The sequence below is a fragment of the Meleagris gallopavo genome, chromosome 11 (genome assembly GCF_905368555.1).
Source record: "Meleagris gallopavo chromosome 11, MGAL_WU_HG_1.1, whole genome shotgun sequence".
In the NCBI taxonomy this organism is placed as follows: domain Eukaryota; kingdom Metazoa; phylum Chordata; class Aves; order Galliformes; family Phasianidae; genus Meleagris; species Meleagris gallopavo.
The window spans coordinates 16797083-16866661 of record NC_139414.1 but is presented as its reverse complement, the minus strand read 5'-3'; the positions used below and the strand labels follow the sequence as shown (position 1 = coordinate 16866661).

General features: G+C 40.3%; 4 protein-coding genes and 1 long non-coding RNA gene across 9 annotated transcripts; 3 read left to right on the top strand and 2 right to left on the bottom strand.

The window, feature by feature from the left end:
- Positions 1-2335: 2335 nt before the first annotated feature.
- LOC104912690 (uncharacterized) lies at positions 2336-4319 on the bottom strand. Its single transcript, XR_004160978.2, has 3 exons — positions 4267-4319; positions 3454-3644; positions 2336-2567 (listed from the first exon to the last, which is right to left on the bottom strand). It is a non-coding gene; the product is annotated as an uncharacterized LOC104912690 (long non-coding RNA).
- A 139-nt stretch (positions 4320-4458) lies between these two features.
- Positions 4459-13405, top strand: ACTL6A (actin like 6A). The gene is made up of 14 exons (XM_085233405.1): positions 4459-4638; positions 6076-6152; positions 6343-6517; positions 7129-7229; positions 8385-8482; positions 9199-9293; positions 9509-9615; positions 9700-9789; positions 9966-10027; positions 10323-10437; positions 10803-10883; positions 11914-12009; positions 12306-12392; positions 12896-13405. Exons 1-14 carry the CDS (start codon positions 4614-4616, stop codon positions 12974-12976), a joined length of 1290 nt encoding a protein of 429 aa, XP_085089531.1. The 5' UTR covers positions 4459-4613; the 3' UTR covers positions 12977-13405.
- A 2053-nt stretch (positions 13406-15458) lies between these two features.
- On the bottom strand, positions 15459-18599 carry MRPL47 (mitochondrial ribosomal protein L47). Its single transcript, XM_085233406.1, has 7 exons — positions 18484-18599; positions 18191-18336; positions 17800-17860; positions 17399-17495; positions 16559-16689; positions 16148-16243; positions 15459-15766 (listed from the first exon to the last, which is right to left on the bottom strand). Exons 1-7 carry the CDS (start codon positions 18582-18584, stop codon positions 15649-15651), a joined length of 750 nt encoding a protein of 249 aa, XP_085089532.1. The 5' UTR covers positions 18585-18599; the 3' UTR covers positions 15459-15648.
- A 69-nt stretch (positions 18600-18668) lies between these two features.
- NDUFB5 (NADH:ubiquinone oxidoreductase subunit B5) lies at positions 18669-21884 on the top strand. The gene is made up of 6 exons (XM_010716903.3): positions 18669-18830; positions 19091-19179; positions 20063-20129; positions 20439-20500; positions 21132-21238; positions 21647-21884. Exons 1-6 carry the CDS (start codon positions 18716-18718, stop codon positions 21765-21767), a joined length of 561 nt encoding a protein of 186 aa, XP_010715205.3. The 5' UTR covers positions 18669-18715; the 3' UTR covers positions 21768-21884.
- A 1444-nt stretch (positions 21885-23328) lies between these two features.
- USP13 (ubiquitin specific peptidase 13) lies at positions 23329-69138 on the top strand. 5 transcript variants are annotated; one of them, XM_085233401.1, is made up of 21 exons: positions 23329-23484; positions 30823-30948; positions 35660-35720; positions 44327-44448; positions 44845-44987; positions 45211-45395; positions 49612-49706; positions 50597-50784; positions 51500-51571; positions 51848-51941; positions 55735-55860; positions 56208-56361; positions 56551-56725; positions 58896-58984; positions 59273-59395; positions 59942-59968; positions 61005-61148; positions 62086-62252; positions 62627-62792; positions 64358-64442; positions 65144-69138. In XM_085233401.1, exons 1-21 carry the CDS (start codon positions 23329-23331, stop codon positions 65235-65237), a joined length of 2592 nt encoding a protein of 863 aa, XP_085089527.1. In that variant the 3' UTR covers positions 65238-69138. The 5 variants fall into 5 exon arrangements, with proteins under 5 accessions (XP_085089527.1, XP_085089530.1, XP_085089528.1 ...); XM_085233404.1 differs by having other exon boundaries at positions 58896-59026; XM_085233403.1 differs by lacking the exon at positions 23329-23484 and adding an exon at positions 23611-24183 and having other exon boundaries at positions 58896-59026.
- Positions 69139-69579: the final 441 nt, after the last annotated feature.

The following is a 69579-nucleotide window of genomic DNA, read 5'->3' as shown; positions in this document are numbered from 1 at the left end:
ATTCTGGCACAAGACAGGGAAAAGTCATACAGGTCACCAACCATGGCTGCATTTGCATTCCATAGCTTCCTTCCATAGCTGGTAGTTCAGACAAACCATCAGCTACCAAGTCAATCCAGCCACGCTTGGGATACATGATGCAACCTCAGGACTTGAACTGCTACATGTATCTTCAGCACCTAGGATTGCACATCCACTAGTGAGTGTGAAAGCACTAGTACACACTTGGGGGCATATTTAAGGTATATGTAAAAATGCAATTGAAAATAGTCTCCAAGCAATACAGTTTAAAAAGCCTCACTTGCTCTGGCTGTATGTTTTTTTTTTTGTTTTTTTTGTGTTTTTTTTTTTTTTTAATTCTCTGCATCTTGAAAAGCAAAATCTGATCAGATATCTAACTAGGATAGAGATAGTCATGCAGTTTGTTCTAAGTGGGTTAGATTTTCTCAAATACCATAAGACAACTTATGCTACAACCTTATCACCTGTAGAAGCAGTCAAATGGCAGCACAAATCCAGTTCTTTAAATGCACTAACTTAAAAACATCTGAGGCTTGCCCACACTAGTTCTATTCAACATTCCATAACGCTAGGTAGTTCTCTTTCTCTTGCATTCTTGATTGTTAAAAAAAAAAAAACAAGTTTTTACTTCTGGATTCCTTACTTCTGGCTGCACAAAACCATTATTCTAAGTTGCATGGTATCGTAGTTCAAAACTAATACTGAGACAACACAGCACCCTCCTCCGACTCTGGGAACAGTAATTTGAGCCTTCTGAGGCTAAAGACAGATTACCTGCCCAAGAAATGGGAGATGTGCTCCTTGCTACACGCTCTATTGCGGCCAAGCCTTCATTCCGGCAGTGAGAAGCATAAGGAATCAAAATGCTCCTGCACAATGGTAAGGTTCAGCTGATACAAAGATCTTCTGTTTACCAGACTAAGTTGGCTACCCAATTGAAAGTAGATTTGTTTGTGCAGATGAGATGTACTAAGCCAGCTCAGGTTTGGTCCTGCTGCCAAGCTAATAAACCCTGCAAGAATCCAAAGTGACTACAGACCAAGTTCTAAGCATGAAAAAGTGCTGCCAGACCTGAGCCAGATGAGATATCAGTACACAAGGGACTCATTTGAGAAAAGCCATACAGACTCATTTAGGTTGGTTCTGGCCAGATCTGGCTTAGCCCAGCAAACTTATCTCAGTTCCAGTTCCAGACAAACACCGCTTCATGCCTAAGCTGGCTCTGCAAATAAATACTACACTGAGAACAAGTGGTCTAAAGTCTTCTAGTTTGGTTTCACAGAAACCACTTAAGGTTCAGAAAAATAAAGTAGCACTAACATTATGGTGGTTGTTTTACTTTGCCTCCCCCTTCCCCCCTCCCATTCTCCAGTGTATCGTAGTTCCTACTATTCCTGTCAGACTCAGTTGGAATCTGAGCATTCCTTCTCATGTTTTCCCTCTTCCTCCACTCCAAGAATAAGTCAAGCCATCTCTTGGTGATGCAAAGTTGACTACATACTAACAGCAACACCATCACCTTTTCCTTCAATCATGTTCTAAAATCAGAGTGAGTCATGAATCCTTTTACAAAAGGACAAGTTAGACACGCCAACTCCAAAAGAGGATTCTGTGACTCTCTGGCTGAAGACGCAGACAGATTTCAGACATCTCTTCTTGTTATTTTTGACCATTAAACCCAAAGACCCTGTAAAGTGGCATAGCAATTGGACAGATCAATATAAGGGGAAAAGCATTACAACAGAGATGTGATTACAGAAAGACAAGCACAATAGAAAGGTGCTATGAAGGAAAGGAAGAAGATTGCTCACCTGTATGAGAAGATTCTAGATTCACAGGGGAAAGCTTCACCAAGGAGCAATCTCCAGAAACAGATCCTTCCTCAGTGACAGTTAGACCTTAAATGAGGTCTAAGAGAGGTGCAGACAGGCACCACCCCTCCTAGTCACACAGATGAATTGCCTTCACCTGTACTCCCAGGGCTGATGGGGTCCTTTCCCCAGGTGCTCAATCAGTGATTCAGGCCATTATTCAGTTCCCATGCAAGTGGCAACGCTGTCACAAATCTAGTTTTTAAGTGTCTGTCTTCAGTACATTTTATACAGAACATAACTCGGCTTAGATTCAAGCTTGAGGTAAGGGCCTAAAGGTAAGGTGTGGCAATGCTGAGATTATGCTAAATGCTCATTGAGTTTTGCATTTAGTTTTTGTTCTAGCTCTTTATTCTCATACTTCTCTTCCTTATAGGGGTCTTAATAAAACAAAGTACCCAAAATCTTTAGCAAGGAAAGCAGAAAGCTGAGAGGTCATACAAAGCTCTTGAGTGAATGAGTATTAATGGTTGTTTTGCATCTACTGATATTTTTCAGTTCACATAAACATCTTAGACCTCTTCTGAAAATAAGAAAATGTTTAATATGCATTTCGCAATCAACAAACGAGGAAGATGACAGACATTATGAGTAAGCTACTGCTACAGCTAGACTTCTGCCACAACCTGGAAACTGGAACTGCAGCCTTGAAGGTTGACTGTCAGTTGCATGGCACTGCATAAACAACAGGTCAACAACAACTCAGTGAGGAAACGCAGCATGTTGAGAAACATAATTCTGTTCAGCTTTGGTTTCACATATACATCACTCTCAGTGTTGCTTTGTTATGTGTAAACACGTGCTAAAAATATTTGCTTGAAACAATTACATCTTAATGAAATCTAAAGGAAAAGCAAGGCAATAATCAGAAAGCTCAACTTTATCCTCATGTCACTGATGAAATTAACTTTTCCTTATTAGCAAGCATGATAATTAGGAGTCTTGATTCATACCTGACTTTTAAAATGATTCTTAATATCTAATTCTAAAGTTACTAAATATAATGGCACATACAGTAAATCAGTATGTGATATTACCATGAAGATATAGTTTGTACTATATCTACCCCTGCAACTCCTACTGAAATACCACAGCCATTTACATCACTGCAGGAACATAGATAAAATACATTCAATGCTTCCATATGCTTTGACTTCATAAGTCTTGTTTCTGAGGAAAGCATGAAAAAAAAAAAAAGAAATAAAACAAAGGTATTCAGTTACATTATGTGCAGTGGTGGCAGAACTCTAGGTAGGATAGCCTGCAAAAATTCAATGAAATAATCTTAGATTTACATCTCTGTAAGCCAAAAAAAAGATCCTGGAGTCTATTTGTCTTTTGCATTGAATTTTGTGAGGCCAGCCACACTGTTGTAAAGTAAATGCAAAGTCACTGCATAATGTTATCTGCACAGTGGTGATGCTGCACTGATGTAAGTGCTGACATAAGTGCAAGGCACAGAAAAAAAAAAGAAAGACTGAGGCAGCTAACAGCTCAAATTTCCCTCCCCAAATCTTCCAGGCTTCTTCGCACAAATTTAACTTATTATTTTTGTGCTCACCAAATCCTGAGGCTTTTAGATATCAGCAAGACTTCCAGCACACGTTGCCTTCCAGTTCTCACTATCAGCACCAAGCAGTTGCTCTGCAGGAAAGATTGGTCACACACAGGAACGCCCTCTCCCCATGCTGCACAGCCACACCTCTGTACTCCAGCACATCTTCTGCTGGCATTGCTAGGGGATCTTCAGTGCTGCAAAGGTTACAGAGAAAATGAAGTAGCAGAGGATTATCTTTGTGTCTGGCACACAAATCCATCAGAAGCTGCTCTTGTGAAGAGCAGGATCTGCCCCTAAGCATCAGTTACCCAGGGATGTGATGAACCATTACAAAAACAAAACCCAAGCACAAGCTGAAGGAAGGTCCCCTGGTGTTCTAATATCCATTTTTCTTAACCACCTTTCCCAACTGCAATTAATTCATCCTCCTCCACCAACTCTGCCTTGGGTATTAGTGCCACATACTGGAAATCACTGTAACACATTACAGGATTTCATAAAATAAAGGACACCAACTTTATGCAGTACAGCTAGGAAAAAAGAAAGATTTACACTTATCTTCCTTATGCAAACATCCTCCATAACTGTAACTTACACCCAACTATCCTGCTGGGCCAACAGACAGGGTCACAGCGAGGTGCCCCAAACAAGAAGAGATACTGTAACGAGGACTACCAGGAGATGCTTCAAATACGTTTGGTTCTTACTAAGAGAGCCCAAAGCCCTAGTAGTAGCACATAGAAAAACACTCCTACCCCGTGCCCAACTAGCTGCCCGCTGACCCCTCAGCATCCCCATAAGTAGCGGCACGCCCACCTCAAGAGCGCTCGGCTCCTCCCGCCCGCCGCTCTCCTCACGCCGCCCCCCCCCCACGCACCGCACCTACACTTGCTTGCTCATCGCTTCACCCGCCTCCTTGTTCGTGCCGTGTGATTGGCTATCTGTAACCGGGCCCCGCCTCCCATCCCTCGCCGATTGGCCGCTGTGCCCGCGCAGCCATTCGGTTGGGTGCCGCGCTGACGAGCGGGCGGGTGGGCGGACGGTAGCGGCGCTGCCATTGGCGGGAAGGCGCGGGCCTGCGAGCTGCGCTGGGCCGGCCGGCGGGGCGAGGGCCCGACTGCTATTGTTGCCGCATCGCTGAGGAGAGCGGCCGGCTCGCAGCCATGAGCGGCGGCGTTTATGGCGGAGGTGAGTCCGGCGCCGCGAGACCGCTGAGCTCGCGCCGTCCCGTGGGGCGCCGCGTGCCCGCCCGTCCCGCCGCTCCCTCAGGGCCCAGCAGCGGCGCGGCCCCAGCCCGACTCCCTGCTGCCGCGGCGCTCCCGGCCCCGCCGCTGCCCCGTGCGTGAGGCAGAGGATGCCGCCGCGGGCCTCGTCCGCGCCTCTACCGGCACCGCTCCGCTGAGAGGTGGCCCCGCACGGCGGCCCCGGGCTGGTGGCGGTGCTGCGGTTCCGGGCGGGAGTCTGAGGGTTTGGATTTCTTTAAGAAGTCGTGGAAGATCGGAGCCCCGGGCAGGAGGGCGGTTCGGAGTGCGGCACCCCAACCTGCGGGGCTGGGGCGGCCGGCTCTGGCTGCCCACGCTCGGGTTCCGGCCGACTCGGGGCGATGCGGGCCTGCCTCGGTTCGTGCGAGTTTTTGACAGCTTGGTGTCGGAGTCGGTGCTCAAATGTCTGTTTCGTGCATCGCAAAACAGTCGCTTTGTTTAAAGCTCACCCTGTGCCACCCTCTGCCCTGTGCCGGCTGCCCCCTCCAGCTCGGGCTGCCCACGGCCCATCCAACCTGGTACACAGCTCTGGGCAGCAGTGCCGGGGCCTCACTGCCCTCTCTGAAAAATTTCCACCTAACATCTGACCTAAATCTCTTCTTTTCCTTTGAAACCATTTCCCCTTGTCCTATCACTATCAAACCATGTACAAAGTCAGTTTCCCTCTGTTTATAAGCTGCCTTTAAGTACTGGAAGGCTACAACAAGATCTCACTGGAACCTTCTCTAAACTAAGCAAAACCAGCTCCCTTTCTCCATAGGAGAGGTGCTTCAGCCCTTTGATTGTCTTCTTGACACTCCTCTGCACCCACTCCAACATCTCTTCATCCTTATGCTGGAGGCCACAGGCGTGGATGTGGTACTCCAAATGGGACTTGGCAAGGGCAGAGCAGAGGACAGTCACCTTCCTCACCCTGCTGGCCACCCCTTTTCTGATGCAGCTCACGTTACTGTTGGCTTTCTGGGCTGCAAGCACACACTACTAGCTCATGTCCAGCTGCTTGAGCCTCAAGTCCTGTGCAACACCTTGTACGTGGCCTTGTTGAATGTCATGAAGTTCATGTGGACTCACTTCTCAAGCTAGTATTTAGATACAACCCTCTTCTGTTAAACTTACCCTTTTACTTATGCCAATGAAAGGTATTTCAATGTCCTAGTTACAGCCTATCTGGAACCTCCTGATGGCTCTCGGCTTGAATTCTGAATAGGGAAGTTTCTGTGTGTCTTGGGAAAGGTGCTTTATCGTGTTGTTTTTTTTTGTTTGCTTGTTCTGGCAAGCAAAGTAGACAGAAGAGAAAGTTCAGGTCAGGGTTGTACTAGAGCACAATAACCATTCACTACCTCTTTGTTAACAATCTTTTCAGATGAAGTTGGAGCTCTTGTTTTTGACATTGGCTCGTATACAGTGAGAGCAGGCTATGCAGGCGAAGATTGTCCAAAGGTAAGAATCTGTATGAACTCGGTGGAATTATAACTGGGGCTTAGAACTTGTTTATTAGTTATAAACTTCTAGAATATACTGTTTATTACTCTTAGTATTTAATGAAAATTCTGAATTTTATTAGCAAAAAAAACCCAAAACACAATGAAAATGAATAATTTTCATCAATATCTTACCTTCTGCTTTACAGGTTGATTTTCCTACAGCTATAGGTGTGGTACTAGAAAGAGACAATGGCAGCACTCTGATGGAGATAGATGGTGACAAAGGCAAACAAGGGGGCCCAACTTACTACATAGACACCAATGCCCTGAGAGTCCCAAGGGAAAATATGGAGGCCATTTCACCTTTAAAAAATGGAATGAGTATGGTGCTCTGTCTTTTTTTACCTATTTTTAAGATACCATTGCTGGGCTGCAAAAAGTCATAGTTTTCATGTAAACAGATGCTATACATGTCAACTGTTTTTTCCCTTAGAGAACAGGCTTATAAAGAAAAGGTTCTGCTTTCACTAATAATACAATATTAATACAATAATGAGCATTTTTAATACAATAATGAACATTTTTATGTCTTAATGGGAGACTTGTAGATTCTTGTTTATTTGATGGCTTTAATTTAGCTATCTCCTTTGATAAAACAATAAAGAAGCAATTTTTGGAAATAGTTCCTAAGATTGTTCCTGTAACGTGTATGGACAGGGGCTATCAGCCATTAGAACGGATACTTGATTAATACAATACATAAAGCATATATACTATATTGGTGGACTTCTATTATAACTTATTTGCTATCATGACGCTTATAAAAAAAGAAAGAGAGAATTTGGCAAAGCAGGAGGGGTATTGGTCTGCTGAGGACAGCTTTTGACTGAAGAGCTCTTTGGAAAAAAAAGCATCAGGAAACCTTTATGTGGATTTATGAAGTGGATCAAAAGTTAGAAGTAACTAATCTGCTTGCTTCAATGTCATTGCAGTTGAAGACTGGGATAGTTTCCAGGCAATTTTGGATCACACTTATAAGATGCATATTAAATCTGAAGCAAGTTTGCATCCTGTCCTTATGTCTGAAGCACCAGTGAGTAAAAGAAGCTTTGCATTTTGAGGAGTCTTAACAGTATCTTCTTGCAGAATCTACAGACATTAGTCTTGGAGAAATCCAACACTGGCTTGTAGGTTACGGCTGTTAAAACTGAAATACCGTCTGGGTTCTGGAAAGTATTCTCAATAAGAAAATTGTCAAAAACCCCAATAATTTGAAAGAATTTTCATAAGTTTTATTAGAAAGTACTTACTATGTGTTACTGTGTTTCATCTATTAAAAAAAAAAAAAGGTATAAATTCAAAAATAATATTCTCACTTCATAGCCTAGAATAAAAGCAAAAAGTTGTCTGCATTCTTCTTATGTTACACTTAACCCATCTTTGCATTCAGCCTGCCATCTAACATGTGACAGAGAGTAACATGTGCAGTGGAGGAGTTTTAATTTCATTTTTGCAAGTGGCCCTGTGATGTAAGTGAAGTGGATGAATGCAGATTTCTGGAGAAAAATGTGAACAAAGTTACTGACATTTAGTAATGGTCAGTGTAGTGGAAATACCAAGTCACAGCCTGAAGCACTGATTGAACACCTGGTGGGAAGGCAGGGCAACCCAGGTGCATACAATGTATCTGAGTGACCAGAAGGGGTGGAGCCAGGATGCACCCTTTCCCAGACCTCATTTAAGGGTTGGCAGTGGAGATGAGGGTATTTTGCTGGGGATTCCTGCCTCCTTGAGGCTTCTAAAGATAGGTAGCTTTTTTTCCTTCATTTCTGTGTCTATGGTTGCTGCATTTGAGTTTATCCTCAATTGCTGCAGCAAAAGGCTTTGCTACTCTGCTATTATTGCTGAATTTTCTATCGTATTAGGATGTTACGCTTGAAGGGCATAAGATCTGAAGGCATTAAAGTAGATCAGTAATCCAAGAATTTTGCCTGCTTTCTGTACATTTGCTTTCTGTATGTCTAAGTTGAAGATACACGTTAATGTTTTGAAACAGTATTGGAGTAATAAAGTTTTTAAGGAAATAGAAATCTGTTTCAGTATAGAATTTTGATTTGATTTGTAATTATGGCTTTAATAATTCCAATTACTACTTCACTTTTGTTTACTTTCTTTTATTATGCTCAAATGATCCTCAAGCTAAGTATAACTTCTTTTTATTTACTTGTTTGTATTTTTTTTCTTTTAGTGGAATACCAGAGCAAAGCGTGAGAAACTGACTGAATTGATGTTTGAACACTACAACATCCCTGCTTTTTTCTTGTGTAAAACTGCTGTTCTAACAGCGTATCCTTTGGAATGTTGTGCTGGGTTTTTAGGTTGTTTTTTTTTTTTAATCTCTGGAAATTACAGTAAACCTATTCCAGGCAACTCCTAGTTTAACACTGTGTCTAATTTTTTTTTTTCTTTGAATTAGTTTTTCCATAAATGTCTAGGGAGGAAGTAAACAACTTCGATTTCTGAGCTTTAAATTCAGTTTTGAAGTTTTCCCAATCTGGCTGTTGTCCTTTGAGGTGATGTCTTTTTTTCTAATTTGCCTTTTTTCTCCCCTCCCTTTTTTTTTTTGTTTGTTTGTTTTCATTTTATACCATGAGTAAGAACATTGCAAGACCAAAATGGTGTTGTCCAAGTTACTGAATACTGTAACTAGACATTGATGTTCCCATAGCCTTAAGGTGAATATTTGTAGCTGTTTTAAAATAATAACATGTTTTCACCTTTAGAATCTAAATAGGTTGGATGTGTACTGAGGTTAGTGATAGAATTGACTTGGGTTTATTGACTTGGATTGTCACCTTTGTGCAAAGCTAAGTGTTCTGTCGATGGGGTTGTGTACTTTGTAGGAAGGTGATGTGCCTGGGAAAACAGCAAACCTGACTGTAGAGTTGGGGAATTAAACACTGGCCTTCCTAATTTAACATTGGTTTTCCTAATTATGCTTAAATTGTATGTTACTTTTTTAAGACGAAAATTACACGATTTTCTTTAATTGTTTTGACTAGTTTTGCTAATGGGAGATCTACAGGTCTCATCTTGGATAGCGGAGCAACACATACCACTGCTATCCCAGTGCACGATGGATATGTACTTCAGCAAGGTAAAGTTTTCTTAGATAATAGCAAGGCAGTATCAAAGTCAAGTTGGCTTGTTTTCTGCTTTTACAGTTTAACTACTGTTTTTAAATGTATCTGTTCCCTTAAATACGAAAAATGAAACACAACCAAACATCCAACTGTGTATCTGATGGGAGAGTTAATTCTGATTTCAGTGCTTTACGAGTTTGATGGATGGGTTGTTGTTTTTATCTTTTAGGTATTGTAAAATCACCACTAGCAGGAGACTTTATCACTATGCAATGCAGAGAACTGTTTCAGGAAATGAATATAGAAATAATTCCTCCATATATGATTGCTTCAAAGGTGGGAGAGTTAATTCATGTAGTGTTTGTTCAGCGGGAAGGAGCTTAAATGGTGAACTGATGGTTGTGTTCCCTGCAACTTCAGGAGGCAGTTCGTGAGGGATCACCAGCAAATTGGAAGAGAAAAGAGAAGTTACCCCAGGTCACTAGGTCTTGGCACAACTACATGTGTAATGTAAGTATGTCACTTCTCCAGCTCAGCCTCCCTGGGCATCCCATAACAAATTCTTGTTTGCAAGTATGTGAGGTTTTCTTCTTCAGGAACTAAAAAATGCCAAAAAACTCAGTTCTGTAAGTTTTATTGAATTATTGACTGACATTCTTGTAACTATATAATTCTTATCTCCTTAGTGTGTCATTCAGGACTTCCAAGCTTCTGTCCTCCAAGTATCAGATTCAACCTATGATGAACAGTATGTCACTCTTTTCCTCCTCGTGAAATTAGTTAACAGTTGTGCTTTTCTGTTTGCTGCTGTTGGCTTGTTTTATTTTATGATGAAACAAAGGTAGATAACATCTATTTATTTAAGTAGAGAAGTAGTATGCATCCAGGTGGTAGCTTATTTAATATTCCATAAGATCATAATATTATTGAAAGCATCATTTATATAAATTACAGTATTCTCATTGGAACTTTGGCTTATAATGCTACTTAGGTAATATTCTGTTTACATTGTACTTTATTGTGTTACTTTCTGAATGCTCTAGGGTAGCTGCACAGATGCCAACAGTTCATTATGAGTTCCCCAATGGCTACAACTGTGACTTTGGTGCTGAGCGTCTAAAAATTCCTGAGGGGTTATTTGACCCTTCTAATGTAAAGGTAAAACAACTATGATATGTAATAATGAGGAGGCTTTAAATTAGTGGCTTTAAATTTATTACATGGCTTCCCTTTGTATGGTGTCCCTAACTTCCTGATTTGTGTGTGTTTATATCATGTGGTTCTCTTATCAGTTCAATTGGTCTGTGTTGACTTGTTAGGGTTGGGATAGTAACAGAAGAAATGTAGTTCAGGAGCAAGATGTGCTGGGTGTTTCTTGGGAAAACAAGAATATTTTTCACATTCCATGAGAATGTTTTGCTCTCTTTAATAAAATAGATTAGTTCAGCTCATTCGGGCTTTTAATGTACTTTGGGTTTTTTTGTTTGAAGTGAAGATGTGTGAATTACTAATTTTAATTTTAGGGTTTATCTGGTAACACGATGTTGGGTGTGAGTCACGTTGTCACGACAAGCGTTGGGATGTGTGATATAGACATCAGGCCGGTAAGTGCTAGACATGTTGTAGTTAAGGCGTAGATTTTACTGATTCTGTTGGTTTTTTTACTCGAATGCGGTTGATACAAGAATATGAATTTCCTAGGATAACGTTAATGCATAATGCTGTAAGTCTTATGTATTTGGGAACATATAGGCTTACCATTTTGTTTTACAAAATGCCTAAGTCAGGATATTAGGCTTAAACTCGTTGTTTCTATCTGTGTAAGTAGCTAATGTCTGTTTCTGACCGACCTTGTACGAGGTACATTGGATTGGCTACAGATTAGGCACTGAATTGGCATTTTCTTTTCTTAACTTTGCATATTTTCTTGCGTCAGCCTGGCAAATGTACTTCTTAAACATAACCAGTTGAGTGGGACTTCTGGGTGCGAGTAAAAGGAAGGGAAGATGTGTAAAAGGAAAACCTTTTGGTTTAAGCATCATTCTCACATTCTCAGAAGTCAATCAACACAACATCAGGTTTGATGTGCAGTGCATGGGGGGTTGATTGAAAAACTTTTCCTCTTAACAAGGGTGTCAGGCTGTGTAAACTAGGGCATGATTTATGTTCAGTGTTAGTGTGCAGCATTAGCAAGATGGAAAACTTGGAGTGCTCTCAGGTTTTTTCCTTTGCTGTTGGAACATCCAGTTGGTAGTCCTTTGTGCCAGGAGTTGGAATCAATGATCTTTATGGGACCTTCCCAACTCCTTTCTGTGATTCAGCTGAAAGGAAACCAATAGCTTGGATAGAGGATGTATGTGTGGCTGTAGGGCTCTGTAACAGAAGAATATATTCTGTGAAGTCATTTAGAATCATTAATCACAGCTCCTATCTTCCTTGTATAGTACATTATTGAGCTCTCATGAGATGTTTTTCACATTATTAACAAACTGTATTGTGAGAGGTAGTATTGTTTATATGAAGTGATGCATAACTGTTATTGATTACATGTATTTGTGTGTCATTCCTTTGTACTCTGAAAGTTGTTTTCAGAATGATTTCAGAACTAATGTAGGTTTCTTATTCTCTTTCTAGGGCCTCTATGGCAGTGTGATTGTAGCGGGAGGAAACACACTAATACAGAGTTTCACAGACAGATTGAACAGAGAGCTGTCTCAGAAAACTCCACCGGTGAGACAATTCTTCAAATTTGTTATTTATCATTTTGCTTTTCTGCTGCATATGCTAATAGTCTCTGCTGGGAGATTAAAAAAAAACAGCATACACTTCTGTTGCAGCATAGCTTTTCTTGGATTCTAAATACAGGGCAGATGAGCTTTGTTGTAAGTTGAATAAGATAGATCTTTTCCATCTGCATGTTAGCACATACACAGTTCTTTGTGTTGTCCTCATGTTACTAAAGGGCGCCAGCCTCCTGCAATTTGTATCTGATGTTTTTCTTTTGTTTTACTTCATTTTCTGCGCAGAGCATGCGTCTGAAATTGATAGCAAACAACACCACAGTGGAGCGGAGGTTCAGCTCATGGATTGGTGGTTCAATTTTGGCTTCTTTGGTTAGTAAACCCATGTTACTACATTATGCAGCAAAAAATTAAGGTCAGATAAGTATGCATTGAAGAGTTCATGCTAATGGAGCAATAATTATCTGATTTTCTTCCGATCAATCTGAATGTAACTTGCCACCTTTTGCAGTATTTAATGGCAGCGTGCAGGCTTGAAATATGGTGTCTAAAAATATTGTGTAGATAGTGCATCATGAAGGTTGCAAATCTGTTTCTTTATCGTGTGCATGAACTTGATTGCCAGGTTACTGAGCATTGGAATGGCTTGTGGGAATTCGTTTAGCAGTATCAGACTGAAATCAGCTTTGGGTACTGCAACTTTCAAGCTGAATTTAATCTCCAGTAGGAAAAAAAATCAAAGGAAAATGACTGAAGCATGTGGAGTCAAATCCTCTTTCTTTACTTGATGGAAAAAGAAAATCTTTACATTAATGAAAAGTGAAGCACGTTTCACCTAACCTTGATGTTCCTGGTTTGTTGTCTTGTTTTTGTAGGGTACTTTTCAACAAATGTGGATTTCTAAACAAGAATATGAAGAAGGAGGGAAACAATGTGTAGAAAGAAAATGTCCTTAAACCTCTTGCTGTGAAAACTGCTGCTTCCTCAGTGCTTCTTCTGACTTATAGCTTTAGCATACTCAGGAATGGGATGGACTTTTTTGTAGAAAGTTTATATTGGATTTTTTGCATAATTCAGGTTCCATTTTTAACAAACCTTAGAAATTTTGAGAGACCTAATTGGTACTATCATAGGAAAAGGATGTTTATGTCCTTTGTAAAGCAATAATTCATATAACAAGTATTTTATAATTTTGTATAAATGTCTATTTTCTCTAGTATCTTTTCCTGGGAATAGCTTTACAGGCTAATTAACAGAGGCAAAACCTTGCAAATGCCTGCACCATTTTATTAAAATCCTACTTTCACTATTAGTCTTCCTTTGCTAGTACTTTGGCCTTAAATTGTTCTTCTCTCTTAAAAAAAAAAAAAAATAAATAAATAAAATTTGCTCTTCTGTATTTGAGCAACCTTGTGAGTACTTGCAGAGAAAGTTACTCTTCCGTTTTAAAAATCAGAGTTTGTATTTACTAATCTGCTATAGGTGGGTCAGTTCAGTGTGAATTTCTACCCTCTGACAGTGTTACATTCCATTTAGTGAATGTTATATTACACACTGGTCTGCTAATTTTCCATTATAGAGCTATTTCATTCAGTAAACCATTACTGCTTTCCAGCTATTTTCTAAGAATGTATATAACATGCTGAATGCCTTAGTGATGTAGATGAGAAGCAGAGCTTTTTAGAGGCAGGGAATGTAAGGCAGAGAATTCTTTCCAAGACTAGCAAAATAGTCATAGACCTCAGGATGTGGCTTTACATTTTAAAGTGAACTGTAACTTAGGGGTGCAGTCACAATTTGTTTATTGCTGGGTTAGCTCTCTTAGCTGACTTGGCTAGGTCAGTAAGTGCCTGCAATTAGCATGGGGGTGCGTGTGCTTGGGCAGAGGAAGTGGGGGATTTATTTTTTTTTTTTCAGCAGAAACTGTTATCAAGCTGCAGCTCTGTGTTGCTGTTTAGCTTGCTCTATTTCATAGCTGTGTGATGTTCTGTGTTGTGGCACAGTGGAGTTCTGCTCTTTATTTTAAAGGCTGTGAAAAACCAAATAGCATTTAACTGATATGTGAACAAAACTGCTACATTTTCATATCCTAGAGAACCTCAAGGGTAAGTAGGGATGGGACCTCTAGATGAAAAGTTTCATGTTACCTCCAAGCAATAAAGTAATTTATCAAAACAGCCTGTTTTTGTCATATCATAATAAACATCATTTGATTCTTGAACAAAGTTGCTTGCTTCATGTTTCTGAAGCTTTTGACAAACTGTACTTTTGTCAGCAAATGAGGCAAACTTAAGTCAGCTACACTGCATGACAAATTGCCTGCTGTTGTCAGGCTGGAAGGAAAAGACATGATTAAGTTTGCATTCAAGTAGAATGTGAAATGTCAGCTGGACTTGTATCTTAGCAGGTCAGAACTGTTTTAGAAGTTACTGTAGCATCACTGAAATACTGAAATTGATCTGACAGTTTGTAGCTTGAAATGAGAAGAGAAAGTTCTCTTGAACTTGTTTCTCCATGAATTGAATATAAATTTCAAGTTTTTCTTCTGTGGCATGCACTTAAGCTTTAGTGATTATCTACTTTGTATCTTTATAAAACTACAGTACAATGGCAATATCTGTGAATGGCCTAACACTGTATGAGGAGCAAAATATTTTCTGGGGCTTTATCACCATTTTAAAGAGTTTCTGACTATGAAGTCGGTATTTTGTGTGATGTAGAGAATTAACTGAAGGTCACAGTGGTGGGGATAGATCTATCTGCTTCATTTTCTGTTCCCCTGGAGTATCTACAGTTTTATCAGATGATACTGCATAGTAAATTATTGAGAAGGTTGTTTTATTCTAAATTTTTACACCATCTCATTTGAAGGTTAAAAGCTGCCATGAAGTAGTGTTTACCACCAAGTGAGAGCAATATTGATAAGGATTCCTTACCCTTCTACTTCAATTGCAGAGAAGACTACTACCAGTCTTCCTACACTTGGCTTACCGCAAAAAACAGCGCACTTGTGTTTGAAGTGGTCTAGATTCAAAATCTAGAAATGTAGGTGTGAAGATGCATTTCTTAAGAGCTGATATTAAATAGTTTGTTAATGAGTCAGATTCACAGTAGGGAAAAAGTTCCTTGCAGCTCATTGGAAGAGCTCAGTTAATAACAATGTATTTTCCCTGTGTGTTTGTGCAGAATATACACATAACAGGTGATGATACCAGTGCCACAGAAGATCAGGGAACAAGGTATGGGATGTGAGCTTCAGATGCTCTCATAAAACTCTGTTTTCAGTACAGATTCGTTAAACTAAAGCAGCTAAATACCCCCTACACTTCATACTTTCATCTGGCTGCTTTTTACTGTTAGTAAGGTATGATTCACTTTTATAGTAGTTGGTTAAGGTATAACTTTGCAAATGTTTCTACAAACAAGTGTTACAATCAATTTTTGAATTACATACCGAAGTAGCTTTTTAATTTCAAATCACAAATTAAATTTAGGTTAAGTGTGAGATAAAATAAAGATGGAGGCCATGAAGGAATGCTCAGTCAAGTTGTTCACTGGTTTTAGAACTTGCTTCCATGTTCCGGTCACAAACATACTCAGACAATTGCTTGCAGCACTCTTCAGGATGTTACTGGCTCTGAGATTTTACAGCAAGGTGAGGAAACTTTTTTTCTAAGAGTTTCTGCTTCTTCTTCTCTAAGTTTTGCCTTCTGTTCCTTAGACGTAAGTATTTTTCAAGTCTAAGCCTGAAATAAAGTATTGTGGTTAGAAACAGAGACTGTCCAATGTCCCTAATAAACTCACTTATCAAATAGCGGCTCCCATTGACTATGACTTCAGTATTAGTTTAATTTGCTTTTAATAAGCAGAAATGCCTGCAAAGCAGACTCCTTACTACCTTCTGCTCTTGAATTCTACAGCAGTTACAGTCTTAGGGGGCACCTCGTGTATTTTGCATATGAAATGACTTACAACTTCATAAGCAGTTAAATCTCTTAACTAAGATAAAAAACTGCAATTGACAAAAGCCTTGTTTTCAGTCTACTATCTGTTTAAAAGAAAAAATTCCTTGTAAAGTGGAAGGAGGTACATAACAAAAGTATTTTCAATTAAAAAAGATTTTTTACCTGATGAAGCGGTTCACATGAGGTAAATAATAAAATTTCCTTTTTTTGTATTTTTTGTTCAGATACCATGGTATTGGCCATTCCTTGTATGAATACCTGTTAAAGACACACAAAAGTGATTATAGAATGCATAGCCTGGTAGAATTCCAAGACACTGATAGAAAATTCTTGGGTGAAAGCATGGTCTGATCAGTACAGCCCAGAACTTGTAATTAATGATTGAGTTTAGCCACAGAATCATTTAGCATGTTACAGCCTTACTTTTCATACAGAAGTATGAAAGTAAACAAAGCATCATCTTAGAAGCATGTTTACTAGTTGCATTTATGTAATATACAGATCTTCTCTTGACCAAGAGAGATACCATGGGAGAACTTCAAATGTACAAAAGAGAAGTTATCTTTTCCGTACCAGTAGGTGCGTCCCAAGAAGTCATTTCTCCACTCTCCAGGTACTGGCTTTTCATGGCCAGTTTGTAGAAGTCTCAGAGCAATTTCTCTTTCTCTGACAACCAAGTCAATATTTTTCATAGACTTCTGTACCTGGAAATAAGACCTGGTTTTAGGATGATGGAACAACAAAATATATTGCTTACAACTTAACTTACAACTTAAAAATCTCAAATGGATATCTGACAAAATCCAAAGGAAAGCATAGGTAAAATCAACTAGGAACTCAACTAGATAACTGTTGTATTTTCACAATTGTGGCTAAGTGAAACAGCTTAATTGGGTTTATGTGCTAGCATACTAGAGAATGGGTGCTTTACAAAGCTAAGTTACAAATAGAACAGATAGAGGGAGGAAAAAAAAAGCATGAAATGAAAGAGTAGCTGACTGTTCTGATAGTGATGATGAAAGTAGAGAGCTCGGAAGCAGGGAAAGGAAGGAAGCAGAAGAAGCAAATAGCTGCTGTATGCGTTTCTATCAGATGGCTTGTAATAGCCTCTTGCTAATATAGCTTTTATTTTGTTGTCTGCGTACAGCTTCAGTGTCTGCTGACTGGTAGAAAGCTGTAAAGAACATTTTATTAAGGATTTTCTAGAAATCCTCTAGTGCAGCTTCAGTGAGTGAAGACAGAAAAATGCTTATTATGACAAGTGATTCCCCTGTGTTGCTTGAGCAAAGCATTTGTATTCGTGCTAACAAAAAAAAATTTAAAAAACGGTCTTTAACAAGCCTAAAAGCACTTCACCTTCCATGCATCAATTTTGCTTAAAGTTACATTTTCAGCTAATATGACAACAGTTACCTTTTCTAATCGTTCTGGACTTGGCATGGGCTTCTGCTGTCGTTTCGATTCTTGTTCTAAAGTTAAAAGCATGTTCTTTTCCTTTAGTAGGACATACCTAGATCAGAAAATACAGAAAATGCTTTAAAATAACTTTTGGCTAGAGCAGCAGTTACTCACTGGCCTGCTGGACAGAGCAGTTATCCAGCCTACATCCCCATATCCTGTAGAATTTATAGTAAAAAAATAAAGACACTGACCAACTGGAGCCAGTCAGCAAATAGTTGATGCATCCAATCTACAGGGTGAGGCTGAGGGAGATGGGTTCACTTGGAGAAAAGGTGTGGGTGGATGGGAAGTGTTAACAGTACATCATAAAAGAGCTGCTTTTAAAGAAGATAAGCTACTTTGATAAAACTTACCAAAGTTTGTGCAAGTCTTGACTGCTCTTGGCCCTTAGCTGCTTTATATTCCATGCATCCCCTGAAAAATAAAAGTAAAAAAACACTGATTTAGAATAATCAAATTTTCATACTCTGAAAAGATAAGCGGCTCTTTGCAGCCTCAGCTGACTACAGAACAAGTATTGTCTTGCTGAAACAGAGCCATATCTCGGAAGCCACCCTGGAGGGTATTCAGCTCTGTTTTGGTGATGTAAATACACTGAAAATGCACTGTGCCTTCGTGTTTGCTCAAGGCCAGGAACCAGGAAAGCTCTGTGAGAAATTCTTACAGTGCCGTGTATTTGGACACAAATCCTGTCGTACACCAACGCCTCGGAGCGTTGGATCGGAAGCGCTGAACGGAACTCACCAGACTTCACTGTTTTCTCTCCCCAGTTTTTTGGGTCATCGAAGAACTCCTCCAGGCCCTTCCGAGGCAGCGTAGTGTGCAGAAATCTTGCGTGGCAGAAGGGCTCGGCCTGCGCCAGGCTCTCGTGGCACCGCTTCAGTGTGAAGCTGCACAGCAATTAAAGGAAAAGCGACATTTCATAGCAAAAAATAGCATTCCGCTCGTACAGCCGAAATCCTTCTTTCTCCCCGGGACTCCCGCCGCAACCCGCGCCTCCAGCCCGGCCCTATCAGCAGCCCCCGCCCTGTACGTACCCGGGCAGGCCGGCAGCCGCCGGGCTCGGCCGCGCTCCCGTCAGCCGCAGCGCGCCCGCGAGACGCCGACCCAGGGCGGCCATCGCCGTGGCGGCCGCCATCTTCCCTCGGCGCCGCGGATGGCGTCTCGCGAGAGCGCCGGAAGTATAGGCGACGCTCTGCCCTCAGCTAAGATGGCGCCCGCCCAGCTTCGATCGCGTCATCCGGCTCCGCCCCCGTGCCAGTCTCGGCCATGGCGGCCATGAGCCTGCTGCTGCGGGCGGCCGCTGCTTGGGGAGCGCGGCGGGCGGCGGGCTGCGCTCGTCTCCCCCGCGTCTCCGGGGCCGTCGGTCTTACCGGCACTGTCGGTAGGGTCTTGGTGGCTGTAGGAACGTAGGGTGGGGAGCGTTGGGTGCGAGGTGACCTTGGGGAGCGGAGGGAAAGGTGACCCGGGGAGCGGGAACGGGAGGCCGCGACGTGAATCGGGCGGGTGTGGGGCCTCCGACTGTGGCAGCAAGCGGGGACCGCGCTGGGGATGTGCCGAGGTCGTAACGAGGGCTGCGCTGTTGGCCTCGGCCTGGTGCGCTCACTGACGGGATTAACGTGCGTGCTTCGGTTCTACTTTCAGCTCCGGTGCGATACAGCAGCGGCCATGGGAAGAGAATGTTCGTCATCAAGGCGACGAGCTTTTATGATACTCGGTTTCTGAATATGTTGGTGAGTAAAGGCAGGCTGAACGTATTCAGTATAACATTCCTTTCTGTGTCGGAATGCCTAAAATATAATTTCTGCTGGCACTGTTCACACAAGTGAGAATTTTCTGTCCTTCTAAAAGTGTATTGTCCTGTGCTGTAACATCATAGTCTGGTGAAATAAAAAGAACCAGGATGGGACTGTGGGGCAGAGGTTGCGATGGGTGGTTGAGCTGGTGCTGTGTTAGCATTCTTAAATTTTGTGTCCGTACTCATATATGCATAATCTGCAGCTGCTTACAAGTTCAACCTTCTTTTCAAAACATCTTAGGTTACTTTTCTGCAGGATTTGCCTCCAGTTATCAATAACACAAAAAATTTAGACTAAGGAATATGACCTGAGTTCAACACTTGAGAAGCAAGGTTTTGGATAAAGCCCATTATGATGGGAAATAGCCAACCTGATCCTGCTCTGTTAGTGTGATTGGGCTTCCTTTATCTGTCTTCTGCAGTTACCAAAGTGAGCAGTGCCGTATTCGTGTTGGATGATATTGCACTGGTATTAGTGCCTTGTTACTGTGAAATGCTGAAGCCAGTCCGCAGCAGGTGCTGAGGCAACATTTGGGGAAAGCATTACTATCTGCTTCTGCAGACACTGACCTCTCTGGGAGGTTGAATGGTGAATTAAACAGGCCCATGGACTGATAGAGCATCACTGTTCCTGTATTCTCATTTGTTAATTAACTCATTTTAACCGGCAAATGGCACTACATTTCTGTCTGGACTATGAGTGTGAATCTAAGAATTACTGGCAGTGTTACGTAGCTTTCAAACTAATTTCATCTAACTTCTGTCAAGTTTCTGACTTTTTTCCATGCTGTTTTTTCTTCTTTTTGTTCCTTTTACAGAGATTCTATATATTTCTGACGGGAATACCAGTGGCAATTTTCATAACATACGTCAACGTCTTCATTGGTGCGTGCTCTCTCGTGATTAAGCTAAGTATATTATCATGATTAGTAAATGCATAAATGGAAATTAAGCATGCTGGATAGAAAAAAACAGATCTTTTGAGGCTTGCTGTTTTGAGGACTATGAAATATGCCCAACATCTATGGTAATACTGTATAAGCACTGAGAAATACAAGTCCAGTTTTTCAAGTTGAGAAATTAGGTATTCTTGATGTGAATTAGTGATTTATGTTTTTTTAATGCAAAAGGCTGAATATGAAATACTTGAATAAATAACTGCATGAAATGATCCTTCCCTGTTTTCTTTATCAGGTGAAGCTGAACTTGCAGAAATTCCTGAAGGTTATATTCCAGAGCACTGGGAATACTACAAAGTGAGTGTATTGTGTAAAGGAGTAGTGTGAGGAACAGCTTTCCTCTTAGCACTAGTTTTGGGAGTAAAATGAATGGAGACTGGTAATGAGAATGGACACATACCTACCACTAGGTGTAGCAGAGCTCAGATTGTCAGAAAACTCAGAGTTATTGCTGTAAGCACTTTGGTTTTGATAAAAGGCGCAGCTGAACTTAGCAGTAATACTATGGCTGTTTCAACTCATTCAGACTTTTATTCCCAGTGAAATGACTTCGTGTGGAAGCAATACTTGAAAATGTTACTAGTTACAGTTAGAGGTTTGGAGTTCTTTTCTGTGATGACAGTGGCAGTTTATTTATTTCAAAGAAAGAAAATAAATCGAGTGTCTTCTGTTAACTTGTTTTTAATTTGCTATGAAATTTTCTTCTACAGCTTATCTTGGCATTAAAAACTAGCAAAATAAATATACCATTTTAAAGTTCTGATCTTACAAATAGTTGACCATGTTTTTAACTTTCCTATTATTACTTGAATGACAGCACCATAATGTTGATCATGTCTTCAGGATTGGGAATTTGTCAAATAGTTTTAGTATGATGGCATTTCTATTTGGAAATTACATTAAAAATTTCTGTTTTTATATTTTCCAGCACCCTATAAGTCGCTGGATAGCTCGTTACCTCCTTGACCCACCTGAAAAGAACTATGAGAAAGAGATGGCTTTTCTCCACATTGAAGCAAAAAAGGCTGAAATGAGGTATGTTAGAAGTTAAGGTGTTTTTAAATGCTTTTTTTTTTAAATATATTTTTTTAAATACATAATATAGTTTATATTTTGTTAGTTGGATGCTGGCATAGAGTACCTGTTTGCTTATACATCACTTGCTGCTTGCTGTACTGGCTGCTGCCACAGCGGAAGTTACAGTATCTGTAATCCCTGCCTTCTTGGTATTAAGATCACCAATGCTGGAATAATCCAAGGGCAGTCTTGTAAGATAACATTCTCTTTGTATTTTCTTAGTACCTATGTTTTAATTAATATTTATGAACTGTAGATGCTAAACTCATTGCTGCTCTCAGTATTGCCCAGATGTTAAACATTGATACAAATCTGATCAAAACCAATAGATTTCATGTTCAGTGTAAATGGTGCTCTTTCTTTCAGGCTGATGGAGTTGGAGGCACGCAGACTGATGAGACAGAGGGGAGATGGACCTTGGTATCAGTATGAAACACCTGATAAAAATCTTGTTGACAATTCTATGAAAGCAACACCCGACAATTGAACAGGTTTAAGGTAGTATGTACAGTTTCAAATGCATACCAACAAATAGCGGTTTATCTGTGGAGCGCACATCTTGCTGTTTAATGATGGAAATAAAAAATTAAAAAAACGCAAATAAGTGTTCGTTGATTCTGATATGTTGAAAGAAGTTATGTGAAAATTCAACTTGTATAGCTGCTGAAGGTATTAATCAGATAAAATGCCTTATGTTAGTTGCTAATAATTATTCATTTTCTCCAGAGCTTTAATACAGAATGGCCCTTTTCCCTAGTATGAAACAAGTTGGTAATTTTACGAGTTATCATGTGACCTCTACTAGTTTTGAAGTTTTAAAGTGAAAGGTGTAACACACTGTAAGGGCTTCTTTCTTTTATGCTGCCTTGTGTCAAATAGTTAATGAAAAATGAAGAAAATTCTTTTAGATCTTTGGAATATCGAGATTGTATCTATTGTTTTAGACAAGTGTTTTCTTTCTCACTGTAGTCAAACACATCTTTCACTTTGTATGTTGTTCAACATCTGCTATTGTTTTCTCTTTCACTTGCTTGTCTGCTTCTTGCTTTCTCCTTCTGTATAGTCAGTCTCAAAGACTTCTCAAAGGTAGAAACGCAGAGATGAATGACTTCTATGCATTGCTTCAAACCAGACCATTCTCAGTGTAGATCACGCAGAAGGAGGTCCTGTTGGAACACATTACGTCGCTCTGTTCGTGTTGTTTTTTTTTCCTGTTTCTGTATCCCACGTTTGTGAAGTATTTCGATAGTGAGGAGGTTACTGTTTATCTGTCAGCCTTCTGCCGCTAGAGGGATGTGTTCCCTTCGGTTCTAACGGCGGCAGCCCTCAGGTTGTAAATCCCTCAGGAGGATGAGTGTAGCATCTCTTGCAGCGTGCGACCCAACATTGCCCGTTTCCACTTTTTAAAGGAGAGAACTCCAAATCCCGTAGCAATCCCTGAATCTTGTGGTTTCCAACTGCTAGAAGTAGTACCAAATAACGTGAAGCAGCGTTACGCAGTCTGTCTTCAGCGAAGCCCGCCCCGTTAGCGCTGCCAAACAGAAAGACGGGATCGACTTTGTCCTTTTTGCCTGCATCGATCTTCCACGTTAGCTCGTCTTTCTTAGCGCGGCGCTCCTCTTTTACAAACGTTTCGTCAGTCACGACAGAGGCCGATAAAGAGCACAAGGCTTCCCGGGTAAAAGAGCGGATCCCCCGCTCTCGTCCGTCCTTCCGACACCGCGCGGCGGACGCAGCCCGGCGGGAACGCCCTGTGGAGCGGCGCGAGCCCGGCCCCGCGGCACCTCCCGGCGGCTGAGGGCGGGCGGACGCCGCTCTGCCCCTCCTTCCGCCCCCGCCGGGACCCCCCGGTGCCGCCGCAGCTGGTGCCGCTGCCATTGGATTAAAAATAGCCTCTTCTCTCCTCCTCCTCCTCCCCTCCCCCGGGCCCGGCTCCCGCCGCCGCCGCGCCCTGCCCCGGCCCCGCCGCCCTCCGCCCGCATTGCCCTCGCCCTCCCGCCCGCATTGCCCTCGCCCTCCCGCCCGCCGTCCGGAGGCAGGCAGGCGGCATGCAGCGGGCCGCGCTGTTCGGCGGCGGCGGCGACGCGCAGATGGCGGCCGGGGACCTGGGCGAGCTGCTGGTCCCCTACATGCCCACCATCCGCGTGCCCAAGTCCGGGGACCGGGTCTACAAGACGGAGTGTGCCTTCTCCTACGACTCTCCCGTGAGTGCAGCGCTGCCGTTGCTCCCCGCGGGTTGCGGGGCCGCCCCTCCCCGCCCTGCCCTGCCTGCCCCCGCCCGGGCCGCCCCTCGGCCTTCGCCCCTCCGCTCCTCCGCCTGCTGCGGCCCCCTCCCTTCCCCTCAGCCGCCCCTCGCGGGAGTCGCGCCGGGCCCCGCTTCTCCTGACCTCCTGGTGGCGGCCGGGATGTGTTTGAGGAGCAGGTGCTCGGAAATTACTCGTTTTAAATGGAGCCGGGGTCGTATTCGAAATCGGTGCTCCACGTGAAGCTGAGGTTTCCCGGCGGCTATCGAGCGCTCCGCCTTGATGTCCGAATGGCGTCCGCCTGAGCGCGGCTTGGGGGCTCCGTTACGGAATAGCCAACGAAAGGCGCCTCGGCGATTTCTATGTCTTTTCCCCGCCTCTTTTTGGTAATTCCTTCTAACGCAGAAAATCAAAAATTGGCTTTAAAGGTGACTCAGCTGTCTGGTGCTCATCAGCCCTTGTTGTAGGGAGGTTATTTTTACCGCGCTCTTCGGCTCTCAAGTGTCACCCAGCAGCCCTGGCTGCGGGCGGTCTGATTAAAGCTGCCCCGTCAGACCCTGCTGCGAAGGCACTAATTGCGTTATGTGCTTAACAAGTTTTGTTGGTTCTTGTGGAAGGGGAATCAACGTAGTGCAGCCCTTCCTTCGGGTTTCTGCTCAGGTAAGCAGGGTCGACGTGCTTAGTAACTTTCAGGCTTTTGTTATGTTTTATAAAATTGTTCCATTAACTACTAGGAAGGGATGTCAAATACGGCTACCAGTTAAAGTACAGCAAAGCAATCCCCCAAGAAACCTCAAACACAGAAAAAAAGTTTAGAAAAGCAGTACCTGAACAAAGTGAAATGTTTGGGCAGAATTTAGGCAAAGGTAACAAAATGTAACAAGAGGGTGTTAGGATGGCTTTGTGCAGCTTTCAAGAATGTTTTGTGCTGTTGATTTTGTTGGGAAGAGAGTTCAGATTTCTGAAAATGTTGCCCTCGGCGATTAGAGCCTATTAAAAAAAATTGTATTGTAGGCATTCGTAGAGCAAAAGTCAGGATTGAACCTATGCAGTCCTAGTGTAAATCAAGCCTCTGTTTCTTTTGTTTCCTGTGGCTCTTCAGCCCATACTGCTGAGTTCGATTGGGAAAAAGATTTTATTTTTTTTTCACTGCTGTATAATCTGATGGATCCTTGGCGCTGCTTTTGGGATGACAGTTCTAAGGGACGAATGGGTGCTTTCTCAGGTGAAACGCTTTTGAGCACAGATTTGAAAATTGCTAGCTTTTGGTTTTAATTTTAATTAATTCCTTAATTCAGAAGGAGAGTGTAGGAGGGGCTCAGCTTGTTGCCTTGGCCGAACGAAGGTGTTGATCCTGGTGTGCTTTATATCACAGTGGCTTAGCGACTTCTTTTCTTGGGTCAGCTCCATATAACCACAGTGAGCCTCCTCCTATGGAGCTGTCTGCCCTTTCTGAAAGAAGATACACAGGTATTTACTCTTGCTTCAGTGTTAGTGCAAATAGTCCACGTTTAAAAACACATCCTTTGTTTTTTTATTATCTGAGGTAAAATTTTAGGTTCCCTCCAGCGATGGGCTGAGGAGCTACAGTTGCCTTTTGTACACTTTCATACAACTGGAATGATAAAATTTGCTGCCTGTTATTTCTCAGAGTTGATGCACAGCCCTTCTGGTGACCTGTGCTGTTGTGATGGGGATTTATTCTTTCTCACTTTCTCTGCAGTGACCTCTGGCAGATGAGCTTGACTTCGTGTACTCTGGTGAAACTGTAGAGGAGGAAGACTGCATTTGTCCTTTTACTGTTAGTAATTTTTACAGAGCTATAATATTCAACTGGAAAATCCACCTTTTAATGGGTTTCTCATCTCAAAGACTTCTGATCATTTTAGACCTGTGACATTGGAAGGAGAAGTGACTGCTAGAAAAGGGGTACAAACTGGAGTGTAAAAAAGGCTTATGTGCAGAGTGTGCACATTCTAGGTGGAGGTGCTCTGAAGCATTCCCCACAAAGGGCACAGGTTGCTGCTACAGCACAGTCCAACAGAGGCAAGCTGTCTGGTTCAGTAGGTGGCTTGGGTCCTATACATGTAGATACAGGATTGTGTATGTTTATGCAACTGAAAACTTGGCTTTGCTCTGCTGGAAAACCTTGCTGCTGACAGCAGCTTCCTTTGTGCATCTTGCTGACTTCATTATTGTGGCTTGAGAACTCTGTAATGGCTGTGTTAGGACTATTCCAAAAACTAAAATGGGCTGATTGCTGTTTATTAGACAGCACAACTGAGACTGCAGTCCTTGAGAGCTCATAGTATACGTGGATATTGATGACTGCTTCATGTAACTGCCTAGAAATAAATCCTGCCTGTCTGGGTGTTCCTTTGGTCAGTGTTCCCCGGAGAAAATTAGAAAGTCGCTGTGGCCTCTGACTGAGAAGAGTAGGCAGATGTCGTGCTTATATTGATGGGCTGCAAGTGGCAGTGAGGAAATGAATAAGAGGACTGAATATACTGAGACAAATTGATTTCTGCAGACAGATGTTTTTGGCCTCATTGCAAAATGACTTCGAAACTACTGAGGCAGTGAATTGGTTTGCAGAGTGCTAATCTGCAAAAATCAGAGCGGTGTTGTACTGTTGCATCTCAGGGAGATCTGTCTGGTGGGCAAGTCTTTCTTCAAACTGTTTGGGATTTTGTGTATTGTAGTCACAAAGTGAGATCAAATAGTAACTTTGTAGAAGCTTTTTTTCTTTTTCTCTTGGCTGACCCACCTCTTCTCCCATCTCTCATCTTTCACCAGTTCCAGTAGTACAAAGTCCTCTTCACTGTTAGTATGTATTTTTAATCAAACTTGAAAATGGACTTTCTGTTTTGTTGGCAGCATCTCTGTGCTGTTGTATTCAGTTGGTTGGCCAGTTTGTTTTTTGTCATGTTTCCATGTCAGTGGTACTGATGCATGACAGAGAGACGGCCTCATTATGAGGTATTAAACATTGTTTAGATGAATATTAAGTACTGAAAATTCTGTTATTCATTTAAGCCTGTCTTGAAACAAAAGGTCTGTCATTTAGTTACACTGTTGTGGAACTTGATGCAATATGTGTATGCTAGGAATGTTACTGTCATCGTTCCAAATATATTACAGATTGGCCTGTCATTTTACATCAGGAGCCTTGTGGACACAGCCAGATTAATTATGGTGATTACTGATGAACAGATACTTTGATTAGAGCCTGTAACAGTTCTTCGTGGTCGTGTTTTTTGTAGATGTGGCAGAACGAGTAATCTGTCCTGACTAGGACTTCATAGGCAAAAGAATGAACAACCTCTTCATTCCTTGTGTTTGAGATATGGAGCCTCAGTGGGATTTAAGTTGCAATTTTACTCTCTTCTCTGATACTCTTATTAGCAAGTTTCTCATTCTGAGGCTAAAATGAACAGCTGTACAGCAGTCGTTGTGCCCAAGTCTGTAAGGGTTTGCCATGTTAGTAGATCCACCACACCAATTCCGTTTTTATGAATTCATTATTGTCTGAGCTATCTCAGTCTGAGCTGAAACTGCTAAACCTTGGACTGCAACGAAGGAACTAAGTGGCTCAGAGTTGGGTAATAAGATACAGGTCAGTAGTTCAAATCCTTATTGAGTTAGTAGTGTTTGAAAGCTCTTGGTGTCTGTGCCATGAGTGTGTTTGGAGTGAGGTGCCTCTGTCTCCTGATGGACTGGTGTTTGTGTTTTCCAGACCCCTCATTCACTAGCGTTCCTGCTGTTTTTCAGGCCTGAGAAGGGACTTTCTGCCACGTTTTAGCTCTTTTGCTGTGAATTCTTTACCCCTTTAATTCCTCATCCTACCTCTGTAAACCATGAAGTATTATCTAAAGAAGAAAAATGAATTTTTTAAATGCTTTTCTCCCTGTTGTGGACAGCATATCTCCTTCTCTATTAGTAAAGCATCTGGTGTGCTGTGACTGTGACCAGCTTAGCAGCAAAGAGCAGGAAGAAACAGAGTGAAGAGCAATTGCTTTCCCTTTTGTTGAGGCTAAGAAGTCTGCTCTTCTCTTGAATGACCTTCTGGGTGCAGTGATCAAGGCCTGAGCAGAAGCAAGTACAAGCCCCGCTACTCAGACTGGACTAGAAAGGGAAGACCATGTCTGCATACCACTTTGTCCTGAGCTCTCTAGGCGCTGCGGCAAGAGTGCAGGGGGAAAAAAAAAACAACCAAAACCTGCTGAAACTCCTATTTCTGTCTCTCAGCACAAGCAGCTGTATTCTTCTGTGTAAAATAGCATATTTAGTGATAGAGATACGTTGCTTTTCTCCAGCATTAACTTTCATGTCTGAACTAAATGTCAGTTACAAAGAGTTATGTGCCTGCGTCAAATGTTGATCCTTTCAGAATTGGTTGTGTTTTCAGTAGGGTTAAATTCACCAGCACTGAAGTTCTCTTACATCAGGCAAGTGTGCTTTGAGCACCAAGCAGGATCTCATCCTTTGTGCAGCACTACGCATAGGTGACTTTCTTACGTGTGCCTCTTTGTTGCAGTGACCTTTTCAGCTTTTGAACGCTCTGTCCACTTCTTTCCAAGTTGCGTGAGAGAATAGTCTGCCTGTGTTCTCTGGGAGAAAGAACTGTTTTGTTAGTAACCACAACCAACTTAATCAGGCTCTACATTTAGCTCATGCTGAAAGTGTCAGATTGTTGTCATAGGCTGCTTGTCAACACAGGTTCTGTGGTCTCATGGGTTCCCTCCAAAAAAGAGAGAATGGTCTCCAAGAAAACAAAATTGTAAACAAAGTTCCTCAAACTGTGGAGTGACAAAGGAATATATTTTTATTTAGGCTGGCTTACATATGGATTTTCTTCCAGGGAACACATCTTTGACTTTTTCACAGAAGGTGATAATTCAAAAGGATTTGGAATACAGGCTGTAAAAGCAGACAGCCAAACTATAACACCCTTAAAATAGATAAACCTGAGAATTGAGTGCATGGAATTTAAAATCAATGCATTGCATTTTAAATATAATATGTGCCTATTTTGAGAACTAGATGTGGGATTTTCTTTTTCACCAACCTCCTTTACTCAAGACAACAGAGATGTTGGTCTTGGCTGTCAAGGTTTCCAAATTTCATGGTGGTTTTTCCTTGTTTCCGCTTAAATAAAATCTCAGGTAGTGTTTTGCAAGTCAGACCTGAGATGGTAAAGAGGTAACCAGTGCTATGCAGAGAGACCATCACTGGGATATCGAAGTTGCTAAATGCATGACTTCATGGCACATGTTAGGTATGAACAGCAGAGAGTCTAAACCTTTGCTTCACCTCCCAGATCAGAATCCTGGAATGCTCAGCTCAACTTCCTGTGCTGCTGACATGGGTAAAGCCAAAGCAATAGCCTTCATTGCATGTTCATCCTTCCACTAAATCTGAAAAGCCAAAGCTTGTATGCTCTGCTTCACATTAAGAGGAGACAGATATTTTCTAAAGTCTTGGTATAAAGCACCTTTCTCTCCCATCGTGTGTGGTCCTAGCTCTGCTGGTTCGTGTTCTGTTCCCCAGCTCTGTGGATTCTGCACACTGCTGTGGAAGTACTGGGATTTATTGGTGGCAGTTCTTCAGGCTTTAATAGCCTTGATATAAATGGGCATGTTGGAATGAATAGCATGTGAGTGAGGGCTTTGGATCAGCTGGAAGTTTAGAATCCTCTAAGTCTTATGGAAGTGGTAGGTATTGGACTTTGAAATGGGTTGTGGAAAACTAATAGTGATGCATTCAAACTGAATTTTGTGGCAGTGGTAGAAGGGGAGAGACTTGTGAGGGCCCAGAGGCTCTGTGCCAGGCATTAAAGTAGCAAGAACTGTTCTACACTGTTAGCCCTTCAGCTTCCTTTTCTGGAAGAGAAAAGGTGTACTTACCTGCTGCTGGTTGGAAAGTACTGGGGATCAGCTGTGATCTGCCAGACTGGCCCTCCTCTGCTTGTTCCACTGGACAGGACTGGAGCTCTGCCACTCGTGCCACAGCTGGTGTGGCAGGACAGGCAGCTTTGTGCTCCCCCTGTGGTGGTTCTGCCTGCTGGAGTGCTGAGGAGAGGTGCAGCTGTCGGGAGAGAACATCTTGGTTTGTTGCACTGAGTGTGGTTTAGGTGTGGTGCTCTCAGGTGGTATCCTGTCAAAACAGGTGTTGCTATAACAGTTCTCATCAATACAGAATTGTATGTGTGAGCCTAGTGTCACTTTTAGGAGTGATCAGTAGCTTTCTTCTAGAGATACTGATTTTTATTTTCTATTTTTTCCCCCTCTACGATGTCTGCGGGTTAACTTAGTTCATGCTATTCCTGAGGTATTTAGCAGGAGATGTTCTGTACTATCCGGTAGCACAGATGAGATCACAATAGAGGGAAGGTCACAGTGCTTGGGAAAGGCTCAGTTTTTGTTATGCACCATCTATTTGAAACAATATGTGCTAGAGAGGGCTTGAAAAACTGACCCAAAACCAATGAGCTGGATGACTGAAAGTCCTCCTGGCAGTGGGAGTGATGTAGGACAGATCTGGCAGCAGCATTACAATGGAACAAGTCCCTGACACCAGCCAACATCAATACTCAGCTTTTGGGAGGGTAAAAGGTAGTGGGACTCCTGCCAGGCTGTGCTACTGAAACGTCAGTGTTTGTACTTGGTACCGGGAATACATCTCTGCTGTCCCTTTGTAGTGCCTTCATCTCCAGGAACTTTATTCGCATGGATGGAGAGAATCTCTTTCAGATAATAAACAATGTTCACGAAACATTTACCGACTTTTGTTAACCACTTTTAAGAATTAGAAGATCACCTGAGATCTGTTTTTTCTCAGACAAGGTTGTGATTAACAGTCATTTCTGAATCCAAGGATTTAGACCTGCCACACTTCTGTTTGGGAGCATCCTTCTTGCAATGTAATGCTCCCTCCCCTGCCAAGAATTTGACCAAATGTCTGTGTTGTGTTATTTCTATGCCTTATACATTCCTGTGCCTAGAAATCCTCATGGATTGAGCACTCAAATTGAGTTTTTTTTAACAGTCTTCTACACCTCCAACTTGGGTGGTCACTAATCTGTAGTTGAAACATAACCAGATTCATTGGGTTTCTATAGACTGTGATATGGCTTGGAAGGTTCTTAGGGGGCTTGTAATGTAAGTCAGTTGTGATGTGATATGAAAACCACAATTGCTTGCAAGAAGAGTTTGCATTTCTTTGCTTTTTCTGCTTGCTGAGTCCTTTTTGTCCTTTCAGTTCCTTCTATGCTGTAACTGTTTGTGTCGTTCCTTCTAGGATTCAGAAGGAGGTCTCTATGTGTGCATGAACACGTTTCTGGGATTTGGAAGGGAACACATTGAAAGGCATTACCGGAAAACAGGACAGTGTGTGTATTTGCATCTGAAACGACATGTGATAGAGGTGAGACTTGTGGCTTCCCAACTAACTAGTCTGGCAGATCTTCTGTCTCCTGCTTGTTTCAATAACATATTTTCGGCATAGACCAAATCTCGAACGACAGAAATGGACATGTTCAGATGCGGAGTTGGATATTAAATTCAGGTGCTTGGATCACAAACTAACATACAGTTCCAGCTCTAAGATGAGTCACAAACCCCGAAGGGGGTTTTAGCTCCCCTTAAAGGCAGATTTTGCCCAAAGATGCATGTAGTTGCCTGACTTGTACTGAACTCTTTCACTATATGCTTCCACATGTTACGTATATGTTGTGTGTTACTGAGTGCTTTTTAGAGATCTGCCTTTGAGTAGAATTACTGGTTTGGCTCAGATTTGGCTGGAAGTTTCTGAGATTTTTTTTTAATGAGATTTTGGCTTAGGATGACATGAGTTTTTTTAAGATTCCTATGCCATTAAATCATGAGCCTTAATTGTGATTTGACCTGTGATCTAAATCTTAAATTAATGCTAGTTCCTAGAGCTCACACACTGCCCTTGTTCAGTCCTACCCCTGCACACATATAGATGTATGCACACAAATTTCCTGTTTGCTGTTCTTCCATTATCATTACATATCAATAATAATTTATCAATAATAATATATCAATAATAATTTATAACCAGTGCTTCATAACGTCTGTTCTTGTGTGGTTTGTCTTTAAAGAGTTGCTTATGCCTTCTGACCTGAACTTTATGGAAGGCACTGGGTTTGTTTTTAGCTCCCTCTCCTGTGAACTCTGTCTCTCTTGGACACTTAGAAGCCTTAGAACAGCTACTTGGAGTGGGATAGAATATTTCATTTTTCTCATTCTAAAGCAGTGTTTCTGCTGAATGGTGAAAGCCTGAGTTTTGTAAAATGACCACTAATTTTATTTTCCTTAGATAACTGTTCATATTATATCAGAACTATAATGAGGTGGATTGTATGTCTCTCATGTAGAGACTGTTAATGATTGTTATATTTTACAACTGTCCTACCTTGTAAGACTGAAAGCTGCATTTTCCTTTGCAATGTTAACTGGATTTTTGGAAAACCTAGTCTAGTTCTAGCAACAGTTCTTCTGAGTGAAATTTTCACTCTTAAAATATCTGTGACTAGAGACAAGTAGGCAGGTACTCTGACAGCATTTTTTTGTATTTAACTTTCTTCTAGTATGTGACCTGTGAATATTCTATGCTAAGGTAAACTGGAATTAAAATAAGGGCTCAAAAACTCCTTTCCTGGATGAAGATTTGGCTGAAGAACTTCAGAAGGGAGAGATAAATAACTAATTATTGTTCATTATTGCATACAGATTCACAGAATCATAGGGCTTGGAAGGGACATCTAGAGGTCATTTAGTTTTACACTACTACTAAAGCAGGTTCCCCAGAATAAGTTGCACAGGAGAGCATCCAGGTGGATTTTGAGTATCTCAGGAGAAGGAGACTCCACAACTTGTAAAGGAAAAACAACCTCTCTGCACATCTTGTTCCAGTGCTCTGTAACCCTCACAGTAAAGTAGCTCTTCCTCGCGTTCAGGCAGAAATTCTTATGTTCCAGTTTGTACCTGTTGCCCCTTGTTCTATCTCTGGGCACTATTGAAAAGAGCCTGGCTCCATCCATTTGACTCCCATGCTTCAGGTATTTGTAAGTGTCAGTAAGTTCCCCCCTCAATCTTCTCCATGCTGAGCAGTCCCAGATCTCTCAGCCTTTCCTCATGTGAAAGATGCCCAAGGGTCCTCATAATCTTCGTGGCCCTCTGCTGGAATCTTTCTTGAAGTTCCTTGTGTTTCATGAACTGGGGAGCCCGAAACTGGACCTGGTACTCCGGAGGGGAAAGTCACCTCCCTTGATCTACTGGCCATGCTCTTTTTAACGCACCCCAGGATACTGTGGAACTTCTTGGCCATAAGGGCATGCTGCTGGCTCATGGTTAACATGTTCTCTGCCAAGATGCCCTACTCTTTTCCATGGAGCTCATTTCCATCCGTTCAGCCCCTAATCTGTACTGATGCATGCCGCTGTTCCTCCCCGGGTGTAGGACTCTACGCTTGACCTTGAACTTCATAAAGTTTCTCTCTACTCAACTCTCCAGCCTGTCCAGGTCTTGCTGAATGACAGCTCTGCCTTCCGGTATGAAGTATACCTACAGTTAAACTAGTTCAGATGTTCCTAGTTTTTTTTTCCTTGTGAATCATGATGTAGCAGAGAAGCCTGGCATCTATGTTTGAAGGTGATGGCACACTGGATCATGTGGTAGGAAACAACATTTGGCTATGTTGTGGTGAAGACTGCCATCTAACTTGTCTCTTAAATAGAATTCCTCTTAAGATAGCTATGGATTTTGTTTGATTCTTACATGCTATGTATGTTTTCCTTCGAGCAATGTAAAACATCATAAAACTGTTCTGGTGAAGGCCTGAAGTTCTGGCAGGTACTGCACTGTGGTTTTGGTTTTTAACCCAAGCTTTTGATGGCGTGTGATACAGTAAAGCCTAAGGCTTTGGTTATACTACCTAAAGATTCTTTTAGAGAGACAGCTATTCTTGCCTGTGATTCCCTTGGCATCATCCTCATAGAATGTACTGCATTGCTGCAGAAATCCTCATTTGCTTCCAAAGGTGTTTGGAATAATTACCAATTATTCCAGTTTTGTCACAGCTCAATTGGAAAACAAAGGTCAGATCTATAACCTTTCAGCTTAAATAGTGGTAGAATATCTGTCAGTTGCACATCATCATCTGAGACATTTGATGAATCATCAGAAAAAAATTAATTAAAACAACAAAATTGGTTTTGCTTTTTTTTTTTTTTTTTTTTTTCCCTTTATAATTTCATTTTTCAGGGTTTTGAAACCAGTAACTCTTATGCTGCATTTGACTGTTGCATATGACTGCCTAGTCAGCACAGGGCAAAGCTTTAGCTTGGTGCTGTAGCCCTACTGAAAACACAGGACAGAGAAACGTGGAATCTCTTACAGTGGTTGGTTCCTGGATGGTATCAGTGACATCAGTGTTATGGAAAAACATAGCAGTGTTGCAGTTAAAGGGAATGTGGGGTAAGCCGAATGACATCTGGTGTGAGAAACACTGCAAATAGAATATAGTGCCACTACTCTTATTTGCTGGGATCACATCTGTTAGAAGACAAATTGCTTTGTGAGGGAGGAGTGTTCTCAATAATTTCTGACAAGTAGAGAAGCAAATTCAAATACTGTCAGGTTCTGAGGTTTCAGGATTATTGAACATCTGCAATTCTAGTTGAGATGTAATCAGAGTTTTCAGTTTGGAAAAATGAAGCTATGTTACATGTTAGACTGGCAGTGATTGAAACACTCCAAGTAACTCTTCCTCTTTGAAATCCCTCTTCTTAGTGATTTTTACAACATCCCACTTGGAGACATTAGAATTCAAACTGAGCCTTTCAGTATTGGAAACAACTTTTCTTAGTTCTGAAGCTATGATCTTGTCAACATATGTAATATATTCATTACACCTTTGCAACCAAGTTACACTGTATCTTGCTTTTATTAAGTAGATTTAGATTCTTGACTATTTCCGCTTGTTAAATGCTAGTAGTTTGAAGAAAGAAATGCTCTGCTTTTATTTTAACTTCATTAAGCAATTTCATTTTTTTTTACATTTTTTTTTTTTTTTTTTAAATACTGGAGTTGCATTTCAGATTCCCTTTCCATAGTGCTCATGTACAGATAGTAGGTTTTGATCTGAAGCGTACTCAAGGACTTTCTCTTTCGAAGAATGGGAAAATTTCTTATATGTAAGACCTAGTTGATGACTCAAGCTTTTGCTTTGGTCAAAGCTTTTATTTACATGGTGAAGGGAACCACCCAAAGTATGCGACCCTTTCACCTTCCAAGGCGCAGAAGGCAAACACAAGCTTTCCCTAGGCTGACAGGTTCTTGGCTGGTTTCTTTCCACCTGTTGTATCCCCAATATTATTTATAAAGTAAATGATGGAAAAATAGTAACTTAACAACCTCACTGGTTACACTAACATTATGCACCACATAACGCGGCATGTTTGCGTTATTGCCACAGAGGCTGATTTGATTTGATTTACTGGTGCCTGTTAATAAACAGCTTAAGATGCAAAAGCATTAACTTACATGCTTCCTTAGCCACTAGCTTTGTCTCCAGAAGTCTAAGGATTTTTTTTTTTTTTAATGAGGAAGTAGTGCTTAAAATTGGTTGTCATTAGAAAATTACTGTTCTCTACTATGGAGGTTGAGCAGTCACAGTGGAATTTGTTATGAAAGGCTAAATCTTTAATGCAGATAATATATTTTTCTTTCCCTCTCTTATTCAGCTTTACTCCTTAAGAAATTCTGGAGGGGATCTAGTGTTAAAGGATCTGGGTGGTGCTGGAAGGCCCTGTCTTGTTGATAGAACAGCAGTCACCTGTGATGACTGTGAGATGTACATGCTTAGTTCCTGACAAAGCAAAGTAGAAGGGATTTAGATGGCAGTTTTCTCAAGGATAGTAAGCAATGCTGGGTTGTTGTGTTGTCAGAGGTGAGTGAAGAAAACTTGTATTCTTGCTGAATGAGGCTATGGCTTAATAGAAGGACCATGAAAAAATACGTACATGTCAGAAATGATAGTGGTATGCAGTTGTTGCTGATATACTGTTATTTCACTTCATGGATTTTTAATTGTCTCTTTCTCTTTCCAGAAGGTACCAGGGGCATCTGGTGGAGCTTTACCAAAAAGGAGGAATGCTAAGCTATTTTTAGGTATTGTGAACAGCTGCTTTCACACAGTCCTTTCCTGACCCTATCTGCATGTGTGCCATTGTGTTTGGCTTTGGGGCTCCTTGAGAGGAGTTGTTGCTGTTGTTTTCTTTTTTATTTCTTTTCTTTTCTTTTCCTCTTCTCTCTTTTGGCTCTAATTTTTAAAGGTGATCTGGACAATTAATTCTTAGCAATTTTGGCACCTATTTGGTGATAGGTGTACACGTACATGAATTTAATATTTTAATCTAAAGTTGTTTCTTGACTGTTGGTAAACAGCCTAGGGTTTGGAAGGCATTTATTTATTTATTTATTTATTTATTTGGACCAGTTCTGCCCTTCTCTCTCTTTTTGATATCCTAAAAACACCCTTCAATTAAAATATTTATCCTTAATTTTCAGATGCAACAAAGTCCCAGTGTAGCTGTAACTGTTCTGTAACTTCGTGGGAAGGGTTATTTACATTTTTAGGGGTTTGTTACACAGGTAAATACTCTTAAGTGACTGTTGTGGTGTCTCCTGTAATAAATGCAGCAGTACATACATTGTGAAGATATTTTACCAATTCTTGTTCCATTATGTCCACTATCATATCCCATTTCTTCAATAAAAAATGATTTTCTTACCATGTTGCTTTCATCAAAAACATGTCATCTTTGATATTGATTTGTATTACCTGGAAAACCTGAGGGCTCCATAAATATGGATGAGGGGAATTTGATTCAGTGCCTATATTCTTCTTCATCCCACTACTTGTGATACTCTTTAGTTTCTTCTATTTATTCTCCTTGTACTGGTTGGAAATAGTGTTATTTTTTTTTTCCCTTCAGATAATGAAGAGATTAAACATTTTCCTTACTGCTCCCAACTCTTATAGCCAAGTGGAAACAATAGCATGGCCTCCCAGTAGAATTGCTTTGATCTGTGGAATGTGTCCCTAAGAGGCCTTTTCAAGTTGTGATTGATTAAATTGCTGTTATTAATGTCTAGAGTAAGTTTTGAAAGGAGGTCTTAGAGAACAAAAAAGCCTTAATATTACTCATAAACAAATGAACCTTCTTTTGTAGAATGGGACTCTTAAGTTGCAGATGGTTTAATTGCCACTTACAGACACTTTACCTTGCAAATAATGTTTATTACTGGTCAGTTATAAAATTATTAGCACAAAAGCAGAGCTGCATTGCAGTAATGGTTGTACAGTGTTAGAAATGTAAGCATAAACAAGAGGTGTAAAACCACAGCCAAACTTTATTCTCACTCATACACTGCATAACTCTGTGAGGCTCCTGTCACTGTGGTATGCTGGCACACAGTGTTTGTGGCATCACATCTCTGATACACCACCAGAAGGAGTTGGAGGAGTCCTTAAATTCCATCCCTGAGCATAAGCTTTTTGTTCCCAGTGCATAGATCTGGCGCAACAGTTCCAGCTGTCTCAATCCCAGTGAACTTCACAAGGCAATGCACTTTGACTGGAGGTGAACTTGGCCCATGAAATGTCACTTTTTTTTCAGTGCTTCTGAAAAAATGTAGTTGTGAAAATGTATCTGGTCTTGTCTATTTTTCTACAGTCTTCTTGGCAGGCCCTGTTTCTTGGGTTTCAAGTGTTATCGACTCTGTGCTGTCATCCTTGAGATAGTATTTCTATGCAGCCAGATTCTTTGTATCCACTTGTTTGGTTTAGCAGATCTTACTTATATATTACCATACTTAGAAGAGCAAAGAATTATCCCTGTGCTTGTTCATAGGACATTTTATTTCTGAGGAAAAAGCACAGAGAGGTCAGCAAGTTTGATCATTTTGCATGTGACAGCAGTAGAGATGGTTAGCAAAATTTGACATCTTTTCTCTTAACTCATCATCTTCCTCACTGGTTTGGAGCTGTCAGTCTTCTCATCTTAAAAGCATGTTTTGTTTTCCTTATTGTGAACTTGGACATCTCTGACAGACGTTGGCACCAAAGAAGTGACTATCAGCCTGTACATATAGCCTGCCATTTAGGGCTTAAGCTGTGAGGCAGTAGGCAGTACTCAATGATGGCTCTAACATCACTGTGTTTCTAGGTGTAACTATCTGAATAATTCTCTGAAAGCAAGAAGAATTAAGCTGTCTGGATAAAGTCAGTCCAGTTTTGGCATTTGTTGTGTTGCTTCTAAAAAGCCTTTTTGATGTAAGGCTATTACAAATATTAAACCCCTCTCAATCTCAGTAGTATTAAAAAAAACATATTTTGGTTGCTCATTGGTTACTTTCTATTTTCACTGCTGCTATCCAGGAAATACCACAGAAACACAGAGAGGCTGGGTTAGTCCACTGAAAGCTTTATCTTCCCTTGAGCATGGAAAGATGCATAGCAAAGTGTGTGCGCCCATGCACTGGGATTTTTGTTGGCTTTTTTTTTCTCCTTTTCAAGAAGGCTGGAGGGTGTTGGTAGTGAGAGCCCTGTTTTATTCAGGAGGCATAATATTGTGCATAAAGATGTGAGCTGCCTTGAATCTAGTGTGTTTAAATATTGCTAGGTACCATGGATATGGTAACTTTGATTGCTCAGATGGTGCAAACTGTCTGGGGATTTGGGGTGATTCTTAAAGCATCATGGAGCACAGACTAGTGTCCTCACTGCATTGGTATCTGTAGGAGCTAGTTTGAAGATTTTCTGTCTGTCAGGGTGCGTGGCTATTACAAAGTTTTAGATCCAGTCTGTAAAATGGACAGAAGTTAATTGATGGGATGAGATGGTTGCTCCCCATTACTTCCGAAGACTTTCAGATAAAGAACTGCTGGACTGCTGGCTCTGGTATATAACCTCCTCGTTAAATTTGGAATTTGGCCACGCTGTAGTCAGTATGACACCAGTTTTTAAGGTGGGGAGGTGGGACTAGGAAAAGTATTATTGCTAGGTTTCATTTTCATAGCAGGGCATCTAGAAGAAAAAAGGATCAAAATTAATAGGAAGTGACCAAAAAAAACCCACCGGCAAACACTGGTTTTGTAAAGTGAAGTAGTGCTTACAGGCCTTCCAGAATAGTTGGGGAAAGTCAATCCTCGTATTAATAAGAGCAATTTGATTAATAAAATGTGCTGTGATCTTCTGTAGAAGATCTTCATCGGAAGGATGAATGGAATAAGAGAGAAGATCCTTGTATTGGAGGGCCAATTCTCACAGCAGAAAATAACCAGTGGAATCCTTAATAATGTTTTAATTATGAAGAATTAATATAATGATAAATGATCTGGAAAGGGACTGAAAAATGAGGAAATGATGTTGTAATTGATTTTTAAATTGTGCATTAGACCACATTACAAATAATTTTTAGGTTTGTTACTCAAGAACTAAACAACAGAAGAAGGAAATGTTGAAAACTATGAAGATGAGAAGTAGTTTAACTGTGCAGTGGAAATACTAAGTCACAGCCTGAAGTAGTGATTGAGCATCTGGTGTGAAGGCAGGGCCCAGGGGAGCTCAGGTGGATGCAGTGCAGCTGCATGACTGGAAATGGTGGAGCCAGAATGCACCCCTTTCCAGACCTCATTTAAGGGTTGGCAGTGGAGTTGAGGGTATCTCACTGGAGATCCCTGTGTATTTGAGGCCTTTCAAGGGTAAGCAGCTCTTTTCCTTCATTTATTCATCCATGGCTGCTGCATTTGTGCTTGTCCTCATTTGTTGCTGCTAAAGACTTTGCTACTGTGCTATTATTGCTGTACACATTGTAGAATTACGATGGTTCACTGCAAGTATTAGCCCAGTTAGCAAGTGGCAGATGAGAAGAGTGACAGTTGATATTTGATTTTCCAATATATTTTGGATTACAAATCAGAAGTGAGCCTCTCCTCTGAACAGAGAAACCAAGTAGATATCTAGAAGATGAGAGGTATGCTCTGAGGAAGGAACTGCTGCATTTCTGCCTTGTTCTGCCTTCTTCCTGGGTGCCTGTGGGCCCGTGTCAGACACTGGACTGTAGTCTAAACAGAGCTGGCAGAGTGGCTGTCATAAAATTTGTCTATAGACAGATGTCCTCTTGTAGATCAGTTAACGTAACAGTATCTGCCAGTGCAGCAATTTGTGAGAGCTCTGTTTTGAGCGAAGTCAGGGATAACTTAGACCATCAATTAAAACCATTTTGAAGTACTCAAATGAACAGCTCTGTCAGCAGATCTGTGAGGGTGGTAATTGCAGATGAGAGGAGCCTCACTAGGGAGGAGTATCCATGACATTCAGCTGGTCTCAGAGAAAGCTTCAGAAAGGAAAACTTTCACTTAAGAAGTCTGGGAGAATGCACAAACTTGCTGACCGTCTCCTGCCTGGCACCCACCTACAAATGACAATGGTAATACTTGCAGGTAGGATTTCCAAGTATAAAGGCCATTCATAAGGCTATGCTAGGTTTAACCACAGCTCCACTTAGCTCTCCCTATTCTCATAGTGGCTGCCCTGGATGTTTTTATTTTAGAAAGCTTCTGAAGAGGACTTGAACCACTAGTGGTGTAGGTTTGTGTAAGTAAAGATGTACAGACTGTACACAAATCTATGAAATGGAAGAAAAAAAGTGACTTAAGAGGATTTCAGTGTCCTGATAATATTTTTAAATCTTAAAATTGTGCCAGTAGTAAAAGTGAAGCTGACTGCATCAGGAGTGAACCTGTTGCTTGAATTGGGTATAGAATGTGTTACTCACGTCTTAATAGTCTGCTGTTTTAGGTGGAAATGTGGAAGTGAGGCTAAATTAACAAAAGCTAATACTGCTAGCAAAATATTCAGATCTTTATTTCTGATGGCTTCACTTTGCTTGCTCAGTGCCAGAAATCTGAAGGGTGAGGTCTATTTCTAGGACTAAAGACACCATACTAATGCTTTGGAGGTGTAGCAAGCAATGCAAGTGATTTTTACATATAGTGAATGATATAAATGATTCCAGTAGAAAGTTTTGCTTCCCTTTTTCGTATATAAGAGAATGATATGACTGTAAAACATATCTATTACTTTTCCTTTTGTTTCTTCTTCTTTAAATAGCTCATCTGATGAGGTGTTGTACTTTAACCTGGCAGGCAGCTCAGCACCAGGCAGCCTTTTGCTCCCCCCACTGCCTCCAGTGAGAAGGCAAAGAGAATCAAGGAAAAATAGAAGGTAGACCTTGTAGATTGAGATAAAAACTATTTACTAAGACAGAGAAGGAAGAGGGAAATAATGTTAATTTTATATTTCTCTCTTTGTATGTGTGTGTATATACACACACATATATACTTATGAAACAAACAATGCATAATGCAATTGCTCACCACTCCTCTGCTGATCCCTAGCCAGTCCCTGAGTAGTGGCTGCCAGTCCCTGAGTAGTGGCTTCCACCCCAACCACCTCTCCTCAGTTTTATGCTTTTTTCACATGATGATGCATGGTATAGAATATCCCTTTGGTCAGTTCAGGTCAGTGTCCTAGTTCTGTCCCCTCCCAGCTCCCTGGACTTCTCCAGCCCTGTTATTGGCAGGGTCGTACAAGATGCTGAAAATGTCCTTGGCTCTGCATAGCACTGCTCAGCAACAATTAAAATATGGTGTGTTATCAATGCTGTTTTTCTCCTAAAGTTAAAATGTAGCATCATACCAGGCACTGTGAAGAAAATTGACTGTCCCAGCTGAAACCAGTACACGAGGTTCGTGTTTCAGGTGTTTCTGAAGACATATTAATGGAATAGCTTGTGGTCTGCAAAGTGCTGCTGCAGTTTACTGTCATTTAGAGGCTTCAGGAAGAAATTAATTGGTTGAAAGACTTATCTTCCACTTCCATGTTGGCACAAATCTGTCCTTCGCTTTCAGTGAGATCAGGATTAAGCCCAGATTCCAAAGATACATTTCTTGCGTTTGAAAATTTGTTGCAGCCTCATTAGTCAACATCCTCATTCAATTTTCGCGTTTGTGTCCCTTTTCATACACACACATCCATATGCACAGGATATCCTGTTTAGAGATCCTGCCTGGAATGTCCTTATGTCCCTATTATTAGTGCATTCAGTTAGTAACTCTTCTAAATCTGATCTGGCCATGTCCACTCCTTCCCCTCCAGTAGGTTGGTTTACAGTACTGTCTTCCACCTCCAGCTGCTGTTTTCAGTCAGTCCAGCAGCAGTGCATTTCTCACTGTCACTGAAGTGTGACGCCTGTGAGCTGGAGTAAATGTACTCTCCTGACTGCTTGCTCAAAATAACGTCAGGCGCACTTCTGTTTCAGCGTGCCCGTTATTTTGCTTTCCCTGTTGTCCTGGCCTCCCAACACAACAGTGGTGACCTGTGGGCACTTTGTTTTAATGACCTCAGTGTTTAACTGGGGCTCTGACTGAGTACCATAAAGTTGTTAGTCTAGTAGAAGGGGAACGTTGTCGTGTGGTTGTTCACCAAGTTGGCAGCACTTCAAAAAGATGGCGTACAGGTTGGTTGTTGTGCAGCAGCTTTAGAACTGGAGTAAACCATTTATTGCCCGGAGATTCTTCTGTATGCTGTATGTTAGAAGATCATCATTGTCTGAGAAATAGCCTTCTATGAAATAGAGTATTTGAAAGTTTATCCTGTTATAAGTCCCTTTAGTGTTATGGTAACTTTTGGTCAAATATGCTCAATTTGCAAGCAGACTTCTCCCACTACTCTTTCCCATGGCTACAGTTGTTCCTTTGTCAAATTCTGCACTGGTTTTTAAGATCCGTGTCTGAAACATCCTGCAGACTGTATGGGATGCCCAGTGGTAGCCTCATTTCACGTGGGCTCCTGTTATCTTCTAAAGTAATAGTCATCTTGTTTTATTATGCAGAAACTCATGCTTTCTTAGCTAAATTGACTCTTGTGTAGATACAGAAAATATGATGCAGATGTCTCTTCTTACCAAGCTTAGCAGCTGTAACTCTCTGCATGTAAGCTAAAATTTGAAAACATGAGTATGGATTGGGGGATTTTGACATCATTTAAGGGACCTAACTGTCACCATAAGGAATTAGTTTGAGGTCCTCTGCTGTTTCAAGAGTTTTGGGTCTGTGACCATGGAATTAATTTCTACTCTTGTGATACTGGACATGTGAACACTGATAAACTATCTTCAGTGCAACAGTTGCTGAAAATATTGTAATCCTTAGTAGATATGTAGGCTGAAAGTGTGCCAGCCTTACATGATCACTGTTTAAAGTAAAACTGCAAGTTAAATATTTTCTTTCCCCCTGAAATTGTTACAATGCTGTGTGTATCCTCCTTCAAGAAGTGTGATGCTGCCTTGTCAGGCATCCGGAATGCCGTGCTGACAAAGCATCATGTTTTACTTTTCTGGCAATACAAGTGGTATGAAGCCTGAAAAGGTAAAAAGGAACTTTTCCTCTTCCCCTTACGCCCAAAAGGATGGTGCTGCTAAGTACGTGTTGTCCTTAGCTGTCAGAGAATGACTGCTAATGGAATACTCGGTCTTTTTTCTCTGGCTCCCTAGTTCAGTAGCAGTGAAGCTGCTGCTGTCTGCCTGCTCTCTGGCTCATGAGATGAGCTGAAGTGTGCCTCTGAATTTTGAACTGTGCAGCCATGTAATTGCTGTTTCTATACAGTGGTTTGTAAAGGCTAAAAACTTCTAATGTTGATATAAAAAAGAAAATACCAGATGACAGCTACTGACTGATGTGAGCTGTCCTCAGGTTCCCTCTGGTGGCAGAGCAAAGCATGTGACTGGAAGCCCTGCAGAAGAGGTGTTTGCTGCCTTGTGAACTTGTCTGAACAGTTTTTACACACAGTTTTTATCTTCTCTGAGAAAACTGCACAGGTTGAAATTGTTGCATTTAGGAGGTAGTTATTAGTTTTGTTTTTACTATGTTTGCCACCACTGATGTTATTATGTGAAATTTATGCAGTATGTTGCCATCAGCTTGGAGATGCTCAGTTTCTTTACTTTTTAGAGAAAAAGAGCTCACAGCTGTGGACTGCATCTATTGAGATTCTATCCTTTATTAAAACACAAGACTGTAGTACAAACTGTGAAAGAAGCCCAGAGTAAAGTGAGGTTGCTGGTTGCCTACCATGCTGTGGTAAGAGATAAATTGCACTTGCTTTTAGCTATTTGAGGCTAATGATGAGATACGGGAATAATTCCAGCCATGGAAAGCTGGAAGGAAGGAAAGGCTACAGAGGCAAAGTGAATAGAAGCCACAGAAAGTTTCATCCAGGTCTGTGATCTGGATAACGTGGGTTGTTGCTTTGCAATTTAGGCATAGCTAGTGTGACCTAGTCTCAAATTGTGTAGTGCTTCAATATCCTGGATGAATACTCAGCAGTATTGCCTGCTGCTTTTGTCCAAAATGAGTAGAATTTTGTTATCTGCTTCCAGAATGAGATGTCTGCAACAGTACACTGCTTGGAGAGAGGCCAGATCAACTGTGAGTGGAGCTCAGATTGAGGTGGAGATTCTGGTCTTCAGCTAATCTTCTTGCAGTGGGGTCAGATTTCAGTTTAGAACAGGATTTCACAAATGTTTTTAGCCAGAAGAAACTACTGAGAGTGTCAGCTTTTGGGCTGATAGCTGGCAATGCTTCCTACTGGTACCGCTGACGCCATGGTGCTGGGACTGTCTCCTAATGATACCTGTCTTGTTTTCCAGATCTAGAAGCAAATGGTGATCTGAGCAGTGATGACTTTGAATATGAAGATGAAGCAAAACTCGTTATATTTCCTGATCACTATGAAATCTCATTACCAAACATAGAAGAGTTACCAGCACTGGTTAGTGAACATGTGCAAACATGGAAGGAATTTTTCCCTAGATCAGTTTTTATCTAAATGCTGTTTTGTTGTCAGTTGTTTGCTTTTACATAAAGGTCTCTTAACTAGAGAGGCAGGCATTTTTAAAAGTCTGCTTTGTCTTTTTTCTTTGGATTTGCTTTTGCCTCTTGCATTCCTTCCCTTATTTTGATGACTGCTTGCCCCCCATATTACATGTTGTGCTTTCTCTCCTGCTAAAATAACTGTAATCCAGATACGTATTAGTGTATTTAAGCATATAATTAGTCTTACTGATATCCAGTTCAATATATGGTTAGCAACTGAATTGGATGTCAAGTTCTTAAAAGTCACTGAACTGCGATAGATTTTTGAATTTGATCTTCCTTTGTCTTCCAGGTGACAATAGCTTCTGATGCACTCCTCAGTGCAAAATCACCCTACAGGAAGCAGGACCCTGACTCCTGGGAAGAAGAGCTACAGGCATCTAAGCATGCCAAATCGCTTGTGCAGTTAGACAATGGTGTTAGAATTCCCCCCAGGTAAGCGTAGCAAGTTTTTTTCATTTTAGGTTATCTAATACAGTCCAGAATAAAAAACTAAAGGCAGTAACTCAGCCAGCAATTATCTTGCGTGATCCTTAGCTGGATGTGCGTGCTTGGTTTGACCTACCATAACTGGGAATGCAGAATGGCTTCCTGCCTTACTTATTTCTGTAATTTCTTCTAATTTCTTTCTTCCTTTTTTTTTTTTTTTTTCTTGCAGTGGTTGGAAGTGCTCAAAATGTGATCTTCGGGAGAATCTGTGGCTAAACCTGACAGATGGTTCAGTGTTGTGTGGGAAGTGGTTCTTTGATGGTAGTGGAGGGAATGGCCACGCAATGGAGCACTACAAGGAGACGGGTTATCCCCTGGCAGTGAAGTTGGGAACCATCACTCCTGATGGAGCAGGTCAGCCACCTGACAGGTTCTTAGATGGGATATCTTTTGTGCATGAAGCTAATAACGTAAACCTACTATCAAGTGGGTTTTTTTTTTTTTCTCCAGTGCAAATATTTAACAGACTGATATGGAGAGAAAACCCTGTGAGTCTGTGAGTCTTGTTCAGTTTGAGGAGAATGACACACTTCATTAGAAGAAAGCCTTTTTTTTTTTTTTTTTTTTTTTAAAATGTTCTTTTCCTCCTGTTATATGTCTGACTGTAAATAGTACTTTGGCTTTGTATAGTAGTGGATTAATATTAGGTGGGGAGGAATGGTGTTTTGAAACAACATATTCCTGAGAAACAGTATTTTGCTGTGTTAGCCTGGGGCAAATGATTCTATCTTCAATAACAAAGAAACAAAAACAGTAATATTTTAAAGTCAGAAAAGCCTACTATCACATGTATTTTTAATTTTTTTTTAAATGTACTGGGAAATGTACTGTCTTCCCTTGTTGATTCAGTAGTTTTTTGTTCATCTTCATGGGGCTGCTGTGATGGTCATTAGTAAAAAGCCTGATGATCTTGTGAAAATGAAAAATCTATAGGAGTGTTCTTGCATATTCTCTGTGTGACATTTTGCAGTGTTGCTGTGGGGGAGGGTTGTGGTGTGTGAAAACTAGATGGAGTATAAACATGAGAAGCTGAAAAAGTCTTAAGCAAACATCTTTTTCTGCAGCTGTAAGGAGGCAAAAAAGGATCAGGTAGCATGATTATATTTGTTTTCTAGTGCTGATGCCGTATGGATGAAAAATGACTGCATAGAGCAGCAGCCTTCAATTTATTTATTTACGCACATCAGTTGAAAATTTTTCATCTTAAGTCCTATTCAGTTTCAGGAGAAGGAGTCAGATTCACCCAGCTGTGCCATAGAAACACTGAGCAAAGTTAGTTTTCTTCCAGATTCTGTTTCCTTGGATGAGCCTGGTATTGGATTGAAGATGGTTAGGATTTTCTTGGATGTAAGTTTCAACCTGCATCTACAAAATAAATAATATTCTTTAGTGTTTGTTTCAATGCTTTTCTGGCATCTTTACCACTAGTATTTGTTTCCTACAGCTGTTGTACTTCTGCCTCCCACCCATCAGCTGTTTTTGCTCTCATGTGGCCTTTGGGATAACAAAGGACACGCTGTCATCTTTCCCTCTGAATGGAGGGCAGCAGCTGTTCTACACAGATACTTGTTCTTCTGGATGTCGTTAGCTTAATGTCCCTACAGGGAAGACTTCCCTCCCCCAACCTTCTTTCTTTTCAGCAATTAATCTCTCTGATCTATATTGCATTGGTAATCATAACTTCTATATACGGCTGGATGACAGATGAGCTTCAGGAAAGAGGGCCCTGAGGCTGATTGTGACAAAAAAAATCTGTCTGGTTTCTGCTTTCCTTGCCTAGAGGTGAAGAGGTAATAGTAGAGGAGTAATAAGTGTTAGTCCCTCTGCTGACGTAACTTTATCCTTTTTCACACTAGTAAGGATGAGAAAGAGGAGATGTCAGTACTGTGCTTATCCCTTCCCTACTTATTCACAGAGAGAGCAGAGGAGAGCCTCTTGTCTTTTCCTGAGAAATCTGCATTGCGTAGACTGGAAGGGATTTTGAGGCGTTAGCCTCATTTCATATTTTTGTCAACAAACAGACCTGGGTTCAGGTCAGAACTGGAACCAAAATTCTGTCTACCATCCGAGGACCTTGGACAGGTTACACAAGTCAAAAATTTTCTTCTCTAGGTTGAGTGCATCTTGGCAGGCTATGCTAACAGCTACTTCTTTTTACAATGTGATTAGGTTTGATTTCAAGTACTTGAGGTTACATGTTTGGAAATGCTCTGAGGACTGGAATAGTTATTTGGCAGTGAGAGGCTCTATTTTTAACAGGTACTTGAATGAGTTGCTTTGTGGATGCCAGTCTCAGTAATTGTGGGATACTTCTTCAGGGAAATCTTGGGCAACTTGTTTCTTCACAGACCATTGCCTGTTATCCTTTAAGTAGGAAGGAGCGATGTCTGTAACAGGCATAAATCTTGAGCTGAAAGAGAAAAGGAAGTACAGGTAGCAGTGTCACTTTTCTTACTGCAGTATGAATAATAATGATTATTCTCTGTTTAATAATGTTTTGTGGTGCCTATCTCATATTCCTTGTTCTCTTTTTCATTTTTTATCATCTTCCCCTCTTCTTCCCTTTTCTTACTCTAAGAACAGCAGCTCTTCTGACTTCTGTGCAGACTCTTTTGGATAAGAATGCAGGAGAGGACTATAGACCGGTGTGTTGGAACTCTCAACTTCTTTAATTTGCTGCCCTTTGCTGCCTTTGAAGTGGATTCTTTTTCTCTCTCATGAATTTAAGTTGGCTACACAGCAGAAAGGAATAATGTTTGTGAGACAAGCTGGGCTTGAGTGAAGATTAATGTTGTGCGTTCCATTCCTGCAGCTCTGGGTCAGTAATTCCAGATGGCTGCTCTTTCTTCATTTGCCAGAAATGAGGAAAAACAAAATCAAAGCAAACACATTGGAAGCAGTCACCCAAGATCAGCTGATGTGTAATCTCACTGATAGGTGTGTGAGCTTTAGAGGATCTTTTGGCTGTGCTGTGACCTCACCAGAAGACTATGGAATGTTGTATGCGGATGAGCTGTCAAGTTCTCTGAGCATGCTTGCTACTACACAGTGGAATTCCTGTAGATGAGCAGCTACAGCTCCATGCATGCCAGAGGGGTCATCAGAACCAATGTTAATAGAGAGTCTGATGGCTACTGATGGCAGATTGGTGTTTTTGAGTCACACTGCTTTCCTTGGTTTGAGAGAGTTTGTGTTTTTCATAGGACTGATAAATCTATAAGTTGCACTTAGATCTTAGAATGGTGGCTGACACTCAAGCTATCATTTCAGTGTGGTTTTCTTACTTGCATTCTTCAAGGAAACTGCAGTCTTGCTAAAATCTTATGCAGGTGATGGACTGAGGCCAGGAGAGAGCAGGAGAAGGACCCTTTAGAATGGTATCTGCTGCAAACAGACTTTATCTGGATTCCTGCTCCGTTCTCCCAAATTTTTCTTATTTCTTCTTGTTCAGGGTTCAAATTTCTCTCTTAACCCAGATCTGATCACATGAGGCAGGATCACTGAAAAACTCTATAGGATGTGATGGAAACTTGTCTGAGAGGAGTACTGGCAGAGACTTTCTGGGCTTTGATATGAGTAGAGACTGGAGCAGAGGAGTATTCATACACTACGAAGGAAGAGAGCAGAGAAAAGACAAGACCTGTTCAAGATTGTCTAGTGGGTCTTGTATCCTCATGTCGTGCCTGTAGATTTACTGTTATTTGCTTAAGTAGGTGAAAGCTCTGCTTCATTAAAGTCTTGTTTGGTAAGCATTAAAAATGAGATTTTTATCTTCATTTTGTCCCTTTGTTGGATTTATTAAACTTAGCTTCATAACAAAAGTATCATTAGGCTTACTGCTTCCCTCCCCAGTTTGAACTTTGCCCTTTCAAAATCTTTAGGGACTATAAGGAGCTATTTTAGAGCTAGAATTTAGATCTCTCATACAATAAAGCAAGACATCCCAATAATGACATTGGACTTTCTCTCTCATGATAAGATTAATCTTCCAAGTCCCATCCAAGTTATTTTGAATAAAGAATTTTTTATTTTTACCCTGTGTCTCACTGGGAAAAGGAAACTGATTCCTTGAACTGCATGAGACATTAAAATGCCATTTTCAGTTGTCACTTGGCTTCATAGTTTTGATGTGTTTGCCAGTATCTAGGAGCTCCACAAAAAATTCAGAAGTTCTTGTTGCTGTGTTCAAAACGTGGATTGGATGTGTACCTTAGAATTCTGTGAGTCACGTTCCTTCTTTCTGCTCTCCTACAGATTCCTTTTACTTCTTTTGGGGAAAGGAGAGGGGATTGATACAGTGTAATACTGTAATTACTTCAAATTTTCTTAGGTTTTAATGCTAGGTGTATAATTGACTCAAAGGAGAATAGTTGAATTGATATGTTGAACACATTTAAGATGTTTAGTGAGCTCTGTGGGTCTATATATTATATGCATCTCAACCAAACCCGGAGAATATAAATAAGACATCTTATATAGGCACTTCTGTGTTGAGAATGCAATATTGGTCAACAAAGAGAAGGGGTAACATCTCATACAACAGGTCATCTGTTTCTCTTTGCTTTTGTAGATGTCTATTCCTTTGATGAAGAGGAGCCGGTGTTAGATCCACATATAGCAAAGCATCTGGCACACTTTGGGATTGATATGCTGCAGATGCAAGTGGTAGGAAATCAAGCTTCTTTTTAGTTTCTTGTTTACTTTTCTAGTTGGGAATAGGGAGAAACAGGAGAAGAGCGATATTTGTAGTTTATATTGAATAAACCTTATGCTGGTTATTGTATTTCATTGTCTAAGTGGAGAGAAAAGAAAAAAAAAAAAACCCTAAACTGTTAGAGAAGAGTTGAACTGGTTTCAGAAGCCTTTATGGTTCTAATCAATATTTTCAGTATATTACTATTTTTGCCAATATCATGAATAAAAGTTCCTCTTATTCAGTGAAAAACCTGTTTTTACTTAAAAATCTGCAAAATTTGTGTATAATTTCAGCTGTTGCAGAGAATTCCTTCTGCATTCAGACCAGTCTGTAAGATGATTTATGAGGTGGTGGAGTAGTGCTAACACTAAATGGCAATGTAATGATTAGTATCTACAAATCGAAAGCTGAGCTGTGAATTGGAACTTCAACATCCCAGACTTACGCTTTTCCCTTTTGCATGGAGAGTTCTTGAAGCAGTATCTTTGCATCTGATTTGTTTGCTGGAACCATCTTCTACAGTAGCAGCTATGCCCAACCATTATAAATGGAAAAATGAAGCTTGAAAACATGAAGTATCTTTATGTTGGGTGTTGAGAACGCAGGCCATAGAGAAGTGGAGTTTGAAGGCGTAGTGAGAAACATTCAAATAGCCAGTGGTCTGTAGTGAAGAGCTGTGAGACGAATTGGACGAGCAAACTTCTACACTTCTGACCCTGACCTCCTCCCCTACGTTTTCCCATTTTCCCATTGATTTGGCTCTTCTTTTCTAAAAGAATTCACAAAGTTGGTGATGATGACAGCAGTAGTATAATAGTTGCAGAAGTTAAAAGGCAAAATAAAGTCTTTTTGTTTTCAGGCAGAGAATGGGCTAAGAGATAATGATATAAAACCAAGAGTCTCTGAATGGGAAGTGATTCAGGAAGCTGGTGTGAAACTCAAGCCCATGTATGGCCCAGGATATACCGGCATGAAGAACCTGGGAAATAGCTGCTACCTCAATGCTGTCATGCAAGCCATTTTCAGCATCCCAGAGTTCCAGCGAGCGTAAGTAGCTCCAAGCTAGCACTTACTACTAGTTGCCTAGTTCTCCTATGTCTTGTTTTTCTATGCAGAACAGTATTTTAGAGTCTTTAGCAAAACACGGACATGACAGAATTCAGATCTTTGTATTCTTCTTATGTGGCTCTACCCAGGTAGCCTGCTATTTCACCTGTGTTCAAGTGAAGCAATATTCAGATAGTATTTTACCAAGTGCTTTGGTTCTCAACAAACTGGCTACAACAATATATACCTCAGCATTTACTGTTAGGAATTAGCTATTATTTCTCTGAGGAAATTTGATACAAACATTATTTCATGTGTTTTGTTCCCAAATAAAAGCCAACAAACAAAAAATTCTAAGAATTTATTTGGCAGTGCTGGTGTAGAGTAGGAAGTATATTGTTTCACTGTGTTTTTGAGCAGTGCCATCCAGCAGCTGTTTCAGGATCAAGAAATAAAAGATATGGCTTTGCTGTTTACCCAGAATATTCTCTCTTTAGCTAGAAACTTCTAACCATAACTTTAATATCGTCTTCCTAATTTCTTTACCTCTATTTTTCAGTGGTAGAAGCATTCACCAGGGTTAGATGAAGTTTACTTGTGTGTTGCAAAATTTACTTGCCAGCACAGAAGGGGCTTGTAGCTAGATACACAGTTCTCAGCAGCAGTACATCTACTTGTGGTATTCAAATGTTTGTGCTTTGTTCTTGCTGCCCAGGTACGTAGGAAACCTTCAGAGAATATTTGACTACTCCCCGCTTGATCCAACACAAGATTTCAACACCCAGATGTAAGTGATGCTTTTCAATGACTGACTTTGTCAATTTAAATAGAATCTGAATAATTTAATGGCAAAGAAGAAAAGTATGTTTGTGTGGGCTTGAAAGTGAAACATGGCACAGGGTTGAACATGAAGACTTGCCTGATTAATTATATGTAATGTTTCTTTAGGGGCTCAAAGATGGTATGTTTCTTTCTTCCTTGAAAGAAAATCTTCTATTTTTTGTCTGTTTTCTCATGTGTTTGGTTTTTTTTGTTTCTTTCCCTCTCATTTTCTTTCCTACAGGGCTAAACTGGGACATGGCCTCCTTTCAGGCCAGTATTCTAAACCACCCATGAAATCTGAGCTTATTGAACAGGTGATGAAAGAAGAACACAAGGTATTTGACTGAGTTTGTGCAGCCTGGTAACTAGGTAAAAGTGATACCCTGAGAAAAGGGAACAGGTGCTGGGCATTGGAGAACATGGGTGGATCCAGCATGGGATGCTTAGCAAGGTGGAATGAGCGGGATTCTAGTCAGGAATATATTAGTCAGGGACTATTTGTGCAAAGCTTTAAAGTAACCAATGGTTCTGTTAAGAAGGTGTTCAGCAGCTCCTGTGATGAGTGCATTCATAGAACTTACGTTTTATTTTCTCTAAGGGACAGTAAAATGCTATTTTAGGGCGTCCTGACTGTTCTAATCTCACTCTAAATTGCAGAAAGTAATAGAAAGACCAAAAAAATTGTTTCTGAGATGTCTGAAAATATTCTACCTGATTTCAGTGGAAGCTCTTAATATCTTAGACAATTTTTTTATTTTTAGAAATAATAATTTTTTTTACCAAGGCCTGGCTCATTTCTTTCTCTCAACAAGCTTCATGGGCCCTGCGTGATTCTGCTTTGTTTTTGTACCTCTTCTCAGTTCTTTGAAGAAAAGTTGTTGGCGGCTTTTACGTCAGCAACAGTTTATTCTCTTCTTCCAAGTTGGTATAAATTTCCCTCAGTGTTTGGAGAGTGAGAATGGCATCAGTTTGTATTTTGACTCTCTTTTTTTTTCAAACTCTGCTTATGGATTTGTTGCTGCTTTTCCTACAGCAATTTGATTAATGTTTGTCTTGAGCAATACGTTAGTTATTTGGCTCGTGTAATCTACACAAGTGAATCTGTCAAAGTTGAGATTTGTTTTCCTATTCAAACTATCTACTTTGAAATATTTTGTTTAGAGTGATGCTGGGAAAACTGGGCCTGAACTGTGTTAATGTGTCGTCCGTTCCCCCAACCTTGCCCCAACTCTCCCCCTCCCCCCCCTCCGTGTTGATGTCCCTGCCAGCCCCTCTTACTGTGGTTCCAAACAACACGTGGAGTTAAATTAGTCTTCACAACTGGGTTATTTAGAAGTTCAGCTACTAACCAATAGTGAAGGTACTGCTTGTAGGGAAGAGCTTTCTTTACAGGGAAAAATGCTTCATACAAAGTTGTATTTTCATGGACAGTAGAAGTCATGTGGGCTTGCCAAATAAGCATGGTGATGGTTTTTGTGAAAATAGGTATTTTCCTATGTAGGAATTTATTTCCAAATAAGAATGCCAGGAAGATTCTGGACACATTTGGTATACACTGTTGTTTGTATAATTTGAGTGCCCCATGTCTGCTTGGCAGTTGTTTTGCATAGTAGATACTTACTGTTTTGAAAGAAACCAAAAAATGTGGCTTATACTTCTTTTAAGTAAAGTTGGAATCTATCAGGGAATCACAGTGACTAAGAAATAGTAGAATAGATTTTAACAGATGGCTCCCTTAAATTCTTTATAATAATTGATTGACTTAGTTAAATGTCTGTGATGTGAAAAAGAAATTACGTGCTGGAAGTTCAGGACTTGAACTGTTAAGACAAACCTACAGCTGTAAACCTACTACTCTGTTTTGCCCAAGGGTTAATCTTAGCAATGAGATGTTGAGATCTTTAATGACAGATACTACAAACCTGTGTCAGGTAGTAGTAACCATATATTGGCATTTAAGAGTGCTTGCATTGTTCATGAGTTTATTAAAATTGTAGTTACACATATCAGGTGAGTTCTTTATCAAGTAAATTGTAGCATATACTAGGTTTAGGAATAGCTTTCACACCTTTCGTTCTTTGTGTTGAAGAAGAACACTGAAAAAATCAATTATAGATATTTTTTTCCGTTCAGTTGCTGTGGACATACAGAAAACTAGATTTTTGTGAACTTGGGAATGTTCCCTCACCTCCCTCCCTGACACCTTCCCCCAGAAATACTGATACAGGTACATGTTGTATTTTCTCATTTAGAGAGCTCTACTGACACTCATAATAAGACTACGCTGGATTTTAGATGCCCAGAGTTTTCAAATGCCTCCATTTTGTGTCTACAGTTGTTCATTTTATCTTTGTTCTTTTTTGCATCCTACCTGCAAAGACACTGTCTAGCTTTCTAGGTTGCTGGAATTCATCCAGAGTTTTGGGGAGTTGTTGCCCGTGAAAGCATTTATGTGAGATCTGCAGTGGTCCAGCAAGTCTATATTTAGCTGAACTGTTTTGCAACTGTTGATGAAGAAATTATGCCAGATATTCTATAAATATCTGTGGTTCTGAGGAAATAAAATCTTTCATCACAGGAGCTTTGTCTGGGAACAGCAGAAAATTTCTTGGTCCATTTTAATATTAAAAACAAGTTGAAAGCCTAAATGATCATCAACTAGGACTTGATTTTCTCTTTAAATCTCTGTCATTCCTTCCATTATTTTTCTTGCCCTTCATGGGGACAAGGTCTAGAGAACAAGATCCTTTTCTGGAGACTGTTGCATGTGGCTTGTTTCTCCATGGTCAAATAGATGAATAAAAAGTATATAGATGGAAGCAAGGCTTAATTCCAAACAGTGCATTACACATCAAGGCAAATGTGCCACCTTGCAGTATTCTTACTTTTATCACAGAAAAAAAGCCTATTATGTAGTAATTTGAGCTATTTTATGCCTGTCTCGGCTTTAATGAAATGTGATTGAGGATGCAAGAGTGATGCATAACCCAGGGTTCAGAAATCACTGGAAGATCTCTCTGTCAAAGCAGTAGTAAGACTCTCTACGGGAGCCTCTTACTGGCATCTTAGCCTAATAACATTGCTGGTAAGTTGCCAGTACTTGACAAAAATGTAACTGAGAATGTTCTTCTGATTTCAGTGAGTCTCTGCTTACCTTTCCCTGTTGAAATCAATATTAACGTTTTCCTGTTTCTGTGTACCTTTCATTTTATGCTGCTTTTTTTATTTTTATACCAGACTGGGAGAGCAACTGTGATAAAGACTGAGATTGGCTGAATATTTAATAACCTTTAATGCATCCTAAGGGCTCTGCTTTTGCTTGGACTCTCTTGAAATTTATTTGGTTCTATGGAGAGCGAGAGCAAATCTGAGCAAAATATTCTGACCCTTTTGAAAGTGTTATTTGAGAGGTATTGTAGCTAATGTCATTTTGAAGAAATTTCAGGAGGAAAAAAAAAAAGCCGCTGAAATTGATAGAGTGTGAAAGTCAAAACGAGGACTCAGCAGCTAGAGACTTTAAGGTTTGGAGCAGCTCCTTACTGATGTAACCAGATAGCCAAAGGTAGTATGTTCTTGGTCCCTCATTGTGATCAACAACTAAAAATTGCCAGTTCATGTCTGTTTTTGGCAACCCATCTGTGAATTTTTCTGCATGTATTAGTTATCCTCTGGTTCATTCAGTAGAGATCACTGGAAAGGTTTTGTTCTGATTATAATAGCTGATACATCAAAGTGCTTCAGAGCCCACATAGCCTTAAGTGAAACAGGGGTCTGAGAGGATTGTCATTATTAGAAGACAGTGTAGACTTTAAGCCTTCCTGAAAACTGCTAACCTTTAGCAATCCTTCAGTAATCTAATTTGACTTGCAAATGCTATAGAAAATTAAACCTGTGTGAATGCTGCAGGAAATAGGAAAAAAAAAAAACGTACTCTAAAACTCCCAAATAGTATTTCAGGATCCTTTTCAGTTTTTTTTAAAGGAAATCCAGATGAAACTGAAATTATCATTCCTACAGTGACAAAAATAGGCCAAAAGTAGATCTAGTGGAATGATTTGGGGATATTTGATCTAAGACTGAATAAAAATTCTTCTTTAAAAGTTTTTTCTTTCTTTTGTTTATTTCTAGCCTCAACAAAATGGAATATCTCCCCAGATGTTTAAGGCTTTTATAAGTAAAGACCACACAGAATTTTCCTCTAATAGACAACAAGATGCGCAGGAGTTTTTCCTACATCTTATAAATCTAGTAGAGGTGAGAAATTCTGCATGACTACTTCTTTTCTGTAGTGTATTAAGGCTGAATTTGTTTTGAATGGCTTGGTTTTTTTAATATACTCTTTATAGCACTGAGTATATAGAAAATGGCAACAGTTTAGAAGTATTTTTTCCTTAATTATTCCTTCTTACTACTTCAGACTTATTACTTAATTGGGATTCACTATGGGTGCAAGAGGTCTACATGCAATAGAACGCAAATAGAACTGTCAGATCTGCGTGCAGCTTCAGTGTCTCTACGTTTGCCGTAAAACGACCAGCAGCCTTTGGGTTCTTCAGTCATCCAAGAGATGACTGTTACAGTGAATTTTAATATTTTTTCAGAGGAATCCTGTAGGTTCAGAAAACCCCAGTGATGTTTTCCGTTTCCTGGTGGAAGAACGCACACAATGCTGCCAGTCCAGAAAAGTCCGCTACACTGAGAGGGTGGACTACATCATGCAGTTACCTGTTGCCATGGAGGCAGCAACAAACAAAGGTAAGGAAAGCAACAGGTCAGTTCACTGACCTTTCGGAGTGTCTCTTACCATAATCATTTCTAATTGAGCCGTGCAAAAGCTTTATTGATATATTTTTGCATTTCTAAAACCTCTAAAAATACTCCTGCAGTGAGGAACATCATAACCACAATGTTCATTTAGCTTTCAGTGTCATGTGTATTTCTCAGATGAATTAATTGCGTATGAGCTGAAAAGGCGAGAAGCAGAAGCTGCAAGGAGAGCTCCACCAGAACTTGTCCGTGCCAAGATCCCATTTAGTGCATGTTTGCAGGCCTTCTCTGAACCAAGCAATGTAGAGGACTTCTGGAGCAGTGCCCTTCAAGCAAAATCTGCAGGAGTTAAGTAAGTGTCTGGTTGTGCAATGAAAACCTGTGTTCTGTATATTTGTTTCTACCTGGGCATGGTGCAGTGAGAAACAGGCAAAGGCATAATGGATGTTGGGGTTGTTTTAGTGTTGAGGCTCATAAATACAATGTGTATGTCAGGCTTGACGAGTTCTATACTGACCAACTGAGCAGAAAATAAGTTGTCCTGAACTGTCAATCTCCACGAAGATGGTGATGCGTGACAGTCATTAAGAGCTTGAACTTTAAAAGCTTGTGGCTTAATTGTTTGCCCACATTTTAAAATCAAATTTCATGCATTAGTTAGTGATAGAGCTCTGTACTGTGTGTTAGGAGATGCTCTGGATATCTGCACTTAATCTCTTGATGTCTTCATTTGACTAAAAATGCTGGAGGACGTTGCGTGAGACAAAACTGGGTAAAACAGGTGAAAGTTTTATTTATTGTGTGTGAAGGTTCTTTATGTGGATGTAAGTATTTGCATTTGTGAGGTGCTATGTTCATAACTTCATTTTGATTGTTATTACATTTTTTGCATGTGTCCAGATTTCAACCCACCCACCTCTGCATGATGCAGGGTTTGCTTGGATCTATCAAGTTCAATTGCTGTTAGTTGTATGGTGCCATGGTACAAGACAGACTTAAATATAAACACACAAAGTAAGTTCCTTCTTTTAGGTAGAACAGAGAACCAAGAACTTGGGCTTAGAAAGCATTGGGCTGAAATAGGAATGCAGCTGGATGACTCTAGTTCTTAAGGCAGACATTTTTGTTGAGAATAAGAGTTTGTTCCTTATCAGGTTCCATTTTTATATATCAGCAGTGAGGAGTGGATGAAAAATGGGCTCTGCAACTGATTTGCTGTGGCTAGGTACCCTCTATTTTTAGATCGCTTAACATATCAGTGCTTCATTGCTCTCTTAGTGGATGGTTTCACTGACGTCCTTGTATTGAAAACCGGGAGGCAAGTGCATTTGTTTTTTAAAACTGTGGCCACAGTGAAGGAAGATTCCAGTCTTTTTAAGCAGATCCAGGGTTAATGTAAAACTTAGTTCTTCCTCATCCCAAAGGTCTGTTGTGGCTTAACCTGGCAGGCAGCTCAGAACCCCACATTTCTTTGTGCTTTCCTCTAGCAGAGGAAGAGGGGGGAGGACTGGGAGGAAGAAAAACTACAAAGTAGAACTTCTGGGTTGAGTTAAAAACAAACAGAAAAACTACTTACTAAGAAAGAAAATGAAAATAATATTGACAACTGTATATATTTACAAAACAAGAGATGCACAATACAGTTGCTCACCATCTTCAACCAATGCCCAGCCAGTCCTTAGACAGCAGCTGAGCCCCTGACCAACTGCTCTTGATTTTAGTTTCTTCATTCATTATGGTATGGAATCTCTCTTTGCCCAGTTTAGGCCAGCTGTTCTGATTATATCCTATCCTAGCTCCTTGGGCCCCCTCAGCTATGCTCACTGGCAGGAACGAGAAGCTGAAATGTTCTTGGCTTTGCATCCGTTGCTCAGTAACAGCTAAGACATGGGTGTGTTATCAACATTGGTTTTCTCCCAAAGTGGAGGGGGAAAAAAAAAAAAAAAGCTTTGTACCAAACACTATGAAGAAAAAATCAGCTCTGTCCTAGCTGAAACCAGGACAAGGCCTTTAAAAGCATTGAAAAATAAACAAGAATTAATTTATAATTCAGAATATTGTGCTGCAGATTATAAAGTTACTAAAATTGCAAGGATTTAGAAAGTTACTATTTATCATATGGAAGGAAGGCCTCTTATTTATGATATATTGACTGTTTTACACAGAGTAAGGTGAACTGGAGGAAAGGATGTTCTTTGTAAACACAAGACAAGGGAAAGCAAATGTTCAGGATGGCAAGTGTGGGGAAAATGGGAGCACGGAGAAGGAGAATATATATATATAATATTCAAGTACGTACAATATTCAAGATACATTTTCAGTGGAATATATATATATATATGTTATATTTCACCAAAAAGTTTTCAAGAGAAGAAGCACAATAAGTTCTCACGCTGACAAAAATCTGTCATTATTAATCTCACTCAGCCTAGAGTGTTTCATTATTCTTGAGGTACTGAAATCTGTGTTGCTTTTGATTTCGCTGCCTTGCCTCACTGAACTGAATTTCTTGTGCTTCCTAGGACTTCTCGTTTTGCTTCGTTTCCTCAGTACTTGGTGGTACAGATAAAGAAGTTCACCTTTGGCCTTGACTGGATACCCAAAAAGCTTGGTACATACCTTTTGTACTTAGCTATTTCTCATTCTATCCAAGGTAACCCGTAAGGTATACTTGCATTCCCTTTTGTAACAAGAACCTGGTTTCAATCTCAGGTTTATCTTAAGGATTACTTCATCCTAAACAAATTCTTTTTATTATTATTTTGTTTGTTTTTATCTTTGTCAAATTAAGCCAGCTGTTGGTTGGTAGTGTACCCAGGCTCCTTTCTCTGAAGGTTGGTTGCTCTCTGAGGTCATTTTGCTGGGTTCTTAAGCTTAACTCATTTCTCTGCTTCTGCAGATGTTTCGATAGACATGCCAGATTTCCTAGATATCAACCACCTTCGAGCCATGGGTCTCCAGCCAGGAGAAGAGGAACTTCCTGACATTGCACCTCCCATTATCATTCCTGAAGACCCAAAAGGTAGTGACTTTTGTTCTCCTGATGTTCACCATGAAACAAAAAACCTAGTACCTGAAACTGTGTCAGGTAAATGCTTTGTCAAAATTTAGCTCTCCAGAGGTTTTAATTTTGACCCTTATCTTAAGTTCTTTATCAAGATCTATTTGTTTTATTTTTCCTCTTGCTCAATGAAGTGACTTAGTTTTAGCATGTTTGGATGATGGAGCTTTGTTGATAACAGATTAGATTCTTTCTTAAGTTGGCTTAGGTCAGTTGCCAGTCATATTTCCTGCTGGTTTATAGTACTAGAGGCTCGTTGTTCTGGATTGTCTGAGAAATGTCCCAGGTCTAATTAAAGACAATATCTGGGATAGAAGGATGATCATTTTTTGCCTATAATGTTTCTATGACCTACAGAAAATTTAACAAAAAAAAAAAAAAAAGGAGCAAATGTTTTTTTTTTTTTTCCCCATATGACTCTACGTAGCCTTCATATAATCCTTCATTTTACCTCCTTTTTCTCCATCCTCCCCCCCCCTTTTTTCTTTTTTTTTTTTTTTTTTCCAGATCGTATGGTGAACCATTTTGTGGAGTGTATGTATCCCATTTTTGTCAGGCTGATATTTCAATTGCTTATAAATTTGCTGTGCTTTTGTTCAGCAAATGGCTTCTCTGTACATATAGTGATGCTTGCAGATTTGACCTGCATGCTTCTGTTAACTAGCATTTGACTTGTGTACTTGTTCAGCACTTGCATGTGTGCAGGACTCCTTGCAGTCTGTAGTAGTATCAGTGTAGCTGATGAGCTGCTGCTCTATCTGCAGCCATTTAGTATATGAAATCTGATGTGCGTACGTGTAATAAAATGCCATTATCAGATTGCAAGGTGTTAACTCAGCTGCAATGTTCTACAGTATTTTAACTTGAAACATATAACTGTTGAAAGAAAGTGGCTACTCTTTTATACTTACACCTTTATTTTTAGGAGCCAGGGAATCTTTTAGGTTTAAACACTGAATATATTTACAAATGTATGAGATGAGATGCAGATAGAGCCTTAAATTAACAATTGGCTATGCTGAATGCCAAGCAGTAGCTCTCCACGTGTAAAAGTTCCTTCATGTTTTATATAATCTCTTGCTAAAGAGAAAGGATTTAGTTGTTACTTTCATTTATGAATCGATTATACCTCTAAATTTAAGTTACTGCGTTCTTAGAAGAGACTTATTTCAGGTCTGATTTACAGCATGAAGGAACTGGAACTGCTACATGAAACAGGGCAAGCTGCTTAAAATCGAAGGCCGCTTTTGATGGCCTTCTCTAGCTTTGCTCAGCATCTAACTTTTCCACCCCTTGAAATTCAGTGGTGATTTTACTTATAAATAAAATCCTGTAGGAAATCATCAAGATATAAGGACCTATGCAGATTGCTGAGACAAAAGATTACCAGTAAGTCCATAATAAATACTATAATGCTTTATACAAGGCTGTTTTCTAATGGGTGCGGATTTATTGCAGTACTAAAATCCTAGCAGCATGCGTTATAGTATGTGGCACCATGAGTTACAATAAGAAATACTACAAAATGGATTAAATTAGACTTAGTATACTAGAAGAACCTTTCTTGCAGCTCTAGATATTGATGAGTCTTCGGTTATGCAACTGGCAGAGATGGGTTTTCCTTTGGAAGCATGTCGGAAAGCTGTGTACTATACAGGCAACCTGGGTGCTGAAGTGGCTTTCAACTGGATCATTGCACACATGGAAGAGCCAGGTCAGTGACTGGAAGGTGTAAGTGAAGTTCAACTTCTGATTGTGTATTCTGACGGTCAGTTGAAATTTTGAAATGCGCAACAGAGAAACAGTGGCCCTTTCCCAACCCCAGGAAACCTGGAGGTGTGAGTGAATTTTTCTAAGCTGATTCTAGGGTACACAGAAAGAAGGCAACAATCCTAAGTTACACCAAAAGCTTGTGTCTTGTCCTCACTGATGGTGTAGGCCATCTCTGTTTTCCATCCTTTGGTTAGGTCTGTGCTGCAAGAGAGAAAGCTGACTTGTGATTCAAAGTACGGAGAGCCCTGTTATCTGGATACTCTTCTTCCATATCAGCCTTCTCTAGTTCATATTAGAGCATTCATGGTATACTTAGAACTTGGACCTATCTACTGAGGACAGGGCTGCTAGATATTCTCTACTTCCTGTATTTCAGCCATGAAAAATTTGAGCCATGATTTGGTTCTGAGTATACCTGAGCACTTCCTTGCTGGGGAAATCCTGATTTGGTTGAGTTCCCATTTTCTGTTGCTTGTGTAAATGGGGACTGAGTTTTACTTGGGCTTAACTGAAATATTTCAGCTCTGGAATCCATTTGTCTTAGTACTGTATGTATGTCAGCCTGGCTGTCTGCTCTTCTGATGTCATCATTTCTTCTATATCATTCTTGGCTACTTTCTTGCAACTGTATTGCTTTTATAATGCATCAAGTTGTTCCAGCTTGCTCAGTATGAGATTGTCAAGTTAGATATTTTGTGGTATGCATGTTCAGCTTGTTTTTAAGTCTTTCCACACGTCCCTGACCCTGCTGGGCAAGTGAAATGAACGGTGTGCTGATTTCTGGGCTGCTTTTAAAGTCCTGTTTGTTTGCGTGTATTGTTAGCTTTCCAGTTCATGGATGGCAAAAGGAAGATCTGACAAATGTTTGCTTCTTCCAGACTTTGCTGAACCATTGGTTGTACCTGTGTTTGGAGGAACTGCTTCCAGTGGTGTGGCTGGCTTTGGGGCTGTTGGATTGGATAATCAACCTCCCGAAGAGATGGTCTCCATCATCATTTCCATGGGCTTCCAAAGGAGCCTAGCAATTCAAGCTCTGAAGGCAACAGTGAGTTCCATTGGTAGCATTTGGGTTTTATTTGATATTGCGTGCTTTGTGTGAACATATGCATGTTCAGATGCCTGTGAAACATGCATATAAAAATTAAGATAGTGGATGATGTGCATAGAACTATTCTAGCAGAGTTTAGGATGCATGACTTTATTGGGTTGAAGTGAGGAAGCTGACTTGTGTGTTTCATGTAATGTTAAAATGTGGACAGATATCTGCTGAGAAACAATCGGAATGTCTGAAGACTGCATGCATCAAGTTTTCAGTGCTGTTGCACGTGATCCTTACTCAGTTCAGAGACCAGTATGAGAGTGGTAGCATGATTCTAGAGAGTGCATTAAGGGATGTTCTTTTACTTCTTTCTCTCACAGAACAATAACTTGGAGCGTGCATTGGAATGGATCTTCAACCACCCTGAATTAGAGGAGGAAGATGGGGAGCCTGCTTTGAGCATGATGGATTTGGAGAACCATACTAATGCAAATATCCTTGCAGAGGCAAGATCAGAGGGACCCAGGATCAAAGACGGGCCTGGAAGTAAGTTCTCCTTCAGCTTAAAGGTGGCTATTATGTTGTTGTGTCATGTCTACACCATTCATATAGCTCTTCTATGTTTAGAAAGTACTTATGTTTTTTGGACGTGATCTGTACAAGTTTTTTTTTTAATCCTGCTTCTGGGTATGAGTCTGTTCTGGTTGGCCTAAGTTCTGTGGGTGTTGTTTGCTCAGTAAATTTTTTCTGAATAACTCTCTGAATAATAGGAGTCCAAGTTTCCTGTTGCTAAAAGTCTTTTCTGGCCTGGACTAGGACAAGCTGGAATGTTTAGATATTCAAAAGCTGAACATCCCAGATATTGCACTGCTGTTGCAAACCTGAGTTTCTGTTCTGCTCTATAATCTGGTGGTTGGAAAGTGAGATTGATACATACAATCCTTTCAACCAAATTCCTTATACTAATATGGCAGGTAAAATTGGTGTACTTCTTTGCTGTTATCTTTTGGGTGTTTTTTTTCTTTGAGATTCTCAGTCATACTACTGTTAAATAAACCACAAGATGGAGCTAATGTACAGCAGTCAAAGCTGTGAAACAGCGCACTGGTTTTAAGCCTAACAGCACCAAGTGCAAAAGCTCACTGATTCTAAGATACACCATTTTTGAAGGATCTTTAGTGACTTACTCTCATAACTGTTGTGTATTCTAAACTTGTCCCTCTAAGCTTGATTGTAGTGGTCTTATGAAAAATTATCAACCAGTTTGATTTTGTTCCCGTGGTTGGCATTATGAGTATTCATTTCTTTATTTTTAATATTATGAAGTCCAGCCTTAAGTCTCACAGAGATATGGGAACCATTGATTTACCATTAGGTTTTAAAAAGAAAAAAATTTGGAATAACTATTTTTTGTGGTACTTAGCCTTTATAGACTGAGACCATTTACTGAGTGCCTGAAATCCTGATAAGCAACATGATGCTGTAAAATGGCTTCAGAAAGCCCTCTCCACCAAAATCCAGGCCTCTGTCCTTATGCAATATCCTGAAATAAGGTACCTTTTTACTTTTGGTGGTAATATGTGTGAATGGCATGAGTGGGTGGGGAGCAAGAACCAATGATGAGTTCTCCAGAGGTTTTAAGTACAAAAACAGTCCTTTGTATTAGAGGAAGAAGTTTCTTTCCTGTCCTCTTTTATGGGCTACTGAAATTTGGAACTTCTGTTTTTTTTGTTTGATGTACAGGGAATCTTTGATCACATTCGTACATTTGTGTGCAGAGTAACTAATCTAACACTTCTGTGGTGCTCTCTGGGAACTGGGAATAAATCTGCTGTTTTCTCTTTCCAGAGCTGTGATCACAGGCCTGCTGTGTATGTGCAGAGATGTATGTGGGTTCGGCTTGGATTGTTTTGATGTTTGACAGTGAATTTCAGCAGTAGTTAAACCAAGCATATGCTGCAGTCTTAACAGAAACTTCATTTAGAAATGCAGTGTCTGAGTTAGGAGTGCTCAGGTGCTCCTCTGGGATTAAAAAGAAAAAACTTCCCCCGTATTCCTATTGCAGAGCTAGCAATGAAAGACTTATGCTCTCATTTGTATTTGCTAAACAGGGTATGAGCTGTTTGGGTTCATCAGCCACATGGGAACATCCACAATGAGTGGTCACTACGTTTGTCATCTCAAAAAAGAAGGAAGGTGAGTGGAACTGGGAGAGAGAGAGAGAGAGAGAGAGAGAGAGAGAGAGAGAGAGAGACATGCAAGCCTGAGCGAATGTTTTCTTTGAAATATATATCAGTTCAGAGCAGGATGCGTATTCATGACATGCATCATTTTCATTATGTAGACGTATGTCACCAAAGAGACTGTTTCTGATTTTGCTACAGACTGTAGATGTGATGAGTCAACTTCTGTTACAGTTGAGGTCTATGTTGAAATGTACCATTGGCTGTCCTGTCCTTACTTTAGAAACCTCTGTTCATTTGGGGGCATCAGTTCTGTACCTTCATTTATCTGAACTTGTCTCAACTTCTTTCTTCTTATCAATAGAAACCCATCAGACTATGGGCTGATACCAGTGTTAGTATCACTAGTACTGCAGTACTGATCTTGGCTCTCTTTTTTTTTTTTTTTTTCTTCATGCTCTTCTTTTTTCATATCATAAATTCATGATTTTTCCTTCATTAAAACTGTAAATACAAGTTCCTCTGCACATCTTTCTTCCTTTTCAGTTCCTGATATTGCCAGTAAAACTGCTTTAGCTGTTTATCTGGTCTTTTGTTCCTGTCACAATGTTCAAATTTAGATTTGAAGCTCTTTTAAGTTTGGATCTGAGAAGTCCCTGATAACTTGTGATGATTTTTATTCACACAATCTAATCCATCTTGTTTTTATTTCAGATGGGTGATCTACAATGACCTTAGAGTCTGTGCCTCAGAACGACCTCCCAAAGACCTGGGCTATATTTATTTTTACCACAGGATACCAAGTTAGGCCTCAAATGTATTAGCTGGCCTTAAGAAGCCATAAGCCTTTTAACCTGCCAAAAAAAAAGCATCCAAGGAAAAAAAAAAAAAATTCAACAGAAGACCCCTAGCCCTTGGACTACCAAAAAGCAAAGGAAAACATGGGATGTTTATAGTTAATTTAAGAAGTCATTTGATGCCTTCTTAAGTGTTAGAGGGAAAATTTCTATCAGGTGATGTATAGTACCTTGTTTTAAATTTATACGCCATAAAGGATACCTTAAGACCATGCAGATTACTGGTGGAGTTTGCAGCTAGTATGTGGAGAAAACAGAAGTTTCAGAATGGGACAAAACCAAACCAGTTCGGCCCAATTCCTGCGTCTTCAGTCCACACATCTGTTGAAGACCATGAAGACACATTTGCATCTTTGGTAACTAGGAGCCACTGTTTTCAACCATATTCCAGACGACTTAGGGAAATCGTATCACGTTAAAAGTTGGAGGGAAGGGATCTATTCTACAAAGCAGAATGTCTTATTTGAGATTATTTTCATTACAGTGAGAAAAGCCAGCTACAGTTGTAGCTGTTGGAATTCAGTGTTACAGTGTTTTGGTTTGTGTTGTTGATCCATAAGCCTAAGAAATCAATGGAGATGTGAGTGCCCTGTACGTTTCTGCCAAAGAGAGGATTTTATTTTTACAGAGGTAGGTCTCTCCATCATCTCTAGACTGTTTGTTTTGCAAAGTTTTCCAACAGATTCAAGATTACAGGTTGCTAAAAAAAAAAAAAAAAAAAAAAAGGCAGGTTTTTTTTTTTAACCGTAAAATTAAATAGTGTGCTCTCAAGAAAAGTAAGCCTATCAGTTTTTCTTTGTTTTTCTTATGAAGGAGTTAATGTCCCATTCTTATTTCTGAAAAAAAAATTGCACATCAGTCACTCACATCCCAGCTGAAATCAACTCCATGACAAAGTACTTGCAGTGCAATTATTTCTGCTAAAGGTTGCTTAAATATTGATTTATTTCCAGAAGTGGGAGAAAACACTTAGTAAAATTGCTGATTTTATTCATTTGCTCTTCTTTCCTTCCCTTCTCCCTTCAGAAAAACAAAAGCAATACATACCTATTTGAGATTTCTTGAAACTTGCAAACACACCAATAATCTGTTTTCTTGAACAGATGCCTTCAAAAAAAGGGGTTTTTAAATCTCTGGCAGGGATGAAGGAGTGGGTAGGTAGGGGCTGGCCTTTCCTGCCCTTTTCTTTTGGTTTGATTTTTGTTGTTGTTGTTTCGGTTTGCATCACAGGCAAGAATATATATGTTGGTTTTTAAACTGTAATTTAAAACATTTATTCTAGAAAAAAATACAGTGGTGAATGTGGTTCTTTTTGTGATTCCAAAAAACTACCAAAGGTTCGTATGTGTATTAAACACTGCTTAGAGATGGTTGATGGAGTTGCCTCGTACCTTACTTGAGCCTTCAAAATAAATGGGAAGGGTCAAAAAAAAAACAACCAACTTCCCTGCTGAGCTGTCACTGTTTCCTCTGTAGTGCCTGCAAATTTAATAACAGAATTCAAGCTGCAGAAGAGAATCCAAATTAAAAAGTGGTTATGAATATTTTTTCTAGATTTTGGGGAAAACGATTTCTCCCTCAGATCACATGGCCTCATGCAGAACTGAAAAAAAATATTTTGAGTCGGTTTCTGATCTTGAAAGATGATGAAAAAAAATCCCAGTGTAGTAATTCTGCAAATTGGAAGTGGTGCCTAATTGCTGGGGAAGTTAAGTTAAAGTGCTCCTGTTGACACAAAAGAACGATGCTCCAGCACCTTAGTAAGTGGCTCCTATGAGATTCTGCTGCTTTGTAGTTATTGTGGCACCAATTCCACCAATTCTGGACAAAATCAAATTTACTACTACTCTTTTTTTCCTTCTTCAAGGTTTTGTGAGTATTTGTGTATGTCATCAGAAAATGCCAGGTTTCAAAATGGGATCAGCAAATTATGCAGTGAAACATCTTCTATTTAAAGTGAAAGAACAAAACATTCTTGTATCTATATTTGTGCTTTTTTGTTCTGGCAGTGAAAAAGGACAAAAGGCTTTTTTTTTTTTTTTTCTTTTTTCTTTTTTAATACCTAGTTATATCCCAAGAAATGTTCAACACAACAGCTTCCTTTTTGCCTCATGATCTTAAAGGGCTATTTATAAACTGCCAAGAGCTGGTGGCCATTATCTTTTATTTAGAGACCCTAGGTAAGTAAAAGCCAACAGTTATTACCATGTTCATTATTAAACTGGAAATATGGCTGATCTCACAGGACTAAGGATGGAGCTTGGACTCTTGCAAACGATTTGTCGTGTGCATCCCAGATCAGAAATAGCTGTGGGACTGATACTGGTTTCAGTTAACGTATGGGGCACACTGAAAGCTGGGGTTTTTTTAGGAAGCTGGCAGGTGATAAATGATTTGGTAGATGAAAGAGGAGAGCTATTATCTGGCTGTGACAGATGAATGGTAGCACCTCGGCTTCTGAAGTTCTCTTCAGCTGAGCACTCCTGTGCAGTGCCTTCCTACTAACCTAGCGAATGGGTCAGAAGTGTGGGGAGCAATTTATGGGAAAGGCTTACAGTCCTGCTGAAACGTAGCATTTGATAATATGTTCAGGTTCTTGGCTGTTTGAGGTTTTCTCTTATTTCCCAAAGTAGTGGATTGCCTCCTTTTCCAGATGAATAGTTAAGTTGTTTTCAGTTTGTGGTAGGATATGTACCAGGAACAACATGGTTTGGAGGAGCAGGATGTGAACCCCTGACTCACCAGCATACCGTACTGGGGGAGAGATGCATTTGCTCATTTTTAACCTCAGTGTGCAGAAGACACAATCGGGCTGTAAGGAATAGATGACTAAATTATGAAGCCAGGATTGCTTTGCATGCTAGAATTTCTGTGCAGTTAATTGTGTTGGGCCAGGTCTCCATGCACAACTTGGGTGGTAACTGATGTGGGAACTCTGTGTGTCTGGGTGCTGCAGTGGCTGCTGCAGGGATGGGTGTGCTGAGAGCTTCTTCATAGGAAAGCGTGGGGGAGAAACAGTCACTGTGAGCTGCTCGAGACAATCTGACCTGAGAATTATGGCAAACCTGGACTTGGCAGCAAATAGTGCTGATATTTTTTTTTAATAGACTTTTACCTTTTTGTATGAGAAGTTTAGGTTGGGGCAGTAGAAAGGAGAGAAAGTCAACTTGGTTCTTTTATTCCTAGCAGCATGCAGGATCCTGTACAGCTCTTATTCTGAGTCACAATCTCCAATGTCCAAAACACATGTAGACACTAAGTCCTCTTTAATCTTCCTAGCCGATATACAATTAAGATAAAAATTAATTTATTCAGTGCTATGGTTTAAAAACAAGTCCAGATATTTCTGGACTCTTTTACTTGAAATTCTGTTGGGTTCAGTGGTGTTACTTCTGACTGGCAGTGGTGTAACTGAAACCAGAATCAGCACAGTTTCTCTGTCTCAGGCAGCTTCCACTGAGTTGTGCACATTCTGAATACGGATGCAGCTGGAGTTCACTGGATTGTTTCAGAAGCATCTCCATTTCTTTTGTTTTCAATCCTGGCAGCAGCCATTTTTATCTTTGCTGTTTTCACGCATTGAAAGACTATGCAAAATATGTAACTAGACGTCACTTTTTATTCTTTTCCTATATCCTTTCCTACCTTAATGGCTGAGATCAGCTTCTGATTTCTATTCACTCTTAAGAGGTTTTACTGTTGTATCCTGGAAGTGTCTGTGCTGGTTGACTTTGCACCATTCGGAGTTGTTCGCTTGAAGCACTGTTAATGTTTTTGAGAGTATTTGAGATGAGTAAGGTTGTGAATGGTATTGTTGCAACTGTTTTAAATTAAAAAGGAAATATTCTCACATCTTGTGGTTGTGTGGATTCTTTCTTTCTCTCCTGTCCAAACTCAAGAGGAGCAGACCAAGTATGTTTTGGTGCTGCCTCTTTTCTTACTTCCTGTGGTGATGTTTGGTGTGTTACATAAAAACGTGCATAGGGAACAGGAGTTTGTAAGGGGCTTGATCTCTTGTGACTCATGGCAGTTTTTTGGATGGCAACAGGTAAATAAATGTCTCCTCTAAAGAAGAAAAAAACAAAAAAAAAAACCAAAGAAAAACCCAAGTCCTGGGTGAATATTAAACATGACAAAACTAGAAAATAAGTTTTAAACTAAGTTTAATTTTTTGTACATTTTAAGCCAATTGCTATTTTTGACCACGAGAGTTAGCACTCTTCCGCATGAACTCTGCCATTGTTTTACTCTGGTCCTTGCTGTTCAGTTAAAGCTTTATCTTGGTCTGCAGTT

Bases quoted from the DNA above. Each gene is read 5' to 3' on its own strand.
- ACTL6A (XM_085233405.1), top strand. From the start codon at position 4,614: ATGAGCGGCGGCGTTTATGGCGGAG. The intron at 9,294-9,508 runs GTAAAGTTTTCT...TTTATCTTTTAG, and splicing joins TGGATATGTACTTCAGCAAG to GTATTGTAAAATCACCACTA. The intron at 9,616-9,699 runs GTGGGAGAGTTA...CTGCAACTTCAG, and splicing joins CATATATGATTGCTTCAAAG to GAGGCAGTTCGTGAGGGATC.
- MRPL47 (XM_085233406.1), bottom strand. From the start codon at position 18,584: ATGGCGGCCGCCACGGCGATGGCCGCCCTGGGTCGGCGTCTCGCGGGC. The intron at 18,337-18,483 runs GTACGTACAGGG...ATTGCTGTGCAG, and splicing joins GCGGCTGCCGGCCTGCCCGG to CTTCACACTGAAGCGGTGCC. The intron at 16,244-16,558 runs GTACGGAAAAGA...TGTCTTTAACAG, and splicing joins TTCTTGGGACGCACCTACTG to GTATTCATACAAGGAATGGC.
- NDUFB5 (XM_010716903.3), top strand. From the start codon at position 18,716: ATGGCGGCCATGAGCCTGCTGCTGCGGGCGGCCGCTGCTTGGGGAGCG. The intron at 19,180-20,062 runs GTGAGTAAAGGC...TTCCTTTTACAG, and splicing joins CTCGGTTTCTGAATATGTTG to AGATTCTATATATTTCTGAC. The intron at 20,501-21,131 runs GTGAGTGTATTG...TATATTTTCCAG, and splicing joins AGCACTGGGAATACTACAAA to CACCCTATAAGTCGCTGGAT.
- USP13 (XM_085233404.1), top strand. From the start codon at position 23,329: ATGCAGCGGGCCGCGCTGTTCGGCGGCGGCGGCGACGCGCAGATGGCG. The intron at 30,949-35,659 runs GTGAGACTTGTG...TTCTCTTTCCAG, and splicing joins TGAAACGACATGTGATAGAG to AAGGTACCAGGGGCATCTGG. The intron at 51,942-55,734 runs GTATTTGACTGA...GTTTATTTCTAG, and splicing joins TGATGAAAGAAGAACACAAG to CCTCAACAAAATGGAATATC.